Source organism: Mesoplodon densirostris, chromosome 20 (genome assembly GCF_025265405.1).
Source record: "Mesoplodon densirostris isolate mMesDen1 chromosome 20, mMesDen1 primary haplotype, whole genome shotgun sequence".
Classification (NCBI taxonomy): domain Eukaryota; kingdom Metazoa; phylum Chordata; class Mammalia; order Artiodactyla; family Ziphiidae; genus Mesoplodon; species Mesoplodon densirostris.
The window spans coordinates 31,818,547-31,889,231 of NC_082680.1; the positions used below are offsets into that span (position 1 = coordinate 31,818,547).

The following is a 70,685-nucleotide window of genomic DNA, read 5'->3' on the forward strand; positions in this document are numbered from 1 at the left end:
AGATTAGCTGATAGATCCATAAGCAATTTGTAACGACACAAAGAGAGTGGCAGAAGCTAACGTTTGCGCCGCCTCTCCCTTGCCGCCAACCCCCTTTCTTAACCGGCAGCGCTTTCTTTTGTAGTGACTGTGTCTCTGATTGAGATGGTGCTGCACCTGCCTTCCCCTGGAGACGTGCTGCTCCACACTGCAGGTCTTCAGAAGCTTCCTGATCTAAATGGGTTTCCTCATCTGGGCATGCAGCTTTAAATATTGGCTATACTGGGGTCTGGAGCATGGGGATGGAGGGAGGGGTGGGAAATGCTGCAAGGGCAAAGTAGCTGGATTACGATGCCCTCCACCTCGAAGGAGCAGGGGGTGTGAACCGCCGAGGGTCCAGGGGTGTCCACTCCCCCCAACCCACCCCACGAGAATCACTTAAAGACTGATTGGAAAGTGGGACATTCGTGGTTCTTCATCTTCTTCATGAAGTTTTTGAATTCTTTGTTTTTCTTGTCCCACTTATGGATGGCCGTCAGCAGGTACTGGCTCTTGACCTTGCGGCCCATGATGAGGAAGTGGTGGCTGAGGTTGTCCAGCTGGTGACAGGGGCAGTCGGCCCCATTCTTCAGGTACAGGACCAGCTTCTTCAACTCCTTCTTCTTGATGGGCCCCAGCTTCAGGGGCTTCTTCTTCTTGGGAACAATCTTCTTGTCGCCATTTTCCTTTTTCACTTCTTTGATTTTCATCCTCAGGGCTAGAGAGGGGGAGGACACAGAGGGGAAGAGGAGAGAAGGGAGAGAGAGAGTTTTAGGACACGGCTTTTCATCAGAAACCACAACCCACCTGCGGGCAGAAGAGCAGGAGACATAAAAGGCAAAGAGCACCTAAAAGAGGGAGGCTCTATCTGTCTATTCTATAGATAAGGACCAAGGTCTCAGCTCACCTTCACGTACCAATTCTGCTCCCTGGTTTTGCGGTATCTGATGGTATCTCAGTGGTTGCCACAGGGTGCCATGAGAGTCTCAGATAAATGTTCAAAACCAAATCATGTGTCTTTTTTTTTAAAACTCCAGGACTCAGACTATCATACAATGCTTTAAGAGAAGGAGGGGATCATCTAATCCAATCAAGTCCACGTAATCGAATGCTACCAACATCAGCACTCAGAGAAAAAACTTACCCTGAGTTTGGTTTGTTTTAAGGAGAAAGTTATTGGTTTAGGTTTTTTTTTTAACATCCAAAGGACCTAAAATTCTTTGTCAGTTGGGTCCTGGAAAGAAGACAGACAGAACCTGTGTGTGTGCAGTCAGCAAGGGAAAGCTGACTGCATCAAACGTCAGCGTCCAGCTTTGTCATCAGAGAAACCAGGGTTCCCACCACTGGGCCTCCAGGGCGTTCAGACAGCAGGTACCGTTGACGTGCTGTCCACCACTCATCAACCACTAGATGGCGCCACTAATGGGCCATCCTACCCACCGTGCAGACCCACAGAACCAAACTCGACTTTGACCTCTCGACCCATTCGAGCAAGTCCTGGTGAGGGCCTGATGGATAAATCCAGGTGGTGATTCCTTAAATCTCACATGGTACCTGGGCTTCTTCCATTCTCAGCACGGCTCCCTGAAGAGAGGGAAAGCCAGCCCTCTGCCAACTCTGCCTTCTGGCCTCTTTGTCTCTACAGAGCCTGAGTCAACAGTGTTTCAGGGTTCGTGTGTGGACCACACACTCTAGTGCTGGTTTCACGGGGTTAACTGGTGAGGATAAGTTAGCGTGGAGGCGTTCTATTCATTGGAAATGCACCAGAAACACAAACACAGCGTCCCTGTAACAGTCAACTCCCCTCGAAGCCTCGCCAGCCCTGGAGAGTTCCAAAGGAGTTGGAAATCATTTCTAGATTCTGGTCACCAGATGATGTGTGCATACCTTGAATTCTTGTGAATTCCAAATCACCAAGCCCTCTCTTTTGAATAACTCAATGCTTCCACCCACATTCCATGAGGAAAGACTTGAATCGAGCTACAGAACAGTAGCTAATGACTAGGAAAGCATCTGGATGCCCTCAAGAGCGCTGAGTATTTTCCATGTACTTCCTCGGTGAAACCTGATACCTCCACGAGGAAGGTGCAATTATTTCCCCCATTTAACAGATGAGAAAACTGAGGCATAACGGTTACGTTTACTTGCCCAGAGTCACTGACCCTAAACTAAACCCACGGACTGAATGTGCACTTATAATCACCATGCTGTCTAGGCCGAATTGCAAAATTCTTTATAATGAAGCTGACATTTCAAGTGCTGATTAAATGGACCAAGACAATACGGGAAAAGAGCTCGGGCTCTCTTCCCAGGTTTACCCACATTTCAAAATGACTTTACTTACGAAATGGTTAAGAGTTCCTCCCGGTTGAAAGGGAACACCGCAAGAATGAAGGCTTTATTATTTATTCTTTAGCTGATTAGAAAGCACACCCTTGGCCACCCCAAGAATTAGGAGAAATCCTAGGAACAAAGCTTCAGTGAATGTGTCAAAATCAGGAAATCAAATGCACTCCCATCCCTTTTGCTTACGGAAGGAGTTCCAGATCTGCAGCCACCGAGCCCCGGGTAACAAATACCCCAGGCCCACAGCCCTTAAGAAAGACCTCACTCCCAAGGGTGGCGGAGGTCTTGGGGACTGGCCCAAGCAGCAGATGGTTAGCACACGGGAGTGCGCTGAGCACAGTTTCCTAGTGAGCTCCTCTCTTTACTGCCCCCCGTCCCACGGAACCAGCCACTGCCCAGCATCTCTGATTTTGCTTGATTCCTGCACGCACTCCCACCCTGAGGGCAGAGGCAGGGGGACCAGCAGGTGGGAAAGCCGCGACTAGGGATCAGCAGAGACCACCCCTCTGGGACCTCCGCCCAGACCTGCCCAAGCAGCTCTCCCTCTCCCGCCCCGGCTCAGCTCCCCTTGTCGGCTTACCATCCTTGTACCTGGTGGGTCACCTGAGAAAAGACTTCACCTGGGCCAGTCTATAGTTCGCTCATCTAGAAATGTGTCCGGGGGGTTGAGCCAGAGGAGACTCCCTGCCCAGGCCCGGGCAGATCAGGGCTCCATCTCTGCCCGCCCTCCGCACTGCGAGAACCGACTGACCCGAGGAAGGCGGCCAGGGACTGCAGGAAGGCGAGGCGGTGAAGACACCCTCCGAGAAGTGCCCCGACGTGTCACGTGACCCAAGGTCTAAAGCTGGGATCAATTACGTCCCTGGCGGGGACGAATGCATTTCCAGTGACAACTGGGCAGCCTCTTTTCTGCAGAGAAGTGGGCCATCATTTTTTTTTGGAGAACCCGCTGTGTGCCAAGCCCAGGACAGGTGCTCTCTGTGCGGCTCTCCTGACTTAATGCACAGCAATTGCTGTTATTACTGACGACGATCAAGGAGAAGGACTCAGGTTAAGGGACAACGCAAGGCCACACTTTGTAAAAAGAGACTCAGGACTAGAACCCACCCCTGACCCCAAAGACCACGCTGGTTCCTACTATACCATGACGGGGTTTCAAATGCGATTGCTTCAGTGGAAACTATTTCCCTCTTTTGATTGTGTTGCTTTTAATCACAACTCAAATCAAAAATTAATGTTCCTTTGCCATGACCGTGTCAAGGAATTTAGTTTACATAGGTGGGAGCATGGCGGGGAGAGGGAAAAGCAAACGATGGAAATGTGTTCTGCATTAGACTCTTCGTTTCTTGCCATTTGGCTCACTTTCTTTTTTTTTTTTTTTTTTTTTTTTTTTTTTGCGGTATGCGGGCCTCTCACTGTTGTGGCCTCCCCCGTTGCGGAGCACAGGCTCCGGACGCGCAGGCTCCGGACGCGCAGGCTCAGCGGCCATGGCTCACGGGCCCAGCCGCTCCGCGGCATATGGGATCCTCCCAGACCGGGGCACGAACCCGTATCCCCTGCATCGGCAGGCGGACTCTCAACCACTTGCGCCACCAGGGAGGCCCCTCACTTTCTTTTTTTGAGGTAGGGAGAGTAGAGAAGAAGGAGGCACAGGTGGCCAGAAATTACTAACATCTTTCCATCTTTCAGGGCTTTATTTTAGGGATGCAGATTACCAACAATGTTTGGATAGGCGAGTAGCCATTCCAGGTTGATTTCCCCCTGCCTTGTGGGTATGCGTGCAGCCTCCCACCACATACATTCAGGGGCTGCTGGGACAGGGTGGAGGGAGACTGATCACCACTTCCTTTTCCCCCACCCGGCCTCCACCACGCAGACAGCCTGGACCCCAGGGATTTCACCCATGGACTGTGTTTGCGCTGCAACCGGTGCTGGTGGGCAGTGGGGGAGCAGCCCCAGCAGGCAGCAGCTGGGCTCACAACAGGGGCGCTGCTGGAGTCCCAGGTCCTGAGTTCTAACTGGGTGGCCACAGAACCTAGATCTGAGCTCCTGGAGTCTGTAAAGCATGGAGTGCAGTCTGCCTGCTGGCCTGGCCGGTCGAGCATCCAGAGGGCCCGTGCTGGGCAATCCCAGGCAGACTACTGAGCCCACCCTGTCTCCGTCCTTCTCTGCCCCCTTCCCGAGCCTGTCTCCCACAGGGTGATGATTCTACACCTGCCTCAGGCCCTTGATCTCAGCTACCCGTGACAGCCAGACCCTGAACTAAAACAAAACAAAACAAGAAACAAAAACTTCTCTGCATTTTTTCTTAGCAGCAACTGAACACCCTCCAACAGTAGGATATGACTCCTGCCTTTCACCTTGCTGGTCACGGCCAGCAAGGATGCAGAGACCAGGAACTTTGAAAACTCAAAACTTAAGGTCACAGTTAGGGGCTGTCTGGGTCTTTCTCTGCAACCTTAAAATAAATAACCCCTTCTATTCAGGTTAGACCCTGGAAGTTTCACCCCACTTGCAGTCACCGAAACCGTATTTTTTGCCCACAAATGATACCCCCCTTGGTAGCCTCCCCACAAAGCCTGGCCATTTTCTGAGGCTGAAATGAGCAGAGGAAGCTTGTTACACTCATCCCAAACCCACACTCTCTTCAAAACCATCTTTTTCTCCTGACCTGTTTATGCTAATGTGGCCGCCATCCTTCCAATTACCCAGACAGGGAGCCTGGATGAGAGGCCACTGTTGGCCAAGGGCCAGGCATTTACACGATCGACAGTGTGGAATCGCTGCAGGAGTGCAAGAAAGGGCCTGAGATGGGGAAGGTGCCGAACGGGCTGAGTCAGTCCCCAGCTTTGTGACTCATTTGATTACAGAAAACGGTTGCAGTGAAGAATAAAGTACAGAGACGAGAAGAGAAGGAGGGACCACCACTGGGGAGTTCCTGCGAAGTCATCAGAGGCACGGATGGAAAACTAGGCAGCTCAGCGTCTCAGAAAGCACAGGGGGAAGGCGCTTCAAGTAGAAGAAATGCTCCTTCATCCCCAATGCTGCAGAGTTTAAGAATGAGTGTGGGACTAGCTTGCTAGCCTTGGCAGTGGGGGGGGGGGGTTTGCTGACGACCTGTGGGAACCACGATCCCAGGGGGTGAGGGAGACTCCCAGAGAGCTCCACACCAATGGGAAGTGAAAAGGTTTTCCATCCTGACAACCACCAAGCGTCTGGAATGTTTGTGAACAGTTATCACCGGCCACTTCTAGCCAAACATAGTAGACTGAGCACACAATCATTTCCACCCCTCTAAAATTATAGTTTAAAAAAGTTATAAACACACGCAAGAAAATGGTAAAGAAACAAGGACATCACATTTAGTATAATAGAAAGCAAATGGATGGTGGGTCCTGGCTTGATGAGAAAAGAAAAGCTGAAACCCAGCTGCTGACAGAGGGAGCTGACAGTAAGAGAGCAGCAGATCCACATGGCAGGACCCAGACATGCTCGTGAACTGGGGCCATTGGGTGCCTCTGCACTCGATGACAGAGACTGTATTAAATATAGGAACTGAGGAGTCTGCATCAGGGCACCCAGATCCACCAGCCTGGCCATAAATCCGGATGAGTGCCCCTCACCAACTCCAGCTGCAGCCAAGACGTTTATTCCGTACAGAAGGTTTGAACCCAGACAGACTGGGCTTGCGGACACCAGACTCACAGGAGGACAGGGTAGGGAGGAGCTGCCCCGACACCCAAGGATTAAATGAAGGTCTTCACAGTGAAGAGTGAGACCCTCAGGTCTTAGAACACTACAGCGATACCCCCAGTCAGAGGACTGTAGGGTTTCTATCTAAAGAAACTAGTAGCCCCAAAGAAAAGACCTACAGCTCCCCCTAACAAAATTCCAAAATGAGGCCCAACAAATCACAGGCCATGCATACACACAAAGAGCTCCAATTTAGTGCTTTACTCTCAAACTCCAATGGCCAGCCAAGGATCAGCAGGCCTTTAAAGGAAAGCCTCTAAATGTGAACAGGAGACCAAAACGTACAAAACACACAGAAAAAAAGAAATCAGAGATAACAGAAACAAGGTATGGCACAGAAGAAAACTGTTTACAAAGATCATGGAAGATACTGTATTCATGAAACCAGAAGAGAATGCTATCAAAAGGAATGTTCAGAGAACCAAGAGTATTTGAAGTTTGAAAAGGTAAGAGCAGAAATAAAGAATGCAACACACGTGCTTTGAGATGAGGTTGGAACAAAATGACAAAGAGATGGAAATAGGAGAAAGAAAGATAAAAGAGAGAATCCAACCAGGAGGTTCAATATCTGAATAAGAGAAAACCAAGAAAACAAATGAGAGAAAATACCAAAGAAATAATACAAGAAAAATTTTCCAGAAATGAAGAATGTAAGTTCTCAGATTAAACAGTGCCCAGGTCAATGAATCACAGCATTTAGAAACACCAGAGGTAAAGAGAACTTATAAAATCCTCCAGAGGCAAAGAGAGGCTACATCTGCTGCAAAGGACCAGGCATCAGAATGGTACTGGATTGGTCAACAGCAACACTAGAAGCCAAAACAATTTCCAAATTCAATACTGAGCCAGTCAATGTGGGAGAGGAGAATAAAGACAACTTCAGGCATGTAATGGTTAAAAAAAAAAACTTCCATGTATCTATTCTTAGGAAACTGCTCCAAAAATGCAGCACAAGACCCCGGGTCAGGAAACTAAAGCTCTAACATAAGATAAAAGCAATGGAAGTCTTAGAATGGTTTCTCCAGAACAACTGTGTGGCCGGCGTAAAGCTCAACCAGTCCAGACTGAAACAGGAGGAAAGAGGGATAGACGTACATCTACAGGAAGGTCTGGGGCTGAATTCAAAACACAAACATGGGGGCTTCCCTGGTGGCGCAGTGGTTGAGAGTCCGCCTGCCGATGCAGGGAACACGGGTTCGTGCCCCGGTCCGGGAGGATCCCACGTGCCGCGGAGCGGCTGGGCCCGTGAGCCATGGCCACTGAGCCTGTGCGTCCAGAGCCTGTGCTCCGCAACGGGAGAGGCCGCAACAGTGAGAGGCCCGCGTACCGCAAAAAAAAAAAAAACCCACAAACACGAGGAGCCAGGAAAATAAAATGAGGCAACTGCTATCCCAAGGGAAAACCAAATGGTGTAATAATACAGGAAATCTACATGTAGTACACTACAGGGCTCAGCTGCAAATAATATTGACATAATTACAATAAATCAAACGCTGAATGTCCATTTAACCGGAAGTGTGATATAACTCTATTGAAAAGAATGGGGAGAAGAGGGAATAGAGTATAAGACAGATGTCTTTATCGTCAGTCATAGAAAAGCAATAAATAGTGTCTAAAAATTAAAACGAAGAATTTAACTAAAACTTAAAATTGGGTAAAAATTAAAATTAAGAAACAAAAGTGAGACAGATCTTTGTCTTCAATAATAGAAAATCAATAAGTAATGTCTAAAAATCAAAATTAAAAATTAAAATTAAGTATGGTATTTATTTACTCCATTTTGCTATCTATCGTAAGAAACAGCTAAAATCGCTGAAAATTATTACCTCTGGGTTGTGGAAATTAGTGGTTGGACGGCATGGGGCAGAGGCCAGCAGTTTTTTGTTAAAAGCCTCTTAATACTGTTTGACGTTTTAAATTGCATTTATTCTGAAGCAAAAAACTTAGATTTTAAAAAAGCTTGCTGTCTAGTAAAGAACTGAAATGTATATAAAATGTCAATGAGTCACAAAATGGGAGCTCTTAAAAGAAACACAAAGATTACATTTCCTGGTCCTTCACTCCCCATTCAGCTGGAGCAGCTTGGCGTTACTTAGGGCTTCTCAGGAAGGGTTTTGTTTAAGAATTCTGCTTTTTCCACTGTTTATTTGGGAGGATGGGGTAGCCTATAGAGCTTGTCAAGCCGATCATTTTTCAGATAAAAAACCAATTAGGTTAGAATTCGGATTATTTACTTTGAATGCAAAGGGACGTCAAACCTGGTTCAGCTGAAAAGGCTGCCCGAGGCTGGAGGTGCCCGCAGCTCCCTGCCTCTCAGCCCTGCCACAGCTCCTCCGAGCAAGGAGCAGGAAAGCATGGGGTCCCTGCAGATTCTGGGGACAACTGACCAGCAGTCAGATATACTGTCTCCAATAGGTACTAATAAAAAATCACCCTGGGGGGCCTCCCTGGTGGCGCAAGTGGTTGAGAGTCCGCCTGCCGATGCAGGGGATACGGGTTCGTGCCCCGGTCTGGGAGGATCCCATATGCCGCGGAGCGGCTGGGCCCGTGGGCCATGGCCGCTGAGCCTGCGCGTCCGGAGCCTGCGCGTCCGGAGCCTGTGCTCCGCAGCGGGGGAGGCCACAACAGTGAGAGGCCCGCATACCGCAAAAAAAAAAAAAAAAAAAAAAAAAAAAAAAAATCACCCTGGGGGCTTCCCTGGTGGCGCAGTGGCTGGGAGTCCGCCTGCCGATGCAGGGGACGCGGGTTCGTGCCCCGGTCCAGGAAGATCCCACGTGCCACGGAGCGGCTGGGCCCGCGAGCCATGGCCGCTGAGCCTGTGTGTCCGGAGCCTGTGCTCCGCAACGGGAGAGGCCAGAGCAGTGAGAGGCCCGCGTACCGCAAAAAAAAAAAAAAAAAAAGAAAAAGAAAAAATCATCCTGGGGCAGGTAACCCACCACACAGTCTGACTCCTGACTTGCTTGCTTTCCTAAATTACTTTCTCTGGCAGACAGGGCTGACGTTCCTAAACAGATGATCTGTGCAGCAGCGGGGCAAGATGGACAAACTCCTTACCGAGTGGCCTGTTCCCAGACCCCAGGACAAGGAAGAGCCCACAGGTGAGTGCCTGGAGCATCAGCCCTGGGGGTTCAGCTTACACCCCTCCTCCCACCCTGCCTCCTGGGGAAAGAGCCTGTTCAGATAGCAAGACCTCTCACTTAGCAGTCAGACAGAGAGGACCTGCTTTTCTACGTCCCAGCCCCGTTTTCACAGATCTCTTGGGTGGGCGACCCTGAGGCAGAAAGCGCCATCCCCAAAGCCAACTGTGCAAATGAGATTTGGTAACAGCGCTGCGCAAGGGCGGGGCTGGGAGAAACTGCTGCTGCTTCCAACACTCAGCAGAGGGTCTGGGCACCGTGCAGGCTGGCTTGCAGGCATCGGGATCCAAATGAGTCCTGCTGACAAAGGCCCTGCAGAGGCAGCTCAACAGACCTCCGTTCCCAGCAGGGGCCAGTGTTTGCATCATTAATTCCTTTAGCAAAGAAAGGGGCTTGCGCTTGGTACAATAACTCAGACTCTCTCCCTGACCACAAACCACGTGCTGCATACTTACATGCATCTACTGGCTACAGGACAGACGCTACAGAGAGAAAAGGAAAAAAAAAAGAAAAATCAAAACACACAAAAAGATTGAAAGCGGCTTTTCTTTTTTTCTCATTTACAAAAAAACAGCAGATGTAAAAAATGCTCCTGAGTGGCTTATTTGAGACAAATTATGTAATTGAAATTGGCCTGTTTTCTGGATCCCAGACATCTTGGGGAGGTGGGGGGATGGTCAGGCAGGAGGGTGGAATTTGCAGCTCTATGCCCTCCCAACCCACTTACAAGTACTCACGCACACAGCATGGCGGCGTCGGTGTCAGCCATCGGAATCCTGTTGCCTAAGTGCTCGATTTCATGGCTTGTGTTAAATCCCCACTGATCGAAGCTAATGGTGCAAAATGGAAACCCCACTTTGAGAGCAAAGGGCTGCCTGGTGTGGGTTTATTCTGGACGACGTGTGCACCGCGGCCCAGGCAGCAGGGGCTTGGGCCCCTCTCCTCCCAGTAAGGACCGCATCCCTCCTCCATGCCTCCCCAAGCAGTCGGCAGAGGAGAATAGGAGACTTGCTTAAATAAAGTCAGTCAAAAGGATTAATGGAACCTTGGCTCCAAGTCCGGGCCAACCGGCCAAGGCAAACAGTCCTCCTGCCGGAGGGCTCACTAGTTTTCCATTCCAACCCGCAGTGTTCATCCCACACAGCACGTTGGAGTGCGCAGTGGTCTCTTGGAAGGAAGACGATGGGGAGTGGGTTTCAGAACCAAGAATCGGAAAAGCCATGAGCTAGCCCTGGCTCTGAGAGATGCTCCAGAGAGGGGTCCTCAGGATCTCCTGCAGGGCTTGTTAAAATGCAGATTGGGGGGCTTCCTGGTGGCGCAGTGCTTGGGAGTCCGCCTGCCGATGCAGGGGACACGGGTTCGTGCCCCGGTCTGGGAAGATCCCACATGCCGCGGAGCGGCTGGGCCCGTGAGCCATGGCCGCTGAGCCTGCGCATCCGGAGCCTGTGCTCCACAACGGGAGAGGCCCGCGTACCGCAAAAAAAAAAAAAAGGCAGATTGCCGGCCTGCCCCCAGAGCTTCCGCTTCAGCAGTAATGGGACAGGGCCTGAGAATGTGCATTTCTGACCTGTTCCCAAGTGATGCTAATGCTGCTGGTCTGGGGACCGCACTTGAGAACCACTGGTCCAAAGGGTCTGAGGGTGGGCTTTTTGGTCTGTCACCTTGGTTATTCACAGTGACGCATTCTGAGGACGCTTTCTTGGATGGTGTTTAAACTTACTGGAAGCCCAGGGCAGCCCTCCAAACTCATTAAAGCTCAGGTTGAAGTCAGCACGGGCAGGTCCAAGACCCAGCTGAGCTTGGGCAAGCTGGTCTAGTGCCATTTTCAGAATCGCGGAGGTCTCTGGGGCCCCTACCCCGCAGGGGTGGAACCTTGCAAAGTCAGGAAAACCGAGGCTTTGTTAGCAAGAGGCCGCACCTTTCAGAGTAAAGGACTCTGAGTCCAGAATCGCCAACTGCAGCTCCTGGTTGGGATTCCATCACTAACTCCTGTACAGATCACGTTACTTCTCTGCGTCGTCATGTAGCCATCTGGACCAGTTAATCTCAACTTCCATTCCAGCATGGGCATTCTGTCTAAGTCTTCATATTTCCTTTCTCTGTCTTGAAATCCAGTATAGATCATCCAAGGGAAAGTATCCTCTATCTCAGACGGTACCGGCTGCCCTCGCCTGCTCACGGCGCCCGGGGACCCAGCTGACAGTGGTCACAGCCCAAGCCCACAGAGAACACAATGGCACAAGAGCCTGGCCCTGACTGTGGAGTTGTCTAAACTCAAAGACAGCCCCCCAAAAGCATCTCCCAGCATGGCGGCAGGCAGGTCTTCACGCTATCCCATCTGACCGACGGAAGAAGAGGCCTGGGAGTGCCCTGACCCCTTGGCTGGGAGATCCCCGAAGCAGCTATGAGGCACGCCTCTGAGAAGGCCTCAGATCTCAGCCCTTCACCGTTCTCATAGTTGATCCCTCTGAAGGCAGAGCGCGTGCTCCAGACAAAATTTATGCTTTTCCAACCCATCCCTCCGGCCAAGCTACAGATGATCTTCTCCAGCCTTGACCCCCGCCATCTGCATATGGACTCAGCACAGGTGGTAATTACCCGTGAGTGTGCTTTCTCAGCCCCCTCCCACCGTGAGCCTGCAGGCCTGGCCCACCTACCCACCCCTGTCCCTGGACTAGTGGGTGTCCCACACACCCCAGAGCTCAGCTAACACTGATACACAAGCGAACGAAGAGATGTAAACAGCACAGTCTGCCCTGAAGTTCACGGCCTCACTGGTGAGACGGGCATCATTCGCCCAAACCTCTGCTTCAGCAGCAACAACCACGGCCAACAGCTACTTGGCAGATCAGGCCCTGGTGTAGGTGCCTTTACATGTTAACTCACCGAATTCTCTAGCAACCAACCCTGTGAGGTGGACACCCTCCTGATAACTGGCTTGCTGATCAGGAGGCTAAGGCAGGATGGCTCAAGAAACTGGCCGAGGTTCCACGGATCTCGAGGGGACACTAACTGTGCCAGGAGGCGTGGAGGCGAGGCCATCACCATCCACCACCTGAAGCACGGACAGTGCTAAGGTCCAGGTGACCCAGGCCTCGTGTAAGGCCTGGGCCAGTGGCCACTGCAGGCTGGGTCTCACTAATTCTTTCCTAACACACAGAGAATGTTTTCCGACAAACCGACCCCAATCACTGTCCCTAACAGAGGTATGCCTGTGAAACCCTTGCATGGTACCTATAATTAAGAGAACATTTCAGAAACTAACACAACATTGTAAATCAACTTCACTTCAATTAAAAAAAAAAAAAAGAGGACATTGGGCTTCCCTGGTGGCGCAGTGGTTGAGAGTCCGCCTGCCGATGCAGGGGACGCGGGTTCGTGCCCCGGTCTGGGAAGATCCCACGTGCCGCGGAGCGGCTGGGCCCGCTGAGCCTGCATGGCCGGAGCCTGTGCTCCGCAGTGGGAGAGGCCACAACAGTGAGAGGCCCACGTATCGCAAAAAAAAAAAAGGGGGGGACAATGATACGTTGAAACAGTAAGTAAGAGAAAAATCTCTGCCTTTGAAAGGCCTAGGGTGAGGAAAACTGCAGAGCAAGTTTAGGAGTGTAAAAGTCTACCACGTAAATTTATTTGGGAAGCAGTCACTATGCAAAATTGTGCACATCAAAGACGCAGAGGAGAGAAATACTCCAAAATATCAGCAGTCGCTGTCTCTGGGCACCCTGAGTATGGCTGATGTCTAAGCTCTTTATTGTGTTTCCCACTATGCTCCAGGTTTTATAATTTTTACAGTGAGAAAAAAAATTATCCCAAAGAGAAGTAAGTCTTATCTTACTCTGGGCAAATAAGATGTTTACAGCTTACAGTTCATGACTCTTCCAGCAGGTGCTCAGCAGGTCTTCACAGAAAGCCCACGAGACACCAACTTAAACATCGATTAACCCTGTGTGCATTCGACCCGATTTCCCAAACAAACAAAAAATTAAATTCCTTGCTACCCCCTGAAGTTTCCTGGGGCAGCCAGCAGGGAAAAGCCCTGGTCATGGGCAGGGAAGCGAAAGGAATACAACTGGGCCTGCAAACCAGGACACTTCGGAGATAGAGGGCCATTCATTTTTATGCTGGGACCACAGGAATAAACCGGGGCTTTCCTGAGCAAACAGGATATGTAGCCACCCTAACAAGGAGGTGGCCCGTGTGTAAAGGGGGGGTGCATGTTTCACAGGTGTGGCTGGCATGGAGGTGGTGACGAGTGGCCTGGCAGAGGAGAGGGCACCGGAGGCCCTTCTTCTCCCTCTCCTGGCTCCCAAAGCTACCAGGCAGGTGCAGAGGTCAGAGGGTCAGCACCCGGTCTGACCACAGGGTTGCCCACACTTCCGCGGCCCTGGCTGGGGAAGCAGAGTCCAGTGGACACAGAACCATCGGGCTGGAAGGAGCCTTTGACACAGCCCTACGTTCTACGACCCGTTCCCTCCGTGGGGTGAGGACAGCGAGGCCCGGTAATGTCAGTGACGCTGGGCATAATAAGAAGAACAGGAGACCCGTGTCCTAGGGCATCCTCCACCGCTGGGGCCTGGGGGCAGGGAACGTCCTCACTCAGGAGCCACTGTCCCCCTTTCCCTCCCAAGGAGGTTCGAGGTATAAAAGGATTCGGAAAGGGAAGTACCTCTCTGATTCGTCACAGGTATCTCTCAAGTACCAAGTTCAAAAGAGGGCCAAAAAACAGCCTATGTCCAAAATCGTTCATTCTAACCATCACAGGATGGCGCAGGCAGAAACAGAGGCTGGTCCTAGACCTGAGCCCACCCCTCGCCCGACATGAAGGTTCTTCCTGCTCATCCGAGATCCTGACCCACGTAGCTACCCAGCTGACTGCACTTGAATGTTGCTGTTTCTTTTTTTCAGTCTTTCTAGGCTTTGTATAAAGAGCAGGGAGGGCAGAGGGCGCAGTCACCCTAGCAGCCTGTCTGACCCCGGCCTGGGAGGCACCAAGGACCAGCCCGAGTCCAGCCCACCGTGCACACCTTCCCCATCCATCAGATGGGCGGCACCGGCTTCACCCCAAAGCCCCAGAGAGGGGCAAGAGCACACACGTCCTCCAGTCACCCGCCCAGCACTGCCCCACCAGAGACAGACGTGTAACCCCTTGGATGACAACATAATCCCATCAGGATTACAGTGTATCTCCAATCCAGATGGAGAGGAATGCTGGTCTCCCAAAGGTGAAGTTTGTCTTGGCCTCAGGTAGATCTGGATGAAGCCAAGAATCTGAAAAGTTAATGGCAGTCGGCACCCGGTCCTAGCTCTGAGCTGGCCTCCTCTCGAAAAGGGAACCCTCCTACACTGTTGGTGGGAATGTAAATTGGTGCAGCCGCTATGGAAAACAGGATGGAGGTTTCTCAAAAAACTAAAAATAGAACTAACATAGGACCCAGTCATCCCACTCCTGGACATATATCCACAAAAACAAAAACACTATGTATGCTGAAAAGATATATACACCCCAATGTTCATAGCAGCATTATTTACAATAGCCAAAACGTGGAAGCAATCTAAATCATTCAGATGAATGGATAAAGGAGATGTGGTGTATACACACACACGCACGCACACGCACACACACACACACACACATGGAATACTACTCAGTCACGAAAAAGAATGAAATGTTGCCATTTGCAGCATGGATGGACTTGGAGGGCATTATGCTAAGTGAAATTAGTCAGAGAAAGACAAATACTGTACGATGTCACTTAAAAATCTAAAAAAATACAACTAACTACTGAATATAACAAAAAAGAAGCAGACTCATAGATATAGGAACAAACTAGTGGTTACCAGTGGGGGGGCGTGATGGGGGATGGGGAAGGGGGTGGTACAAACTGTTGGGGGGAAGATAGATAGGCTCAAGGATGTCTTATACAACACAGGGAACGTAGCCAATATTTTGTAAATGGAAAGGAACCTTTCAAAACTATATAAAACAACAGCTAAAATGAATTGAAAGCTGGCCTCCTCTCTACTGTCTAGGGTCCTTGCTCCCGCCAAGCTCAGCAAGCAGGCACGCAACGTGGCCAGTGGTATCGGCCCTGAGCTAGGTGTCCCGAGTCCTGCTTCCAGATCCTCTGACTTCACTGAGTCTCTTTTCTTTCTCTCCACCCACCTGGAGCCCCACACACAGGTAAGGGGGCAGATGTGGGTCCTCAGAGCCCGGGGGACCACGGGAGAGGGGAACAGAGTGATGGGATGGGGTGCCCCACTTGGGGCTCTTTTCTGCTTCTCCAGGAAAACTACTTATTTAAAAGAGACGGAAACAAAAATCAACACATCAACAAACAAACTTCCCCATGGCTGCGGAAGCCGCTGCGCCCCGGGGCCGAGTTGGCCTAAAGGAGACCCCTGGGGAAGCTGGTGGATGGGCAAGGACTCGGATAATGACGGGGACAGAGCTTCTTGGGCAGCAGGTGTCTGACCACATCCTGGGGCGGTGCGCCAACTGCAAAGGCACGCCTACCACTCAGGCAGCCAGCGCTTCCTACGTGTTTACCAAGCTCCTGGCTGCAGAACCGACAGATTTTGGTTAATGGGCCCCAGGACGCCCCGTGTGAGGTGCATCCCTTCCTGCTGAAGACAGTCAGGACCCCGGGGTTCCGGGCGATGGCTCTGGCTCAGTCTGCTCCCCAGCATCCGGCTTCCTGGCCAGGCGTGCCCTTCACTGGCAGAGGTCAAGAGGGCTGACCCTCTGAGCCCACATACTCGCTTGCCCCCAGTTGTCCCCCCAGAGCTGGGAAGAAGCAGGAGGAGTCGGGAAGCTGGGCGGGTCCCCCCCCGGATCTGCCCAAGAACGGAGGTCACCGCCCTGCTCATGCTCCAGGCATCGGGGACTGATGTCACCGCCACTGACCAGGGAAGGTGGAAGACGAATGTCACCCGGCCTATGATCAGAGCTCCGGCACCAGCACAGACACTTCAGGACATAGAATGCTCGAGCTCACGGCCACCACCCGGCCATTGCAGATAAGCTGGTACTACGCAGGAGGCACCTTGTCACCTGTCAGCACCCGTTTTGATCTTTGATGGACAGATGTATAGACACCGTACACCCAACAGCTACAGTGCCAGTTTGTCGTAAATTGAGGGTTTGCAGCGAAACCATCCTTAACACGGCCTGCACGCGTGACTAACTACTACTGGTAGCCTGAGGGGCTGACACACCCTCTGTATGAAGAATTTCATTTGCTGGCCAGTGAGGAAAGATGCGGTTTCAAGATCCAGGTCCCCTGAGCCGTTTTCTGGCGTTCTGATCTACGCCAGTCGTGATTTCTCCAAAGTTCCTCCCTCCTGTGAATGCAGCTTCTCATGCCCCACGTTCAACAAATAAACGGTTTTTAAAGGGTCCTTATTTTCTAAAGCGCTTCAGATGAGCTGCTGGGGCAAACCCATCCATGTGCTGGAGACCTTCGGGGCACTGCAGGCCAGGGGCACAGAGGGGGGCTCCACGATCGCTCCCGCCACCCTTTAGAACCTGTTCCAAAGATGCCTTGGGAGCCGACCTTGCCCCACATCAGCAACTGACTTTCCCTGGCTTGGCTGAGGGGAGACATCCTCTCACCTCTGAGGCTCTAGACACTGCACCTTGAGGCTCTTGGTTTTCTGCGGTTCTATTCCCAAGCTCACTTATAATGTTAGAAATCAGCCTTGTAACACCCCTGCCCCCAGCAGCTAAACAACAGAGCCACTGGCTGTATTTGGAGCTGCTCCCTGCTTCCCAGGGGCCACCAGGAGCCAGGCCCTGCTGTGTGTGACACGGCGCTCAGCGGGCCACCATCTCACATCTAGAATTTTCTCTGCCAGGCCAGGTGCTCCAGACCAACAAGGCTTTTTCTGCCTTACAGATGCCTTCCAAGATTCGCGCATTGGTACTCACCGCGTGAAGCCGGCTTTCTTTGTCTGCGAGTCCATCACGCCTTTGACGACCACCGCCCTCTGCTGCCACCTCCCAAGTCCACCTTAGGGACCCCGGTACTGACCGCAAGTGTCAGGCATCATCCTTAAGGGCCTTCCAGAGACCTGGTAAAGTCGGTGCAGCTATCATTCACCTTGTAAGACAAGAGGACTTAGGCTACAGGTTTCCAAAAGACACCAGCTAGTAAGTAACGGAGAACCAGGACTCGATCTCAGGTAGGTTGGCTCTAGAGCCCTAAAGTGAGTTCAGTAGCGTGCCCCCCAATTCACATGCACCTGGACCCTCAGAATATGGCCTTATTTGGAAATGCAGTCTTTGCAGCTGCAATTAGTTAGGATGAGGCCACACTGGATTTGGTGGATCCCAAACCCAACGACTGGCGTCCTTACAAGAAGAGAAGAAAGGACACAGACACCAGGGAAGAGCCTCGTGGAGACAGAGTGGAGACTGGAGTCATGAGTCAAGGGATGCCGGGGACTGCCGGCAGCCAACAGAAGCCAGGAGAGGGCCCTGGAGCCGAGTCTCCCCAGAGCGTCCCGTGGAGAGCACCCCGCCTTTGGTGAGCGGCAGGGCCACACGCTGTGGGCGGCAATGTCATCGTCCATACCCACAGGGGTATGGACAGGCCAGGGGACACTGGGTAAAGGCCCCGATGACCATCCAGGAAGAAAGGACACAGCGAGTGTCTCATCGCATAATCACAGCCCTTCCTCCTTGAGGTCAGACACCCTCCCAGACGCCCAGGAACCTCTTAAACGAGTAAGGGTCAGTCATGCGCCGCGAGTAAGAAGTGGCCAAGCCAACCCAGGTCCAGGCCCCCCTCCTCCAGCATAGAGGCCCCCGTGGACCAGTTTCTGTGATGAAGGTCAGGGTAAGATTTCCTTTGAAGAAAGGTTCTGCGTCGTGGTGTGTGTGTTTAAAGAACACTGCGTTAGGACACGGAGCACGTTCTGAGAGCGACATGGGATTTAAGAGGCCATCCAGGCAAAGTCTTGTTCCAGAGATCAGAGAACAGGGGCTGAGAGGAAGCAAGTATCCGGCTCATCAGGAGCTGGAACCAGGACCCCCGCTGCCCCCCCCACCTCGATCCCCAAGCGCTGTCCTTCAACACACACTCCGTCTCAGAAAGAGGACCCCCGGCCCCTCGGGCTCCAACCGCAGGTAATCACACAGTCCCCTTCCCTCCTCTCCAAAGGCAAACAACCCTCCCCCTGTTCCAAGGCCAGAACAAAATGCCCCAAACCGGAAAACCAAGCTGCAGCCGGGCTGCAGTACAACCCCGGCTTGCTCTCAGGTCTGTTCCTTCCTCCAAGAAACGTGGCTGCAGTGAAGGAGGAAAGCCGGGGCCAGAGGTCCCTCTGCCAGTCCCCCCACCCTTTCAAGGAGAACCTGGCCCCTCACTCTGACCCAGGGCCACCCATCAGGCAGAACAGTAGGCTGCGGCCCAGCACTCCATCCCCTCCGGTCCAGGAAACCCTTCCTGAGCCATCCTGGGGCCTGTCCTTGTGAGTCCCAGACCTGCCTTCCTCTGGGGGCCTTTGGGGGTGAGTCAGGGGCTTGGACAGCAGGCTGCACTCCCCAGGAAATGGGCTCCCAGGCCTCACACCCCCGTGACAACCAGACCCGGGGGGAACGCCAGTGACCCTTCAGGCCACTACACACGTAGCTGCGTGTCGGTTTCCTGAGCCAGGGTTTTTTGGGGTGTGGGCCCCCCTGGAATTTCCACGCTGAGGGCTCCCAGGGAGGAAGCAGGCAGCTTCTCAACTCTGGCTGGGGTTCCTCATTCTAAGGCCCCGGGGCCAGGCAGGAGCACAGAGCGTTCTCGGCTGGTCCAGACTGGATTCCACCCCCCAACCCGCTCGGAAAGGGGGGACCAAGATGGGGATGGTGAGCAAAAGAAAAGGAAAGCACCGGTGCTCTGCGGGGCCTGAGTAATCAGAACAAGGAAACCTGCCAGAAGACACATTAGGTCTGTAAGGAAAGAAGGCTGCAGGCGAAGAGCTGTCAGTCACGAGCAAACCCACACCAGCCAGGGAGCCCCGTCATTCCAGAGAAGCCGGTCCCGGGCTCCGCTGCCCCCAGCGCCTCACACACACACACCCTCACACACACAGTTACACAACTGGGGAAGCCAAGTCCCCAGGAAAGCTGAAACCCGGAGCGGGGGGTGGACCAGATGTCCCGCCTGCATGAAGGCAAGGGCAGGAGGGAGGCCCGCCCCGGCCTGCACTTCATTCCAGGTCTGTCGGCCTCCTCCCTGGCAACCGGAGGACCGGTCCCCAGGAGTCAGGAGCTCCAAGCCATCTTTGTGGTCTTCGCCACAAAGACACGCAACTCGGACCAGCTTCGAGGTTCTGCTGTGCACACCAGAGCCGGCCTTTCCCTCCTGAAGCGTCTACGCGTGAGGGCGGGGGGGACTCGAGGCTGGCATCCCAAGTTGCTGGGTGACTTGACCAGGCCGCAGGCTGTCCCTCCACCTTCCTCCGGAAAATCAGCCAACGTCCTCCTGAGAAGGAAGGTTCGCCCTCCGACACAGCCACCTTCCTGGGGAAGCCACCAGCAGGAGTGCCACCAGCAGGTGGCCTGCGGACCACGGACTCTGTGGGGCTGGAAGGACCGGAGAAGTCATCCTCCTGCTTCCTGCCAGATGCAGGCCTCTTGGGTTCGCAGGCAAGAGGCCACCCCGCCTGTGAATAGCTCCCTGGGGAGGGGGGGACCCCACCACCTTGTCGGTCAAGGTTTTGTTTCCTCAGCAAGCCGGGCTCTACCTGAGCTACACAGCACACGATTTCCCTTGGCTGGACAAGCCAGTCCCAGTTCTCTCAACCACCGTCCTCCTGGCCCTTGTGGTCCTGAGAGGCAAACACAGCCTTGTCGTTTGAAGGAGGAAGTGGGAAGAGAATCACCAGGCCCCAGAGAAAGCGGGAAACACCCAACTTTGACCCTGTAGCACCCAGGAGTGATGCTCACAGCCTACCTGCTGACACTTCACAGCTGCTGCCCACACCAAGTATCTGCCATTGGCTACCACGGGCCAAAGGGGTGTTGAGTGCTCATTCCACAGGCCGGCACCAGTGCAGAGGGTGTCAGTCAAAGCCCCGGGTCACTTGCCACTGAGGGACAGAGGTTCCCAGATGTGCCCTGTCTGCACCCGGCTTGCCAAGGCCACTGGCCCCTCTCGGGGACAAGACTGACGCAAAGTCTCAGTCCCGGACGTTCTGAGCGTCCTCTCCACCTGATGCTTTGAACTTTAGTCTTCAGGTAAGATTTGCTCCCCTTGTGAACCCAGAGGTGTCTGGGGGGTGAAATCAGCGTGTATTTTAATAACCTCTAAAATTCCTTTGAAGCTCCTCTGAGAAAAGCATCACCATTAAGTATCCTGGTTCAGATCTGGTCTATCTGTAAAATGCATTCATTTTATTTTTTCTTTTTTAAGGAAAGCCAAGTGTGTGGCTTAGGTTAGAAATGCTTTAGGGAAGAGAGGCCATGAAGGGTTGCCCAGCAGAGCTGTAAGATGGCACGTGGGACCGCGGCCAAGGTCACAGGCTCGGGGTGGATTTGCAGTGTGTCCTTTCCAGGACACATCGGTACAATCTCATGGGGTCTATCCACCAGTTCTGAGAAGTATACACAATTATCCCGATTTGGCAGGTGAGAAAACTGAGGCCCAGAGAACTGGAGTTGGCCAGAGTCTCGTGGCTGATAAATCATGGGGCTGGAATTGAAAATCGGTTCTGAGGTTTGGAAAGTCCTCCTTGGAAATCACCGTGCCTGCAAACTGGTCTCCCACCAGGCTGTCTTCCCCGCACAGGTGGAGAGGGTCCCCACTGTCCCTGGGTTTCTGAGGAAGCACGGGGGGACACGTCCAGGAGAGGGGCTGAGGTCGGGGCGCCCAGCAGCCTGCCAGGCCCCGTCACGGGATGCAGACCTGCCGTGGACCAGTGCTGCTCCCAGGCTGGGGGTCCCACAGCTGCACCCCAACCCAGCTCCTCCACGACGGCCTCCCACTCACTGCTCAGCTCTTCCACACGCGCCTGAGATGGAGACCCAGGTCCTTGGCAAGCAGGGAGGTGCCAGCAAAGATATTTAGCAAGAAACCAAGTCACAACACTTTGCGGAACAAAACCATAAGATTTCAGAGCTGGAAGGAGCCTTAGAGGTCATCAGGGTGACCCCTTCAACTTGCTTAATAAGGAAACAGGCTCAGAGACGTCACTGACTGGCTGAGTGGCAGCGCTGGGTCACATCGCAGGACTCCAGGACTGGGGCGATTGTCTGTGACATCCCACTTTATCTCCTCGCACAGAAGTTTGTAAGCTTGTTTTATGGTTGCGTTTTGTGTACAGGTGGGTAAACTGAGTCACGGAGCAGTGAAGCGGCTTGCCCAAGCTGACACAGTAGGTGGTGGGACCGGGCCTTGAACTCAGGCCTGTATGGCACCTCAGGCCGTGCCTGTTCCTCCGGATGGACTTTTTATATCCCAGGGATTACACCATGCCCTTCACGACAATCCCTGTGAACCGCTGGCATCTGCCGAGGAGGTGGTCTCGCCCAGAGAAGCAGCAGTTCTAAACAGACTTGCTGCAAACACCGAAACCAAACAAAATCAGCCTGGTTGGCATCTGGAGGAATAAACAAAACACGGGGACTGGAGGAGGGCTCGCCGACCCGCAGAGATGGCCCTGGGCGCGCCTGCTGCCCAGAAATCCCTGCCAGGCTCCAGAGCCTTCCCGAGTCCGGGGAATCGGCGGCGGGTTCTGGAAGGCCTCTCTCTGGAGCAACGGGGAAAGGAGGAGGCCCCTGACCTCGGCCGTGGAGACTCAGCCCCCGGAGGGGTGACTGGCACCCACGCTCACCAGGCAGACACGCTGTGCACAGATGAGCGTGCTCAGACCTACCCACACACTCAGACGTGCGCACACACAAAAACCACACTCGCACCCCAGCCGAGGCCTCCCCCGCCCCCGCCCCCCTGTGGCCGCAGCCCCTCTTGCCTCCCCCTCCAGGAGGCCCCGGACCCCTGAGTTGACTCGGCCCCACCATCGCAGGCCTGGCTCCACAGGCGCCGAGCGTGCTGCCCGCCCGGCCGCTAACGAGGTCTGCAGAGCAAGTCAGGAGTTTACGACGGCTCCTAATGACCGCCGCTCTCGGGAATGACCCGCTCTGCGGTGACCCGCGTGTGGGCTGATGACGCTCTCGGGCTCCTGCCCCGCGCTCCCCAACGGAAGTCTCCCGGGGCCCTGACCACAGCAGATGGCCTGCCCGGCTGCCCAAGCCGCGTGCCGACCTCATCAGAACGGCCGACAGCGGCGCCTTGCAGTGGGTGGCCCGGCACCGGCCAGCGCTGCCCTGAGCCCACAGGCCCGCCTGTCCTAAACCTCTCACCCCTGACACCTGAGGCTCTGCACATCAACGCTTTGGATGAATGAGCACCTCCTCCTTCAGTTTTCCTCCTCCCCCTCTTCCTCCCCCCTCCTCCCCCTCCCCCTCTCCCTCCTCTCCCTCTCCTCCCCCTCCTCCCTCTCCCTCCCCAGCCCCTCCCTCTCCTCTTCCTCCCCCTCCCCCAGCCCCTCCTCTCCCTCTTCCTCCTCCTCCTCCCTCTCCCCTCCTCCTCCTCCCCCTCCCCCAGCCCCTCCCTCCTCCTCCTCCTCCTCCCCTTCTTCTTCCCTCTTCCCCTCCTCCCCCAGCCTCTCCCTCTCCTCCCCTCCCTCCCCTCCCCCAGCCCCTCCCTCTCCCCTCCTCCTCCTCCCCCTCCCCCTCCCTCTCCTCTTCCTCCTCCCTCTCCTCTCCTCCCTCTCCTCTCCCTCCTCCTCCTCCTCCCCCTTCTTCTCCCCTCTTCCCCTCCTCCCCCAGCCCCTCCCTCTCCTCCCCCTCCCTCCCCCTCCCTCAGCCCCTCCCTCTCCTCTTCCTCCTCCCTCTCCTCTCCTCCCTCTCCTCTCCCTCCTCCTCCTCCTCCCCCTTCTTCTCCCCTCTTCCCCTCCTCCCCAGCCCCTCCCTCTCTTCCCCTCCCTCCCCCTCCCCCAGCTCCTCCCTCTCCTCTCCCTCCTCCTCCTCCTCCCCCTTCCTCTTCTCCCCTCCTCCTCTCCCTCCTCCTCCTCCTCCCCTTCTTCTTCCCTCTTCCCCTCCTCCCCCAGCCCCTCCCTCTCCTCCCCCTCCCCCCTCCCCCAGCCCCTCCCTCTCCTCCTCCTCCTCCCTCTCCTCTCCTCCCTCTCCTCTCCCTCCTCTCCCTCCTCCTCCTCCTCCCCCTTCTTCTCCCCTCTTCCCCTCCTCCCCCAGCCCCTCCCTCTCCTCCCCCTCCCCCCTCCCCCAGCCCCTCCCTCTCCTCTTCCTCCTCCCTCTCCTCTCCTCCCTCTCCTCTCCCTCCTCCTCCTCCTCCCCCTTCTTCTCCCCTCTTCCCCTCCTCCCCCAGCCCCTCCCTCTCCTCCCCCTCCCTCCCCCAGCCCCTCCCTCTCCTCCCCCTCCCTCCCCCTCCCTCAGCCCCTCCCTCTCCTCTTCCTCCTCCCTCTCCTCTCCTCCCTCTCCTCTCCCTCCTCCTCCTCCTCCCCCTTCTTCTCCCCTCTTCCCCAGCCCCTCCCTCTCTTCCCCTCCCTCCCCCTCCCCCAGCTCCTCCCTCTCCTCTCCCTCCTTCCCCTCCCTCTCCCCTCCCCTCCTCCCTCTCCTCTCCCTCCTCCTCCTCCCACTTCCTCCTCTCCCCTCCTCCCCTTCCTCCTCCCCTCCCCTCCTCCCTCTCCTCTCCCTCCTCCTCCTCCTCCCCCTTCCTCTTCTCCCCTCCTCCCCTTCCTCCTCCCCCTCCGCCTCCTCTCTCTGCTCTCCACCCAAGCCCTTCACTTTAAAATAGGCTCCTGACGCCCCTCATTGCCAACAAGACAAATGTTCCTTTCTTCAGCATGGCATTCAAGGCCCTGAGCTGACTTTTGCCTACGCTGTCAATCTCATTTCTAGATACCCGCCCCCATACGCCTTATAAGCCCTCCACAAAGAGAATCGCCACTCCCCCATATACAGATGACGTCATGCCTATGTGTCCTGGTCTCGGAGGGGTCCACCACTTAGAATATTCTTCCTATGTCCATCTTTTTGGTGAGAAACTCCAACCAATCCTTCAGTGGACAGCACAAGGCGCCTCCTCTCTGGAGCTGTCCCGACCCCTCCCCAGGAAGACCTGCTCCCTCGCCTGTGCTCCCACGGCCCCAGCGCTTACCTGTTACAGGGATTTCAGCGTTGATGACGTGATCTTATGCTTGCCTGTTTTCTCCCCTCTGTCCCCTCTAAACGGTAAGCCTTCTGCAGGTAGGAAGCACACCGCGGTCATCCTGCACGACCACTGTCGTGCGCACTCACTGCTCCCGAGTCTGCACGTGATACAGCCTTCAATTCCGCCGGCATTTAGGACATCTCTAACGCAAATGCGGGACTGGGTGAACCGCTCACTTCCCTCTCAAGGGCAGGGAACACCGTATGGACTGGCACAGAACTGGTGGGTGCCAGGTGCCGAGAGGCAGAACAGAAGCCCCATGGGGAAGCCCCCAGATGAAGCTTTGGCCTCAAGCTGGCTCCAGGAGGAGGGAGGGGGAGGTGCCCCGGTCCTCCTATGAGGTCACCTAGAGACACCCCACCCGCCGAACACACCACCCCCGCCTAAACCTCCACCACGTTTGGATGGAGACCTGATAACGTGGGCCGCTCACCCCCTCAAGGCAGCTCAGTGCAGGCCTTCTCACTAAGAATGCAGTTTGAAAGGCTGCACACAAAAGGATGGACGGAACTGCCCCTACTACAAAGCTCCCCTGATGTGCGCAGGTCAAAGCTATCTTCTGCCTGAGGTCTGACCTTCCTCGCCAAGGGCAGGGCACCTGCAGAGAGGAGGCAGTGCTCTCTTTGGCCTTGACCGTGGGGACGCCCCTCCTCCCAGGCTCTGGGAAGAGACAATATAAACACTCCTGCCTCTGGATGTCCATCGATCCCGAAGTCAGCACACACGTAGCTTAAAGTATAAGCAGGGCCGCGTCCTCCGCAGAAGCCCAACAATCGTCTGTAGGATCAAGTCTGTGCAAGACTGCCCACCTTCTGAGATCGTTAGACTTTTCAAAAGAAAACACACGCACACGTCATATGCCTGTTTTTAAATGAATGCATGTCAAGAGTAAAGGAGCTGTCACCCTAGAGGCTGGGTGCTCGCTGTCACCTGGCACGCTGTGGGCACCTGAGCCTCCGCATCTCAGAACAAAGGCCAGGCCGTGACTCTCTCTAGTCAGCCCCCTCACTTTCGTGGAAGCCGCTGTAGTTGACATGAAGTGAGAGGCTGTCTTCGTAGGCTCGGTCGCCCAGAGCAGATTGCCACACTCGCCCTGCAGCCATGCCCCGCCAGCAGGATCCCTGACTCGGACCCACAGCCATGCTGGTTGGGTCACCCCTGTAACACACCTGCTCACTCCAGCTGCTGCTCCCCCTGGGGCCCCAGCATCCTACCAGCGGGGAACCCGGAACCAGAAAGACCACCTCCTTCCTCACACCTCAACTCAGCCCTTGCGTCCCCGGGTTTCGGCCAAAGCGAGTCCGAACAGGACGCCGAGTCAGCTGCCAGAACCAACAGATGACCTTCTCTACCTGTGCTGATTTACCCAAATCAGGTTTTGTCAACTTAAGAAGTACTATTTGATACCATATGATCTCGCTTATAGGTGGAATCTAAAATATGACACAAATGAACGTATCCATGAAACAGAAACAGACTCACAGACACAGAGAACAGACTTGTCACTGCCAAGGGGGAGGGGGCTGGGGGAGGGATGGAGTGGGAGTTTGGGGTGAGCAGATGCAAACTATTATATAGAGAATGGATACACAACAAGGTCCTACTGTATAGCACAGGGAAATATACTCAATATCCTGTGATAAACCATAGTGGAAAAGAATATGAAAAAGAACGTGTACATATATGTACAACTGAGTCACTTTGCTGTACAGCAGAAATTAACACAACATTGTAAATCAACTATACTTCAATAAATTAGAAAAAAAAAATTTTTAAGTACTATTTATTGAGTCTTAACTCCTTTCCCAGCCCTCACCTCCTGACACCAGGATGCCTTCCTTGACTTTCTCCATTAAACTTCATCTCCTCTAGGGAGCCGCCCTGGATGTATCCAGCCCCCGCAGGAGACCCTGCCCTCCTAACAGGCCTGAGAGTTGGAACCCTGCACTAAAGCAAGAGAACAGGGACTGACCAGCCTGGCTCCAGCCTGCCTCATCCTCCAGGTCCTCAGATCTGTTCGGGACCTGATGGGGAGCTGAGACCACAGGAAGGAACACAGGCCGTCCCTGCCACAGACACAGGCCATCCCTGCCACAGACACAGGCCTGGGTCCAAGAGGCCCGAGTGGAGCCTGAACGGTTGCACGTGCTTATTCCAGGCCCCGATTCCAGCTCTGCGGCCATAGCCATGGAGGTGGGGACTTCCTTCAGCCCTAAAGCCGTGTCCAGAGCCAGTTGGCTTTGCAGTGCAAGACACACCAGCGTGAGCTCATTTTCAAAGGGCTCACAGAGAGCAGAGAACACGTCTGAGGAAACTCCCAGGAGGCAACGTCCCGGGGAAAATGCTGACGGAAGTTCTCCCAGGATAGAGAACATCCCTCTTGGTTATCCTGCCTGAAGGAGAGAGAGCATCGCTTAGGGAAGCTGGTTCCTAATTTTTCCCCTCTGCCAGAGTACTATTCTGGCATCTCTTTCCAACTCACAGACATCCTTTCAGAATCTGCTGTAAAGGATTTCCCTTAATTCCTGCCCTAAAGAAATACTCCTTTATTCCCCTAAATACCCGCAGGCCAGTAAGCATCCATTACCTGCACATAAATCCCTAAGGAGCTGTCAGGACGGCCGGGCCTTACACACCCACGGCTCCTCCAGCCGTGAAAGACCAACACCGTTTCCTCTCAATCCTCAAACGTGAGCCCTGACCCCAGCCCCCAAAGACCTCGCAGGTGACTTCATCGCTTCTAGGGTCCTGGCTTCCCCTCCCTGACCCACCAAGGAAATCAGGATGAGCAGGACCCAGGATGGTGCCTAAATAAGAGGTGGTACCCACAAACACCTTCAGACTCAGCCTTCCATGAGGACCCCAAGACCAGGGTGATCCAGAAGCTCCAGACTCCAGGGCTGTCTGAGAACAAGCAGTATATAACTCAGCAGCCCCTCCCTGAAAAGTCACTATAAATAGCCGCTGCACTATCTCCCTCAGAAAGACCTAGAAGGCTCCGTTTCCTGTCATTCCATCATCACCATTCGTCCGTTCATTCCCTCCCTCACTCAGACAGGTCCTGGGCACACGTGCCTGTGCCGCCCTCACAGGGCTGGATCTGCCCCCTTTACTCCTAAATGGAGCTCTCACAACCCCCAACGCGCGGAGCCAATTTGGTTCAACAAATGTCTACTTGCAAAGAAAACTAAGGTGGCCACTTCTGGATGGGCTGTTGGTGTGATGCAGGGGGAAGCCGGACTGAGGCTTGCCCCCCTCTGAACCAGGAAGTTCCCGGTGCCACACTAAGTGGCACTCGAGCCCAGGGGGGGCACGGCGGGAGTGACAGTGTTGGTGACAGGCCGGGCCTCTGACACAGCAAATCTGTAGCTCAAATATTTATCGTATGCGTCTGGCTTTCACACAGAATTTGCAATCTGCCAGTTACCAGTGTTTACCTTGGTAGAAATTCACGGGAAATCTTCGTCTGAACAGGCCCGGAGTTTATTTTACTGCCAGATAAACAACTTTCTTTGATAAATCATCCATGTGACAGTGTTCCTGAAAGACTAAACAAAGATTTCAAGTGCAATCTATAGGGCTTTGAGAAGCCTTCCAAAGCTAATGCATGTTTAATTGGCTGCTCCAAGCAGGCTGGGGCACGGCGAGGGCCTGACATCTCTTTGGCCATTTGCTCTCCTTTGAAAAATAAATACAGATCGGAGCTTCTGGCTCCTTTCTGAAAAACTGGAAGAAATGTGCCAACACTTAAATGCTCACTTGCTTCTGAATATGGCCTATTTCTCTGGCTCATGGAAGTGCATATCACAGCTGCTGGAAAAAATGTGAAAACTGCCCCAGAGACAGTGCTTGGGAGAAGGGCACAACACGGAGGACTCTAAGGTCTCTCTTAGACCCAATGTATTATGAGCAGAAAAACTCATATCAGGAATAAGATTTCTAAAAATCACTCAAAAACAAAATAACAGAGTTCAGTGGGCGTGTCCTAGAATTAGCAAATGCTCAATCCAAGCCCTACATATTCTGCCGTCATCGTTGTCCGATGACTTCCAGTTTTTAGAGTGACTTTAGGGTGTCATTTCACTAAAGCCCGGACTGTCTAACTTCTAGTATTTATAGGGTTGCTTTTTGTTTGGTTTTGGTTTGGTTTTGGTTTTGTGAACTTCAGCACCTTGAAGCCACATCAACCTTTTAAAGTTTTCCCCGGTGGGGTTTGTAAAAGATTTCTCCAGTTTAATCCTCTACTAAGAAGAAATTCATCAGGACATTCCATTCCATTTCCTAATATTTTGTGCCAAGCTAGCTGGTTTTATTAGTGCTTGAATCCTCCTACCAAGGCCAATCTCCATGCTGAAACAACTCTTCCCAATAAGAAGAGAGAATAACGGTTATGTCTGGAGCAGGTGCCATGTCCCAGGAAATGAACATGCTTGACTGACCCAATTCTCCTCCCAACACAGTCACACAGGAATCACCATCCACAGGTGATAGAAACAGGCTCAGAGAGGTTAAGAGACTTTCTCATGGTCGCTCAGCTCATAAAGGTGGGATTTCATCCAAGTCTGTCTGGCCTGAAGCCCATGTTCTTTCTATTCAACAGCACCGCCTGCCCCTCCACAAAGAAACCAATTATCGCCGAGCTCTTTCCCTGTGTCAGGCACAGACATCCGTCCATTTATACCCGGCAAACTCTTAGAGCACCCAGTGCCCCTTCCCAGAGAGCTTCCTCTCCCATTCCTGGCAGGATGGGAACGTGATGGGCATGAGGGGACATGAAGGAGGAAGAGTGTGGAATCCAGACTGGCTACCCAGCTAAGAGCTGCTGGGAACAAAAAACGGTAAGGGATGCCAGGCAGAGAGTGGCCTTGGGCAATCTGATGACTAACTCCTTTACCTGAGTCTTATTTACCTCCATCTGTAAGCTGAGTGCCCTGGACTGCCTGAACTTTGAGGTCCCATCCAGCTCAGCAGATCTTCAGAATGACAAAGGGGTATGGAGGAGCAAGGCAGCACCCAAAGAAATGGGCGAGCAGCCCCCCTTGTCTCAGCTCATCCTCTACCCTCCCCCTCCTCCACCCACCCCCAGAAAGGCTCCAGAGAACAGAGGTGAACTTGAGGGTAAACCCTTCCCTTGGCTCCCCTTCTCCATGACCGTTTACATACACATCAGATGATAAGGAGGACACGATGCTAAGTGAAATAAGCCAGACACCAAAGGACAAACAGTGCAGGCTTCCACTTACACGCGGTACCTGGACTAGTCAAAGCCTTAGAGACAGAGAGTACAGTGGCGGTTCCTGGGAACTGGGGGGAAGGAGAAGGGGGGTTAGCGTTCGGGTACAGGGTTTCCGTTTGGGATGAAGAAAAATATCCAAAGATGAATGGTGCCGATGGCGGCACAACAGTGTGAATGCGCTTAATGTCACTGAGCTGTACACCTAAAAAGGATTAAAAGGGTACATCTGGGCTTCCCTGGTGGTGCAGTGGTTGAGAGTCCGCCTGCCGATGCAGGGGATGCGGGTTCGTGCCCCGGTCCGGGAAGATCCCACATGCCGCGGAGCGGCTGGGCACGTGAGCCATGGACGCTGAGCCTGCGCGTCCAGAGCCTGTGCTCCACAACGGGAGAGGCCACAGCAGTGAGAGGCCCGCGTACCACAAAAAAAAAAAAAAAAAGGGTACATCTTATGTCATGTATATTTCATCACAATAAGTTTTTTTAAAAAAGGAGGGGAAGGCAGTGAGGGGGGGCCACTCAACAGGAGAATCACGGAATGGCAGGTTGGAGGGCGCGTCAAAGGGCACCCAAACCCCGCGGTCTGGTAACCGACCGTCCCAAGGAATAACCTCTTCGGAGCTGGACTCATCGACAAAGAGGGAGCAGTCACATGCCCCCCCCGCAACCACGTGTCTTGGGTCAAAGAAAGCAACGACTCCAGCAGGATGTGAGACAGGGAAGGGCTGGAAACAACTGAGCGCCTTGGAGCCGCACACCCTGCTCCTCTAGTGAGGGGAGGCCTCATCTGCTGGGGACAAAGGGCTGGGCCACCCGTCCTTGCCAAGCCCCCCGGGATGAACAGTTAGCGAGTCCAGCGGGTGTGCGGGGCCCGGGGCTGGGTTCCTTACACCAGCTCACCTGTTCCTCACCAAAGCCGATGCTGGGTATTAGTGTCACCTTGTAGGGAAACCGAGGCCTGGAGAGGTTCTGAGATGTCCCAGTGTTGCCCGGCGTACGTATAGCGGCAGAGGGGGAAATGAACTCAGCTCCAAGGGTGCCGCCTCCACCCGTGGAGCCTGGGTTTCTGGGTCCTTTCTCAGTTCAATATACTTTCTCAGGGCCAAGTATGCTAACGAAAAGTGTTGCTATTGGCATTTGCCTTATCTAAGAATCTTCCTGCCAGGTACAGCCAAGAGAGAATTAAATGTGCAGAGAGTGCTCACCAGAGGGGGAAATTTGGCTCTTTTCCCAGCTTTTCCTTGCGGTGCCTCAACATGGCTTCAGAGTGCAGAGTGGTCCCCACGGGATCTCGGCCCAAACTGCCCGGGGCTTGATTCCCCCAGCCAGGCCGCCAGCTCTCCACTGGGAGGCCGTGGAATCACCACCAGGACCCACCCAGCCCACTGGAGGGCTGCGAAGGCCCTCAGGGTTCAGCAGTGGTCTCTGCACGGAACAAACCACCCCCATCACGGGCGAAGGATTTAGGACGGGCCACAGGCCACGAGCTGGGAGTGGCATTTCCAGGGCACCTAAAGCTCTGACCCCGTGTTTCCCTGAATGTGAAATGCCATACGGCTCCTTCCAGCTATTTCCAGGTCTGTGGATGGGCTGTGTATTTTAGAGACCTTCACTGACAATAAAAACCAGTTGTTTTCAGCCTGTCAACTCCACCCCGGGGTTACAGTTCCTTCCTCCATGTCTATTTAATTTTACTTTGACTGAACTAGATTTCTAGATATTAGGGCTTTTTTTTTTTTTTTTTTAACATATACACTCAGTCACCCAAAACAGGGAGGCAGTTTCCCTCGAATTTAATAAACAAGTTACACATACTCGCTCGGAAAGACGTTTTCTCCTTTTATAAAAAAGGAAGGCCATAAACAACAAGGTCCTACTGTATAGCACAGGGAGCTATATTTAATATCCTATAATAAACCATAATGGAAAAGAATATTAAAAAAATGTATATATATAACTGAATCATTTTGCTGTACAGCCAAAATTAACACAACATTGTAAATCAACTATACTTCATTAAAAAAAAAAAAGAAAACTGGAAAACAAAATAAAACCAATGCTCTGTTACTTTTTGCCTACAAGGTGCATCTACTGCCAGAATAATATCCTTTGTCTATTCACCGGTTTTCCATAAGTACTAGTGGAATGGGATAATAGTGAAAAAAGAGGCTATACAATGGTTAGGTCAAAAAAAGGCTACGCATACAATAAGTTAAAAAGTAAGTCTAAATTATCCCAATTTCTAGTCATCTGGGAACATTTTAATATTAAATAATTTTTACATTGTTCTTCTCACTTAAAATACAACCTAATCTTGTGATATAAATGTACTTGTTCCCATTTAACAATTGTGAACATTAAGGAAAGGCATTTCCATGCACTCTGTAGAAAATCTAGGATTTGTACTCAGATGCGTGCTTTCTATTATATTTTTGGATTTAAAAAGTTCCTATATTATTCATCTTTGTGAATTTTAAGATGATGCAACATAAAACCAGGTTGTAGTTACTTTAACAGAAAATAAACTGGAAATTAAACCACTCAAAAAAAAAAAAAAAAGGCGAATTTCCATCTCCCTACCTCCCGCACACTGTCATTCACACACACATCCAACGAACTTTTATTTTATGCCTACCGCGGATAAGACACCATACCAAGGACGATTTAACTACACACAGGCCCTGTTTTATTCATTTTAAGACACAGATTCTCTTCACATTTTAATGTGAAGCATGTTTTCTCTGTGGGCGGGGCATCTCACGTGATGGATGGTGTGTCTCACAATCAATGGGTGTCTTAACGTTAGGTAAAATATGGTATCAGAGACAGATCCTGCTCTCAAGCAGCTTACAGACGTTGCAATTACCGTGCTGGCAGCTACCATCTCCTCCTCTGTGGGAGGAAACCCAAGGTTTAGTTTGGAAAGGCTGAGCCTCCTTTTTGCAAGAAATCAAACAATGCACCTCCAAACAGCAGCCCAGCCAAAACACCTTGAAAGCAGAGTGAGCCAGAGTGAGAACAAATTAGTGAAGGTCCAGAAACCGCAGAGAATGTTTCTTCTAGGAAATACTCCCAAACACTAATGGTGAGAGCCAATTTTTTTCTCTTTCCTCTTTGACTCAGTTTAGTGTTGCAGTGTACAGTTTTACTCTTTATGAGGAAACATATAAATGGGGAAAAAAATGCTTCCAGAAGGCAAGGAAAATTTCTAGGGGCCAAGAAATCTTTTTTCCACAACCAGAAAATACTGGGCTAAAGAAGTGGCCACTTGAACTCTCAAAAAAAAAAAAAAAAAAAAGGAGAGGCCAGTACAAGAGGAAGCTCTGAACTGTCTTAGCAGAAGTATATTATTCCACACATTTCTACCAGGAAAGCTTAAGGGTGTTTACAGATCCAGAAGCTAGAAAGAGTGGCCAGAGGCAGGATCCTAACCTCACAGCCATTATAAATCAGATCCCCCATCCCTGGGATAAGCTGAGCTGAAGGAAAGACAGTTATGGGTGCTGAGTTGTTAACAGCAGGATTACTAGTGTGGCAGCTTGCAAATAATATATTGACCTGTCGAAGGGAGAACAGCAGCACCCTGTTGTCATGGAGCAGGAAAAGCAGAGAGAAAACAAGCGGCAGGGCCGGGTGTTCTCACTGAAGCACAGCAGGCAGCCTGGCTGCCATGTTGAATCCAGAGACTTTGCACCATCTAACTTTTGGCCGTCACACATCTGGTGCTTGATCCAGGCTGATCCAGCTGCATTCCTGAGCATCAGCCCACAGGTGTTTCTACTGAGGCTTTTCCCTGCTGGGGGCAGAATATGTGCTCTGAACTGAGGAGGTACAGTGCAGGGGTGGAGAGAACCAAGCAGACCCGCCAGAGAGTTAAAAATGCACCGCCCGGCGCAGTGGTTAAGAATCCGCCTGCCAATGCAGGGGACACGGGTTCGAGCCCTGGCCCGGGAAGATCCCACATGTTGCGGAGCAACTAAGCCCGTGCGCCACAACTACTGAGCCCTCGTGCCACAACTACTGAAGCCCAAGCGCCTAGAGCCTGTGCTCCACAACAAGAGAAGCCACCACAATGAAAAGCCCGCGCACCGCATAGAAGAGTAGCCCCCGCTCACTGCCACTAGGAGAAAGCCCACGCGCAGCAACGAAGACCCAACACGGCAAAAAAAAAAAAAAAAGTGCCACCGGGGAGCCGGTGATGGGCCGGGCAGGCCCAGCTCCACGGGGGCGGCAGGGGTCTGAGGAGGCACTGGCAGGAGAGGGCGAGGGCGTGCTGACCCAGAAGGAAAGCACCCCTTGTTCCTGGAGCTCCCGGGGAGCCTTCCAACAACCTGATGTCTTCCCACAGGGGATGTCAGGGCCGCTTAAAGCAAAGTTTGATCCCTAGAGTAGGGAGTAAAGCATTCTCTTTCTTCTCTGTTGTGTGTCAGCTTGCCCTGCTGCATTTCTTTGTCTCTTAACTGAATCCCATCAGCGTGGCTGACTACCTCCCTTACTTGAAATGAGCTGAGCTAGGAAACAAGTTTCTCAACAAGGCTGCATTCTCCAGGGTGCCGAGAAGGGCAGAGCTGAGCTCAGCCCCTGCAGAGAGAGAGAGAGAGAGAGGGAAAAAAATCCTATTTACTGCCTTATGAGACCATGACACACAGAAAACCCATAAAAGTCTCTCCTGCATCCAGATAAAGAAGCCTGGCATCCAGGACCCCCAAGCACGGAGGAGATAAATGCCTCCAGGATGGAGCCCAGCGGCTGTTCATCTTCTCTTAAGGGGGGAAGGCAGCGTGACAGCGAGTAAAAGAACTCCAGTGGGGCAAGTCAGACGCCTTATTTGTGAAATAAGTGGACTTGATAGGATGACCTGGAGGATCCAGGAGAATTCAAAAGTTCGAGGAACTCAAGAAGGAGACAAACTCCGGGCGAAAGGAACACAGTCCCAAACAGCTAATCAGATTGCCCAGGCCCTGACTGGTTATTAAAATAAGATACAACCCTGGCGCCTGCACGCAGGGAGCAGGGAGCAGGGAGTCACTGCCGCGGGGAGAGGATGTCCCTCCCCAGGGGGCTTACCCCAGCCCCCTCCAGACCTTTCCCCTTCACCCAAAGGTCAACCTTCACACTCAAATTCTTTCCCAAGGTTTGTTTCTTCAGCCCATGTCTAGCGAACGGCTCTAGTTTAACGAGTTGCCACTAAAGCCCCCAACAAATGCAGGTTGGTGGGTTACTGAGAATCTGAACGGGAAGATGCAGATTCTCTTCTCACGGCTGCCGAACAGCCTTCGCCTGGAGTCTCCACAGCGCCCCCTTCAGGCAGTGAGTTCTATGACGCCACGATTCTCTAGGAAATCACGGATTCGTGTTTGGTCGGGGTGAAGAAATTTCTTTAATGAAATTTTCGTCTATTCTAGGTCCGTATCTGAGGACACGGTATCTAGCACAGAGCTCTGCACTCAAGAAATGTTGAGTGACCGACTGGACGCGTGGCTCAGTCAATGACTGGACACACTGAATCTGAGTCGCGTCCTCCGCAAACGCAGTCCCGGGAGAAGTCATCTGAACGTAAAACATCAGCTAATATATTACCTTTCAGAGTGGGCTCTAATACGGTTCCCTGGAGTTGCTGAAACGTCAGGGAGTCGACTTCTAAAAGAGAGTGTGGTGATTTACACTATCGGAATAGGGTCAGTGAAATCTAAAGGCGGCCCCTGAGTATTATCCACACTGCCCCCGGCCCCCCGCAAGGAAGGATGCTTCGGGATAACAGCCACAACCGAGCAGATTCTTCCTGCCACCCCCGCCCCCCTTCAATCACGCAGCAAAAGGCTTCTCATCAGGACTTCTGAGAGATTTTATTTCTGGCTTTTTTCTCGATGCCCAAATGCCTCTTTGGGAAGGAATCTCGCGCCGTTTGCGGAAGGAAAGCTTGTGACAGGCTGGGGCCGCGCAGACTCTGCCGCAGAGACCCGCCAGCCTCGCCGGGCATTGGGCCCCCCTTGATGGAGCAAGGGTGTGAGCCTCAACAAGCAAGTGTCACCGCCGTCGGACGGAAGGGTCATCAGAGTTTGGGAACATTGCTGCAGGTCCCTCTACAATTTATTTGAGTTCATTTAAAATGGCAACCAGAACAAAGGATGTGACTCAGACACAAGCAGTGGAACGCTTGGGAGACGAAATCGTCCCAGAGGTCATTCACCAAGAACCAAGAAGGCACGGAGAGATACTTAATGCAGAAATAGGGCACTAAAAACGTGTGCGTTCTCAAGAAGCTCTCCGTGGCAAAGGGTCAGAATTCGCCAATTCCCGCCTTCAGTCACAACGACAAATACCCTGAGACTACACCTGTCACATGTACCATTTCCTTCAGCTTACATGTGCGCACATACACGTGTGCAGCTCTCCAACACGGCACTTTGCCAGCACGAGGCCCTGTCATGTACTTTATTATGCTTGGTTAGTGAAAACCCAGAGTAGGTAGCCCTGGATGGACGTAAACACGTTACCATCATGCTTTCCCTGGGAGGAATTCTGTAAGAAATCCAGCCTCAGGGACACAACGGCCAGAATCATGAGAACCTGTCCTTGGCAAAGCAGGCCTGGCGGCAGTCACTTCTCAGCATCCATATAAAATCGAGGCAGGCTGGAGGGAGTCGGCCCTTCAAAAGGATGCAGTTCACGTCTACTTTTCCAGAGGACAGCCTCCCAAGGTGTGTGAAGCTCGGACTTCTGCCGGGGACTGTCCCTGAGAGGCTCCCTGAGATCAGCCCCCGGGGCCACATCCAGCCCTTCTCCTAGGGCTGCAAGTGCAGATCCAGAAGTCTCTTTTAGCCCAGAGTGATTTGCGAAGAAGGGAAGGAAAACTCCTCGCTGTGGGATTGTCAGTTTCCTGGCCTGGAAGGACCCGAGAGCCGCCGCACCCACTACCCGCCCGCCCCGGCAGTGCCCCGAGCACATGGATGCTCCCCTCCCAGATCCTGGCCACAGTGGTGCTGACACCTAGGGGTGGGTGGAAGAAGAGCTGTGCCGAGAGGCCAGCCCAAGCCGCCCGGTTTCCCCCAGCTCCTCTACAGCTCTCCCCAAGCCTGCCTCCCTCCACTCCTCGAGAAGGTCCCCCCAAACCTGCCCAGCGATCCCACACACGGAAGAACAGAAGCCAAGTTGGACTTTCATAAAAACCGGCCGGTTCCCCCACCCTATCTGGTCTTCCATCTGCCTGAGAACAGCAGCCGTCCGGGGAGAATGGAGGGAGAGAATACACATCCCCCAAAAGATGCTCCAACAGGCTCTGCACCAGGGATGCGGAACGGGAGCAGCCAGGGACGCCCGACCTCCCGGAGGCGGCCAGGGACGCTTTCTTACCAAACTCGCTGGCACAGAGATGCTCGATTATGGCTTCGGATTTCAGCTCGTTGTCACAGGGAGGACACACCGTCGTGCCTAGGAAGGGCAAGGGGAGAGCAGGAGCTGAGTGACTGCGATGGAACGCAGGGAGGATCTGCCCCTGGGGCCCAGATCAGCCCAGGAACCGGGCTGAAAGGAGTTAAGGGTCTTCTGGAATTTCTGATAGGGCAACTTGAGAAAAGACGAGTCCTGGAGACCAAAACAGACGCATAGTTTCTTGAAAATTTGGGGACTCGAGCTGTTGAATACGGTACAACTATTAAAACCAACATGATGTGAGGCTGGATGGGGCGGGTCCTATGAGTCGTGGCTTGATGGATGTGGTGGGTCCCTAGGAAAAGCTGACTTGTAACCAAACACTTCTACCCCAGTTGTTTGTCCCGTTCTCCCCTCTCCTTGAAATATCCCCTCTGATTCCTGCCCCCTTCCTGTTCCCAAACTCCCCACAAGACGGCCGATCCAGCCGACCAGCTCTCTAGGAGCCAAGAAAGAAAATCAGCCAGACTCACAGACTCCAACCACAGGCCCTGAACACCCCTCCCCAGGAGAGCTATTGCACTGAGCTCCTGCCGGGGGCGGGAAGCAGGAGAAGCTGGTGGGGGCTGGGAACGGCACCAGCCCTGCTGCCCAAGGGAAGGACTTGGCGGGACATGGGAGAGACCCTCTGGAGGCGTTTTCACACTGTGAAGGGCTTTGAAGAGGAGGTGTGTGCGCTGCAGGCATGGGGGCCACTGGGGGCAGCTGAGGCCCCGGGGGACGGGGAGGCCTCGGAGGCCAGGGTCAGCGGGTCCTGCCAGCCAAATGCTGCTGACACTGGAGAGACCCCTGGGAGGTAAGGGGGCTCCGTGGAAGGCAGGGAGAGAGCGGCCCAGTGGAATCGCCAGAAGGGAAGGCGGCTTGCCATCCCGCCGTCACCTCCATCATCTATCAGACAACTTGGAGTTTTATCTATGAGGCAGGAAAGCAGGAGCACGTTCTAAGGGCCCTCCACCTTGGCACAGCACTGGTGGAGGCCATGCCCGGCCACGCTGGGGGTGCAGTCACCCCCAGGGAGGACGGGGCACTAAGTGACCTTCGCTCCGACTCAGGCTCTTCATCCTCCTCCTCCCCCTCCCTCTTCGTGGCTCCTCTGACGGCATCTCCTTCACCTTCGAGCACTTCTATGCCTCAGAGAAACAGGTAGAGCCTCCCACGGTGGATGAGGAGGGAGCTGCACAGTCTTCCGGGGCCAGTGCCGTCCCCCAGGATGCAGCTGGTCCCCAGCGCCAGGGAGGTGATGCGTGACCACCCCACACATCCAAGCGAGGTGCAGCAGAGGCCGTACACCTTAGTCTTTACTGACAGATCCCTGTCCCACCTTTACTCTGTGCCCAGGTCCGCACTCCATCCAGAGTCCTGCAGCAAGAACCACAGCCACGCCCCGAGCAGGAGACCATGGGGCTATCTTTTGGCCCGGATGCTGGAAATGTGCTTTTCAGCCAGAACTTGAGATTGGATTCCAGAGGTCGTGTTTCTGACCAAAGGGAAAAATTCACCCAGAATTTTGCATCATGGTTCTTGCTTCCATGGGGAGAAAAACGGAAAGCAAATCCTGCAATATGGGAAGGACCGTGGTACCTACTTCAGGAGTGTGGACTGTGCTTTGGGGCTTTCCTTGTTTGGGTTATTTTTTTTTCAGTGGAAGTTATCACGTTGCAAAGTTCTATGCATGTGACCTTGACCAAACAACTAGCAGGGCAGGACTATCCGAATACAAACACCGGGTTCCCTCTCGCTCACTCACATCACCTTGTCTGGACGCTCTGAGTTCCCCTATCCGACTGGTGGCCCCAGGCTCAGCTACGTTTGGCCCTCAGCATCTCCCAGGCGGGCAGGAGCTGGCTGGAGTGAGTTCTGCGGGCAGGAGCTGGCTGGAGTGAGTTCTGCGTGTTCGCAAGGCTTGCCCCCACCCACCTTGACTTTTCTCACAGCCGACTGTGGAGCAGCTCTAGATTGTGTAGGGCGCTATTAATCTGTGGCCTCTCTGGATTGTGCTGGGGGGCCCTGCAGGCGGCCCGAACAGGAGAAATCCACCCAGTCATCCATCGGAGAGGCAGAACGAAATGGCTGTTTTAAGGTGTATTTGAAATAATGTTTAAAGCAAAAGAACCAAAAGCCAAAAGGTTTTGTGTTTCATCAATATTTGAGGGAGAGGAGGGAAAGTCCAACACTGGAATCAAGAGTAAGTGGGTTTTTAAAAATCAACGCACACGCATGCACACAGCACACGCCCCCACACAGTGCGCGCGCACACACACACACACACACACACAGAGCAGGTCTTCCCTGGCCAGCTCTTCAATACGGGGAAGGGACCCTAAGGAAAGCTCCCGGGAAGGATGAGTGCATCATGGCCTCTTCGATCTGTGACTAAAACAGCCAGGCTGTTTTACCGCACAACATGCCTAATCAACAACAAAATAAAACTAAAAGTATGTGCTTGTTCGCAGAGCTTGAATCAGTAAAACCTGGCTAAGAGGAGGAACGACAATTTATCGGCCTGGGAATGTACAGGTCTAATGCAAGTGCAAAATTTAGAAATAACTTTCCTGAAAACAAGCAAACAAACAAACAGTTTTCCTTTCCCATAGCAGATGCCGAAGCAGCTTGGGCATCAGCCTTTTGGGGGTGTGGGGGAGTGTCTCTTGACTCATTCTTATTATCAAGTTTATCTTTAATAACATGCGGCCCCAAAGCCCTGCTCAATACCCCCAAACGGCGCTTGTCCAAGTATGTGAACAGAAACCAGCCTGCAGCATGCAGAGATATGCCGCTGCTTTGAAAATTCCATTTTAATTTTACAGAATAAAAAGAAATAAAGAATAAAAGTAGGGCATGTATACTCGGTCTCCTCCAAAAGTACCAGTTCTGATTCTGCAGCCGTAAGGTTACAAGGACCAGGAGTTTGGTCAGTCTCCACCTGCCCTACACACACACACACACACACACACACACACACACACACACACACACACACACACACACACACACACACACACACACACAGCCCTCCCACCTCCGGGCTCAGCTGACAGTCAGTGGCCACTCGGCCCCAGAGGACTGACTCCTATAGGGGGTCCCTCCCACTGAGGGGCCGCAGTCCTGGGTTAGGAGCGGAGCCTCCCGCAGAGCCTGTCACCAAAGACTCGGCGGGGAGAACCAGGTCCCAAGTCCCACACAGGGCTGGTTCCTTCATAACTGTTCTCTGTGTGCAGCTGGTCTCAGGAGGGTGACTACCTGAGCACTCCTGGGACGGAGGGGGGAGAGGAGATAGTACAAGGGGCAGACTTCGGGAGCAGCCAAGTGGGCCAGCAGCTAAGGAGTCAAAAGCTCCAAGAAGAGAGCACGTATTTGGTCTCCCTACCACCACTCCGCCACCCCTGCCTTTGGAGCATCGAGCTGGAGGATGCTCGTCCCTTCCTAAGTAGGCAACCCAGCCAGCACCCCTACCTTCCCGTCGGAAGGGCTTCCCCCTCAGAAGGGTTCCGTCGCTGATTGTACCAGAAAAGGGACACTTGCGGGGTGGACTCAGCCCCAGCAGAGCTGGCCGCGGCCTCCGGGGGCAGGGCTGGGCTAGTCTGCCCGCCGGCAGTGAGAACGGGGAGAAGGAAAATCCCGTGGGTTCCACGCGCACAGAACACAAAGCGCTTTGTGCGCTCCAGGTAACGGCTCGGCTCCCGTTCTCAAAGGGCTGCGCCTCCCCGAAGGTGAACTCTGTGCGGACCCCCAGGAAGGCGGAGCAGCGGGACCCAGACCTTGCCCCCGCAGGCGGGCCGCTGCCCTGCCCACCCGCCAGACCTGCCACTCCACACCCGCCCCTCTGGACCACCTCCTCCTTCCCTGGAATAAGCCAGGGCATTCAAAGTTCGGGGTGCCCTTTCCCGGGACTACCCCGCCCTCACTCTGGGGCGTACGCCCCTCGGGGGACCTTTGTGCTTTGGCATCCCTTGGAGATGAGCTGAGTCAGCAATGAGCAGGTTTCCCCCCACCCTAAACCCGTTCCTCAAAACCCCTGGGATGCGGGCCGCTCATCCCTGACGCCTTCCACCTCTTTGAGCCTCAACTCCGCTTCCGAAGAATTTGGGGTTGCATTCACTCCTCTAAAAGTCAGGTCACAGTGCTGGGTTGTTTTCCTTGGCTTGTTTGTCCTGTGGGGTTTTGTTTTGGTTCCTTTGCTTGTTAACTTGTTTTGTTCTGTTTCGTTGCCTCCCCGGGATCGTTTTTCCTCCCCCCACCCCACCCCATCCCCCAAGAACTGCCCTTTAAGTGGAAGGGGTTTCAGAGAAGAACCTCCGGCTCATCCCTGGGGCCGTTAGGAAAGCCTCCAATCTGCGGAGCCTCGCTCCCCAAGGGGAGCTGAGCCATGAGCTAATGACAATTTTATCTTTCTAATTACCTGAGGATTTGTGTAAATGAGAGAAGCAGGGGGTATGCAAGAATGAGAGAGAAGAGCCTTTCCATCCCGCCCCCGCCCAAACCTTCCCCAAGCTGTTAACTCAAAGGGGTAGAGAAACAGAAAGCCTCGCAATTTCTGAACTTTTTTGCTCGGCCAGCTCTTCACCAGTGCTGGAGCTCCTTGGCTGAATGACTAGCTAAGGAAAGCGTTTGAAAAAAAAAAAAATCCTCCTCAAACCTAAGAAAATAAACAAAGCTGCACCTTAGCATATGCTCGGCCTTTCTGAGCTTCCCAGATTTGGGGTTTGGGTTGTTTTTTTTTTTTTTCCCCCGGCCCATCCCGTCTGGGGGGTTCAAAACTCCGATAGGGACTCGGTTCCCTCGCGGGGGTCAGAAGAGCTCTTCTGGGAGCCAGAGCTAAGGCTTTGTTTCAGCGTTGACTGGATCCCAGGACAGCGGCTCCAGGACCCGGACCGGGTGCGCGGGGGGCTCGCCCCGCCGGGCACCACCTCGGACGGACCGGTAGCTCTCAAGGCGGTCGGGCACGGCCGAGAGCACGTCCCCAGTCCCGGGGCGCAGCGCGGACAGCCCCGGGAACCCCCCCCCGCCTCACCTTGGGGCTTGGAGGCCTCGGTGGCGTTGGGCGGGGTCATGGCGATGCAAACGTCGCCCTCGGGGAACTTGTCGCACTTGAGCATCTCGGGCCAGTAGAAGCCGAAGAACTGCATGACGGGCTCGCACGAGTCTCGCACGGCCTCGCAGAGCCAGCGGCACGGGTAGATGGGCCGGTCCAGGCAGACGGGCGCGAAGAGCGAGCAGAGGAAGACCTGGGTGCCGATGTGGCAGTTCTTGTTGAGCAGGGGCACCCAGCTGCTGGCCTGCTGCTTCACCTCGGCCATGGTCTCGTGCTCCAGCAGGTTGGGCAGCACCATCCTCTTGTAGCCCACGGTGTGGCACAGCCGCAGGTCCACCGGGATGTCCACGCACTGCGGCGGCTTGGTGTAGAAGCGCCCGCTCTGGTACGCGCCGACGTCCGACTGGAAGCTCACGTAGTCGTACTCGCTGGCCGAGCCCGCGGCCAGGAGCCCGGCGGCCAGCGCCAGCAGCGCGCCCGCCGCGGCCCAGCGCCCGCCGCCCATGCTCGGCGCCCCGGCCCCTGCGACGCGGGGCGTCCTCGGCCGCCTCCCCGCGCGCGTCCCGCCGCGAACTTCCAGGAGCCTCCGGGCACAAAAGGCACCGTCCGCACCCGCGCCAGGCGCTGGCGGGGCGACCCTGGGGAGCTCGCGCGGGGAGGCGAGCGCGCGGCCCGAGTGCGGCCCGGCTCCCGAGGCGGCGGGACCCGAGTGTCCGGCGCTCCCGCGGCCGAGCCCTCCGAGCCGCGCCGGCCAATCAGCGCCGGCCGCCGCGAGCGCTCCGGGCCCGCCCGTCAGTCACCCGCGTGGCCGGCCAATCGGCTCGCGGGCGGGAGGGGTCGGCTCCCTAGAACTCAGCGCAGGTCAACACCCCTTAAAAAACAAAACCAAAAAATAAATAAAGGAAGGAAGAAGCGGGGAAAACGAGAAAAAGAAGGGAAAAAAAAAAAGGAAGAGAGACTGGGGACGAAGAGAAGCGTGTGGTGGGTAAAGACGATGTTTAATGCTGCTGTTAACTTGAGTCAGATGGCAGGAAAGTAAGGAACCTTAACAGTACTTGCAAGTCCATGAGATAATCAAGACTTTTTTTTTTTTAAACACTTTCCCCTAACTTTACGCAGCAGCCGCCCATCTCCTCGGTGTTGTTCTCTGTGGCTGCAGACGAAGATGGGCCGTTTCCGACAGACCGGGGCTCAGGAAGGCTGCGGCGAGGGAGGTCTGCTTTTCAACCCCCAGCCCGTGGGGCTCGGCTCCCGCAAGGGCCAGGCGAAGGTGTCGTCGGGCTGTTTGCTGGCTTAAAAAGGCAGCGCCTTTCCAGGTGGGATAACCGGATGACGGCCCTCCGACAACCGGAGGCAGTGTGGCAGGAAAGGGTGCTAACAAAGGTGTTAACTTTGGGAGAACAGTTTAAAAAAAGAAAAAGAGGGAAAAAAAGAGCCCTACTCAGGGCCCAGCCCAAGAGCACGTCTGTGTGTGCACGCATATGCACATTGACATGTTTGTGGTCTAGAAAGCCAAAACATTAAAAACACATGTGCACTTATCAGCGTGGCTTGTGTAAATATCAAGTCCATCACTCAGGCACACATGCTACATTCAGAGCTGGCCCAGGGACCTCAAGTCAAAAGACCAGGGGTTCCGTTAAAGCAGGAAGCAAGAGGGAAGTCTTAGCAGAAACAGCCCATCCTTCCCATCCAGCCCCCCCGGGAAGTGAAGTCCCTCTGCCACTGCCACCTCAGAGTTCCTGGGGCTTCTTTGTATCTTTCAAACGGGACCCTCAGAGGGAGGCTCAAGCTTCAGGGACCTGAAGTGTGACCACGCCTGACCCCAGGGGCAGAAGACAGCAACAGCGGTTCCTGAGGTTAACTGGGTCTCCACACTGCTTGTGTCCTGAAATGTGGGGTGGAGGGCGGCCAAGAATGCTGCAGACCACATCTGAGCAGTGTGTCACCACCCCAGGTGGCAAATGGCCACAGAGCTCCGAGCTCAAGGCAGACACCGGAGGAGGCGCTGCCTTGCTGGGCCGGCTTGTTTGTAAAGCTCTGGGGAAGCTTGCTTTGGATTCTGCAGACCAAATTTCTTGATGGACAGATTCCAGGTCAAACGACTAGAGTTTCTGAAGAAGCGAGGCTATTTTCTTAAAGCCCTGGTGCCCCTCACGAGATGGTGATTCCACTGTGCACACAGGAAGCAACTGCCGCTGGTCAACTTCTCTGTCATTTCTAAGCTAATGAAAGGTGCATTAAAACAAGAGGGGCAGCGTGGAGGCGAAGAGATGGCGGGAGAGCAAGTCTTTGGGTGGCAAAGGGTTAATCCCTAAACAATTGGTAATGCTCAGCCCCAGAAGCTGGGGAAGACATTCTTCACAGACACAGAATAGACCTCAGGAAACCAGGCAACTGTGACTCAATTCAAGGGGCAGTTAGAGAAAAATGCAGTTTGGTAGGGGTCCTTTTCTCTCCTCCAGGCAGGCCCTCAGTCCCAAGACAAATGCGTCTGTTTACGCACTCATTGCAAAGAGTTGTGTTAGCAGATAACATCCTGTCACCTCTGGATCGAGGCTTTGCCCAGCTCTCACTCATGTTTGCACTGTTTCCCCAAATGGTGGGAGGACTTGGGTCTGCCCACCATGAAAATTCTGGAAACTAGTCCAAGTGACTACACCTCCACCAGTCCTGGGGCGGGGGTTCTCGAGTCAGGAGTAAATCTCACAAATCCGTTCATGGCAGGGCCTAGCCTAGGTCTTGTTGTTTCCCACTGATCACCCTCAAATGGCCTTAGCGTGAGGCCTCTTGGGGCAAGCCAGGGACATGACTGTCCTGAGAAATACAGGGAGTGTGGGTGTAAGACCCCAGAATCCTAAACTCAGTACATTTCTGGCTCCTCTCAAGGCCCAGCTGGAAAGGAAAGGCTCAAGTCTCAGACCCACTGACAGACTTTAACTCACACCTAGGATTTTGGAGAATGACTGCCCACCACCGATCAGTGTCTGTGGAGTTTGGAACTGCACTGAGCATGACTGCCCAGATAATCTTTTAAAATGTTTTTAAAGAAAATGTCTTGATTTTCTTGAAATTGAGGAGGAAGCTAGCACTAATTTTTATAAGGTCATCTCATATATAACAAGAGACATAATGATTTCTAAATCCAGATATTCAGAGGGTAAGTGGAAAATTGAATAAAGGATTAGCTCTGAGCAGACAACTCTGGTGAAAATTTACTGAAACAGTACAAATATTATAAATTCTAAAAAATATGTGGAACAGCTATCAGTTAATAAATTTTAAATTAAATCGAATAATATAATTTAGCAAGTTTGTTAAACTAATAAATTTTAAACACTTTAGCTATTGTTTTTGATACCTGAATATTTACCCTAAGTTGACCTACTGCTTTTTAAGAATAAACACAATCTCTTCTTTCTCCTCCTCCCCCCTCCCCCTCCCACAGAACAGCACCAGGCAGAACAACCTGAAGACTTCATATTTTAGAGGTGCATGCAGCTGTTGGGTTTGTGTGTGTGCTTTGTCATATTGTCAGAACTTTGCACTTCAAAGCCCAGTCTCCCTTGCCCTAATGGCAAGGATGTGTGTGTGGGGGGGAGAAAGTTCTAGAACAAAAGTTCTTTAAACATGTTATTGACATGACAGAGCTCTCAGAAACCAGGGGTCTCCATATGGGAGTTGTGAGCCAGGCACATCTTTCCTTCTTGAATGAACAGGGGCAAAATATACCTTTAAACTTGTGGTTTTCATTCTAAAAAAGTGGAGGTGGGACTTCCCTGGTGGCACAGTGGTTAAGAATCCGCCTGCCAATTCAGGGGACACGGGTTTGAGCTCTGGTCCGGGAGGATCCCATATGCTGCAGAGCAACTAGGCCCATGCGCCACAACTACTGAGCCCACGTGCCCAGAGCCCGTGCTCCGCAACAAGAGAAGCCACTGCAATGAGAAACCCGCGCACCACAACAAAGAGTAGCTCCCGCTCGCCGCAACTAGAGAAAGCCCGTGCGCAGCAACGAAGACCCAACGCAGCCAAAAATAAATATATAAATTTATTTTAAAAAAAGTGGAAGCGTGTTCCCTGTTGCTTCATAGCCCCAGCTTAAGGAGGCATTCTTCAGTCTCCCGGGTCGCCCAAAGCTGAATGTCAGGCCACACAGGGTCACTGCGGGGCCTCCCCGGCGCCTACACACAGAGCTCCTTCCTGCCCTCTTCCAAAAAAACAAGGGTTGCGGCGTGGACCTTTCCAGCCGGTTTCTCCCATTCTGTTTCATTATCATATCATCAGTGATTTTGATGACACTCTCTAGAGGTACACTCAGCATCCTCTCCATCATCCTGGAGCGGGAGTGCAGGGCGGAGGGTCTCCTGCCTGTGGCTGGGTGGTGATGGGTCTGCGTTCAGACCCAGGATATATGGAGTATGGCCCCAGTTCTGCTCCTTACAGGCTGGTTGACTCACACTTGACTCTGTGCTGAGTCCTCATCTGTAAATCAGGGCTATTAATGCCTGCCCCGCTACCGCAGGAAATAAAATATGTGGATTCTCAACATCCAGTGTCAGGGAGGCACACAGTCCTAACTGTGTTCTACAGTCTGCAACGTTTAAAATGACGTTCCAGACAAGACACCATGAAGCACAGAAATGTTTTCACTTGGACAAGCTTCTTTTCCGCTCCGCCTCTGTGGAGGTGCAAGTGCCCGGAGGTTCCCAATCCCCTCTGACTCAAGAATTGGCCTGACCTGCTGTCTGGGGTTGGGAATGTCTGGGAAGAATCATAAACATTTGGAGTTAAAGGCATAGTCCAGCTCCACCTCCTCCCAGGCAAGCACCCCCCTACATCTTTCTTTTTATTCATTTTTTACTGTGCTAAAAACACTTAACAAACAGCTACCCTCCAAATGCATTCTTAAGTGTCCAACACAGTATTGGTGAACCTCTGCACCATTTTTTTAAAAAAATAGATGTATTTATTTATTTATCTATGGCTGTGCTGGGTCTTCGCTGCTGCGCGCGGGCTTTCTCTAGTTGCGGCGAGCGGGGGCTACTCCTTGTTGCGGTGAGCAGGCTTCTTGTTGCGGAGCATGGGCTCTAGGCACGCGGGCTTCAGTAGCTGTGGCTCGCGGCTCTAGAGCGCAGGCTCCGTAGTTGTGGCTCACAGGCTCAGTATTTGTGGTGCACGGGTTTAGTTGCTCCGCCGCATGTGGGATCTTCCCGGATCAGGGCTTGAACCCATGTCCCCTGCATTGGCAGGCGGATTCTTAACCACTGCCACCACCAGGGAAGTCCCCAAACCTCTGCACCATTCTTGATGGGGGCTGGCTGAGCACCAAGCCACCACTACTGGACCCTTTCACTTCTTGGGGACACAGCCACCAGGTTTAGGCAACTTCATGAGAATGTTCTTCCTTTCCTGAAGGGAAATTCTGCTCCCTGTAATTTCTCCTCCCTAGGCCACCCAAGCATTAGTGCCCACCCTAATCTACCTCAAGGCCATGGACACACAGCCCCTGCCTGCCCCACTGCTCAGAGAGACCTACCCTCTCACTCCCCAGAAGAGGCATTGTCAAACTGGGCTTGCCAATTTGTATTCATTTATGAATATACTACCTTATTTATAGATATATACATTGTAGAATTTATATACCACCTTCCAGAAAAGAAGGAATAAAACACACATTTTTAACATAACTTTTTAAAGTCTCTAATGGGCTGGTTCTCTGATTAAAACCCTCACAGACTTTTTGATTGTCCACAGGAAAAAGCCCAGACTCCAGCAGAATATCAAGACCTTGCCCTCCGGGCTTCCCTGGTGGCGCAGTGATTGAGAGTCTGCCTGCCAATGCAGGGGACACGGGTTCGTGCCCCGGTCCGGGAAGATCCCACATGCTGCGGAGCAGCTGAGCCCGTGAGCCATGGCCGCTGAGCCTGCGCATCCGGAGCCTGTGCTCCGCAGCGGGAGAGGCCACAACTGTGAGAGGCCCGGATACCGCAAAAACAAACAAAAAAAACGACCTTGCCCTCCAATGTCCCTCCAGTCCCTCCTTCTTACACATGTTGTTTTGTCAGTAACACCCTCCTTCACCTTCGTACAAACTCCAGCTCATAAACTTCCCGGATTTAGCAAATGAAAATATAGGATGCCCCTGTAAAATCTGAATTTCAGATGAACAAGAAAAAAAATTTTTTTAGTATAAGTATATCCTAAATATTGCATGGGATATACTTATACTATACATTATTTCTTGTATATTTGAAATTTAAATTGAAATCGGCATCCTGTATTTTATGTGGCAAACCCACCTGTTCATCTTTCTAGCATTGCTTCCCCCCAGCAACCTTGTCTGACCCCCTCTCGGCCCATCACCTCCCTCCTCCACCCCAGTCAGATTAACCACTCTCTCCTCCTGTTGACCTTTCATAACTGCTTGCTTTGGGGTGTCTTTTACACAACTGGGAGCTTTTGGAGGGTCAGGATCTTATTTTGTCTCCTTTATCCTTGCATCCCCAGCATCTAGCATGGTGCCAGGCATACGGTAAGTGCTCAATAAGGCTCTGCACCCCAATAAATGCATAAATATGTAGTAGAGAGAGGCAGATGTGTGAAAGACCCAGGCTAAGAGAGGTATGCCCTTGAGCATCGACTTTACACTGTGTTTCCTGAGAACCAAGGCAGTAAGTAAGAATGAATAACTCACATGGTTCTCTCTGTCTGCAGAGGAACTGATCCTCAGCGCCTTATACAAAGACTGTCAACAGAGTGTGGGACTTTTGTAAGATGTATTATCATCTTACAGCTTGGGAGGTCAGAAGCCTCTCTGGGTTACAATCAAGGTCGTGGCAGGGCTGCGTCCCTTCGGGAGGCTCTGGAATTTTCTGCCTTTTCCAGCTTCTGGAGGCTGCCCACATACCTTGGCTCCTGGTCCCCTCCTCCATCCTCAAAGCCAGCAATGGCGGTTGAGCCTTTCTCCTGCATCTTTCTGATCCTCACATCCGGCCTTGGGGACAGACACGTATCCAACTCACCTCTCCCCAGGGCCTGCACCAAGTAGGCTGCTCAGTTGCAGATGGGCATGGGAGATGGGCAAGTTAGTGAATGTACTGGCCGATTTCCAGAGGAGAACAGAACTTCCTGCAAATCGTGCATGGACACTGATCCTAACACAATCCTGTTAAAAACAGGGTCTGGTACCCAGAAGGCCGGGGTTCCTGGGAGCCTCTGACAGCACCTGGGAGTGGAGGAGGAGCAAAGAGAAGCTGGAGAGGGCTCCGCAGGGTGGGACCTAGTGCCAGGTCCTGGCTCGGAGCTCCGGGCTTTGCTTGGACATCACAGAGCAGGGAAAATGGGTCTTGAGGAACGCGCCCCCTCTGGTGATCCAGGCAGTGAAAGTGAAGTGACACAGGCTTCGGAGGCCCGTAAATCGCTGGGATTGCTTCCGGGGATGGGGTGGGGATGGCCAACGGGGACACATGCCCCAAGGAGCTGCGAGCCGCCTTTCTCATGGGTTTAGTATAAGCAAGGCGCGGGGAGAGGATAAGCGAGCACCCGTCAGGTGTGGTGACCACACGTGCGCTTTGAAGGCGCGCATCCCCTGATCTCCATCCACGCCTGGGGGATCTCCTCTCCCAGTCTCCCTCCACCTGAATAACGCACCGTGTCCTAGAGGCCCTGCTCCCCTGAGCTCAGGCACACTGCCCCCCCGTCCCTAGCCCCTAGCCCCAGTAGTGAGCTGCCATTCTTCAGTCTTTCCCAGTTTGCAGTCTACCCTCATCATCGCCTTTGGACCTCACAAGAAGCCTCTGAGCTGGCACAGCAGTTCGTTATTCCCATTTTTCAGAAGAAGACCCGGAGGGTCAGAGTGGTGGGACCGCCACCAGCGGTTTTGAAAGAGGGAGCGACAGAGAGATAGGTCTGAAGCATGGGCAGGTACATGAGGTGCCTTCCTGTGAGTCCTAGAACCAGAGAAGAGTGGGATGGAGTAGCGGGTGCCTGCAGGGGTCAGAAGTGGGGGCTTTGGAACTGCTGCAAGGAAGGGTGACCCGACCTGTCCTGGGTTGCCAAGGAGACTACGGTGCTCTGTGCAGGCAGCTGCCAACAAAGCACGTGTGGCCGACCTGCCAGCATGTGGATGCCTAGAAGAAATGCTCTAGGGGAGAAACGACTGGGAGCCATGCAAAGAAGGGGGGCTCACTACACCCGGGAGAGAGAGAAAGAGGGCTGTGTGAGAGCTGGTCCAGGATGTAAGGCAGGAGTTCTGTCTATGGTCCTCTTCAGGGCCTGAACATCTTGAGTTACGTGGTCTTTCCAGGGGGGATATTAAAAATATTTAAAACCCATTATGGCACAACTGATCAGATTGTATGCCAGACAGAAACCACCTGTGCAGCCCTACAGGCATGCCACCTTCATCCCAGCACTGGGACGGTTCCCATAGAGGCATGAGAAGATGTACCATTCCCAGAATGCATCAGGCCAGCTGTCTTCCCAGTCGGTACCCAAGACTCAGCTCCCCATCTTCTCTTGGCTGGCCACTCCCCAGCATCCCCAGCTAGAAGTGGCCAGGGCAGTCCTCTGCCCTTGTGCACCATGGCTATCCAAGCAGCCCTCCTCAAATACCCTTTGCTTGTTCACAGGTCTGGAGCTCCTCCAGAAGCTTCTTGAGGACAGAAGCTATATCCTTTTGGTCCTTGTATCTTCCATACTTAGCCCACTGCCTGCCATGTTGTAGACACGGGATTCCTGAATGAGATGGGTCCTATGACCCAGCTCTGAGCAGTAAGAAGTAAGTGCAGGTTGGTAACTGGGGCACCCTGGAAAGCATTTTGAAACAGACAGCCTTAGGAAATACCCCGGTGGTCCAGTGGTTAGGACTCCATGCTTCCACTGCAGGGGGCCTGGGTTCGATGCCTGGTTGGGGAACTAAGATCCCATAAGCTGGGCAGTGGGGGAAAAAAAAAAAACCCAGATAACTTTAGAAGGCATGCACCTTGACCCTCCCTCCACTCTTCTGCCTGCCTGGAATTCAGATGTGATACCAAGAAGTACAGCAGCCATCTTGCAACCATGAGACCACAAGCATGAGGTTAAAGGCCCACACACTAGAGTGGAGGGACAGAAAGATGGAAAGAACGTGGATCCTACGTACTGACCTGAGTGGCTCACCCTGGAATTCCTGTTGGGCGGGACCTACAATCTCTGCCTCACTGGTTGAAATCCAAAGTCATTTGGGTCTTCTCGTTCATACAGCTAGAAACAAACCTAAGTGATACAGGTCTCTCACTTAGAGGCTCTCCCAGCAGACAGGAAGCTCGAAGGCTGAACATTCCAATTGTTACTGTCTCCTGGGACATTACTATTCACAGTGTGGTCCCCAGACCAGCAGCATCAGTAGCTTCTGGGATCTTGTGAGACATGTAGAATCTCAGGCCCCACCCGGATGTATTCAATCAGAATGTGCATTTTAACAAGGTTCCAATATGCATATTATGCATATTTAAGACTGAGAAGTACCATCCTAAGAAACTCATCCAAGGCTAGGAAGTTGCTTTGTCTTTCTCCTGTTTCAATTCCTATGGCTGCAAAAACAACCTATTTCTAGGTGTCAATGGATTTGTCACACACGGGCACCCGCATTGCTCTGCATTCCGCAATTTAGCAATCAGCTGGAAGGGGCTTATGGATCCCCACTTTTCAGAAGAGGAGACTCAGTCACAGAGAGGCTCATCAGCCACCCCAAGTACGGAGCATTCAGATAATCCTTCAACAATGAAATCAAGCTCACAGGCCAAAAGGGTGGACAGGCAACTCTCTTTCCTAAAGGAAGCAGTGCTGCAGGGGTGCTACAAAGCAAAGGGCAGGCAGCACAGAAGCACTGCCCCTTGGCACCTCTGAGGCTGACTGCAGCAGCCAGGGGCAAACAGACCCCACTTTCTTCCCCACGCGCTGCAATATAAGCAGCTGCGCATCTGGAGGCTTCTGTAATCTTCCAGCAGCTCCAGGCTGTATCATATTTAATATCTGTTGCTAGACAAGCATGGCCTTTTATGGGTCCTTCTAACACTTACAGTGTTGCAAAAAAGCCATAATCCCCAACCCCCAGGAAAGCATAATTTGTCCATCAAACCCCTTTGTTCTTGATTTTTAACTGTAGTCTATTAACCAAACTGCTTAAAACACAGTATAAGCTCCATCAGTAACAACTTCCCAAGTACAGCCTCTCAGCCTTGGAGTGCTTTCCAAGTTCTGCATGAACTCCTTGGGTGTGAAAAGTTTTCCAGCCACTTCGGTCCATAAATATATAGCCGACCACTTCCTGAATTGCCACATAATCCTCACCACTATCGCTTATGTTTTCTTTTATTGTCATCATCACTGGCGCTTTGACAGGAGAATAAAATACTCTTTCTGGAGGATGAAATGCTCGGCATCCTGCATAATTTTAACTCACCCACAGTCCCAGATTGGGGGTTTTATTTCCATCTTCACTGCAAGGAAATTGCCTCTTCATAATCAGTGGGGATTTCAGATTGGGGGTTAATTCCATCCTCTCTTTTCTCCTGACATAAGCTTTGCCTGAGCCGGGTCCTGTGGGGAAGAGAGGTCTTCTAAGATATATCCCCAGACCCCTAAAACCGTAGAGATGGGAAAGAAAGACACACATCAGAGATGGCTGAGGGGGCCAGTGTATGCAGAGCAAAGCTGGGAGGGGTGGTGGTAGGAAGAGCGTGGGTGATGAGCTGTCACACTCTGTCAGGACAACATGCCTTATCCTGGAGCTGCATCTGCCCACCTATTGTCCGCAACTCAGGGAAACCAACGGACATGCTAGGAACTCAGCCCCAGAACAAGCCCCCCAGAACCCCGCCTCACCCCCACCATGGTTTGCAGCACACAGAGACCCCATCTTCCTCAGGTCCATCATTCAGTCCGGCTGGGAGACAACTCTCTCTCTCTCCCCACTCCATCATTTTGTCCACCCCCGACTATCCTAAACAAGGAGGCTCTCAGCCTCCTGATACCACTCCCAGAGGTTGAGTGGTTGCTGTCACAAGAATAAGTACACCTGTAGAAGATTAAAGGGGGTGGCAGGGAGGAAGAACCAGGTGGTGCTGGAGTCCAGAGGAATCACACTTCCAAACCTCTGTCTTGTTAGGGAAGACCTAAACCAGCGGACCACACCCTGCCTTGCCTCCTTCCTCCCCTGGCTGAGGTCCTTTCTAGCCCTCCAAAGTGAGGGGAAGCCTGGGATGGAGGCCCAGCTTTGCAAAAACACAGGGAACCAGAGGTAGTCTCCCCAGACTCACACAGACCCCTTCTCTGTGCTTAAAAGGGCATATATGATAAATGTGTCAGCCCAGGCTCTCCGTCTCCAAGGCCTTCCCTCCTTATCTTTCACACATCATATTTCTCTTGCTTCGGGCATAACTGACCTTGGAACCAGAGATCTGTAGGCAGCTCAAAACAAATCCGGTGACCCTTCTTGTCCTCGGAGGTGGAATGTTCTTGATGGGAAATGGATTGCAGAGGAGAAGGGGCTGCTTGATTGGTGACTGTGCCCTGCAGAGCGGGGGTGAGGGAGACAGGGCTGGACCACCAGGGCGATGTGCCTGGTTCCGTGGAACTTCCCACCTTTCCACTCCCATCCCTGGCTCGCTTCCTGGGCTCCTGACTTCTCTCAAGACCCTTTCTTTCCACCCGAGGGGTTCCAGGTGGGGTGCCTTCCCCCCACCCCGCCGATTTTCCCTGGGAGGTGAGGCACCCACAGCCCCAAAGGCTGCCTGAGCAGCTCCAGCGCTGGGGGAGGGGCGTCTGTGGAATGCAGCCCTCTCCCCCCGCTCAGAGGCCAGCCCAAGGGGCACAATAGAATACATTAGTCCCACAGCCCTTTCGGCTCCGCCTCTTTAAGGACAATGGCGGCCACTGAGCTGATTTTTGCCAAATGACTGGCTTTAGTCCATTCGGAGCAGAATGGAGGCCGCCAGACAAAGTCCATATTCAGGGCTTCAGAAGGGGTTGGCTAATGGGCACCAGCCCAGGCTACTTCCTGGGACCCCCTCTCAAAGCATCCCAGTGGCCAAGAAAGAGCCCAGCAGCTGACACCAGCCAGCCAGGCCCATCCCCATCCTGGTGAGAGCCACGCTGCTCCTGAGACAGGGGACCACGCTGCCACCCTGAACACAGGCAAGGCAGAGTCCCTGTTTAATTTGAGGGTCCTGGTACCAGTGGTAAACTCCAGAACAATCTTCAGTATTGCGAGTTTTACTTAGGAGAAACCAGCTTGGCTTCTGGAAGGGAATGGTGCCGTAATAACATGCACTCTGTGATGTTAGGCGTCTAGTTTTCCAGCCTGACCAAGCAGAGGGACCGACCTCTCGGTCTCTCTGAGCCTCAGGGCCTTAATTTGTGAGGCAGTTAGGCGATTTAGGCTCTAGACCCCTTCAAACCTTGAAATTTTTATGTAGAAAGAAAACTCTGGCCATGCCTCCTTTACTTTACATCTCATACTGCGTTAGGAACTCCGAAAACACCAGAAAACCCAAAAGCCCAGGGCAAATATTAGTGATGATTATAACTAACAAAGATCAGTGTGAAAAAGATCAGTGTGAAAAGATCAGTGTGAAAAAAGCAAAGCCACCACCAGAGATACAGCTGTTTTGAGGTGACTTTGTTTTGTTTTGTTTTTTGTAGTTTTTTGGCCGTGCCGTGCAGCATGCGGCATCTTAGTACCCTGACCAGGGATCGAACCCGTGCCCCTTGCATTGGAAGCTTAGAGTCTTAGCCACTGGACCCCCAGGGAAGCCCCTGCTGATGTGATTTTTTCTTATTCCTATAACATCTGTGTCCAAATGGGGAGACGAGAGAGCCACCTGGTTGGCAGTGAGGACTGGGTGCTACGGTGTCGCCCTCACCAGCCCTGCCTTCCCCCAGCTCCTTCTCTTCTCTGCCGTGGACATGCTTCGATCCCCCCCGGGAAAGACGCACGACTCGGCCATAAGCTATGAGCACTTCTCTTTGCATTTTTCTTCTTCGCTACTGCATTTATCAATATAGAAGATACAAGAATTTTGCCTAGATTTTTTGGTGCACCTGAGAAAGTCATTCCAAGCACCCAAAGCTTAGGTATTGAAAATAGGACATCTCGGGAGGGGTTATGTCCTGCCAGTTCAGCCCAGACATCACCTGCTGGGGTGGGGGGCTTCTCTATTTAAATTGCACCCAGCCTCTCCACAGCGACCACCCCCTTTTCCTGCTTCATCTTCCTACCCACCTCTTATGCTCTTCTAACACCCACATATTTTTCTCATTGATTTTATTGTCTGTCTCCCTCTATACCATCACCAACACTTCCCAAGGGCTGAGATTCGTATCAGTTTTGTTCACATCTGCATCTCACAGAACAGTGCCTTGGTCCCTAGAAAGCACTCAAGAAAGAGACACTTGCTGAATGAACAAATGAACTAATGATGAATGAACAAATGAATGAATGAGGAGAATATAGGATACAAACCTATCTATAGTATGATTCAAATTTTGCCGAAAGACTGGAAGAAGAAAAAGAAGGGAGTGGTACAAAGTACTGTACATAAAATAGGTAAGCAACAAAGATTTACTGTAGAGCCCAGTATCTTGTATAACCCATAATGGAATATAATCTGAAGAAAAAACGAATCACTTTGCTGTTCACCTGAAACTAACACAATATTGTCAATCAACTATACTTCAGTTTAAAAAAAAGTGGGCTTCCCTGGTGGCGCAGTGGTTGAGAGTCCGCCTGCCGATGTAGGGGACACGGGTTCGTGCACCGGTCCGGGAAGATCCCACATGCTGCGGAGCGGCTGGGCCTGTGAGCCATGGCCGCTGAGCCTGCACGTCCGGAGCCTGTGCTCCGCAACGGGAGAGGCCACAACAGTGAGAGGCCCGCATACCGCAAAAAAAAAAAAAAAAAAAAAAAAGAAAAAAAGAAAGAAAGGAGGGAGAGAAGGAAAGAAGGAAAAAGACAGCTAAAAAACTGAAAATAAACTACACTGAAATTTTCATTGTCTCTGGTTGTTGGAATCAAAAGTGATTTAAACTATCTTCTTTTGGCTTTTCGTCATTTTCTAAAATGTCTACAATGATCATATATCACTTTGGGGGAACAAAAAGTGAAAGTATAGATATTCACTTTAAAGTAAAAAGGATAGGCAAAGAGACCAGCATAACTATTTTTCTCAGCAAAAGGAGCAACGTGAGTCTCTAATATTAGTCCCAATGACGTAGGTTTTTTAAAATCCCGCTTCATTTGAAACGTCAGGTAATTATTGCAAAAGATTTCATGTGGGGCAGGGTGAGCGCTGGCTCACATTTTCTGGATAATTGCCCCCACTGTCCAGTTCACGATGCATATAGAGTCATATCTGCATCTTCCGGACCACACAGAAGTGAAGTCTGGTGTGAGAACTCTGGGGCCAGCGATCAATCAACAGGTATTTAATGAGCTCCTACTACGTGCAAGGTTCTTGCTGTGCATCTTTGCTCACTCTTGTGCACGTGGCCTCCTCACTGCCCACCAAGACCTCTTGCCACCCCCGTCTGCTTTGTGTGGACTGCCTGCCCTCCCGGGGCATCCCAGGCCCAGTCTGGATGTCTTTCCGTTGCGTTCTGCATCCCGTAAGGAAGAGATTCTGAGCTTCGTCCACCTGCTCTAACTCTGGGCAGCAGCAGAGGAGGGTTTGAAGCAGGCTCGGGGGTCATGCAATGGTCCCTGGGGGATGCGGGGCCTCTGATTTCCCTCCCAGCAAACTTGCCTCAGTCCCCTCCACCCTCCCAGCCACTGCCAGGCATGGCACAAACTCTGCCCGAGGTGACCCACCCTTGGGAAGGGGCCAAGAGGGGAGCCTTGGAAGGTCATATGCCTGTCATATCAGGAGAGCATTGACAGCTGCCCTTTCCAGGCTGCAGGAATTCATCCTGTAATAGCTTGCCACGCGAAAGACACCTTTCCTTTCCCATTTGGACTGGACTGTGTCCCGGGAGGGAAGGGCTGGTGAGAACTCTGCCCTGAGCACAACAAGGACGACCTGCGTTTCCTGCGGAGTCTTGGGGGTGTTTGTTCTGAGGAAATGCTGGACCAGTGGGGTGTCACCCAGCAAGAGAGGGGAGGCGGAGAGCCGGAGGTTCAGACATCGGGAGTGTGTCTGGGCATGTGGCAGCATCCTGCGAGGCTGGAGGGATTTCCTGCCAAGCTAATGAGGGTGCTGGCAGCGCACAGCCATCACTGCAGGAATCCTGGCTCTAATTGGGATCTAGCCTTGGCTCCTGTGGAGGACGGCCGCGAGTGAGTGCTGGGGCCCATCCTCCCCGGGAACTTCCTGCCCTGCCTGTATTCCCCCTGCAGGGCACAGCCCCGGGACACTCTGCAGCCTGTCCCCAGACCCCCCAACTGCCCCTCTTCCCTCCCCTGCCCCCCACATCGAAATGCTTTCTGTATCCCACCCAGGACACCTTGACCTAAGTAGACGTGGCTAGAGAGACCAGCTTCTCTGCAGCCCCACCTGAGTGCTTTGGGCTCCAGGCCAGCCTCTGCGCCGCCCGCTTAACTGGACTCTGACGCCCATGTGTGCTACTTTCCTTCTTCCTTCCTACAGTCTCCTGCGGATGGAGAATTTCAACCAGAAGGAGAGAGCACGGCCGGTGCTCAAGCTGGACCTCACAGCCTGGGGGACCTGCTGTAGAGGGGGGGACCCCCAGGGCTGGTGGGGCCTCCAGACTCCAGGGAACATTCTCCAGAAGGAAGGACGATTCCCCACCCTTCAGGGCATGACCAACCCTTGATCAGCGTGTTGTCTTGATGAAGTTATTATAGTTCTGGCCTTTTGGTCATTCATTCAGCTGCTCCGTGCTGGGTGGGAAGCGATCAGGGCGAACACAAGGCAGATCCACTCTGGTGGATCTACCACTCAAGGTAGCCCAGCCTCCTGGAGAGCTCCTTTGCCTGTCCGCCAGCTGAGATGAGATTCAGATTCTGACTCGGTGAAGATCTACTCAATGCTTTTTTTTTTTTTGCGGTACACAGGCCTCTCACTGCTGTGGCCTCTCCCGTCGTGGAGCACAGGCTCTGGACGTGCAGGCTCAGCGGCCATGGCTCACGGGCCCAGCCGCTCCGTGGCATGTGGGATCTTCCCGGACCGGGGCACGAACCCGTGTCCCCTGCATCGGCAGGCGGACTTCCAACCACTGCGCCACCAGGGAAGCCCTCAATGCCTTCTTTGTGTCAGACACTTTGACAATCATTTATACACAGATGAGCGCAGTAGAACCTCAGCAAGTCTGGGAGGTAAGTTAGTTCTGAAGAAACTGAGGGTGAGACATTAAGCAATTTGCCCAAAGTCACTCAGCTGACAAGTAGAAGGACCCAGGTGCGGAGCTCAGAAAATCTTTAACACGACACAGTGGCCAGGGGGGTAGGGATAGGAGGAGGGGGGCTACTCACTGAAAAGGTTAACGCATCAAAAAGAGCCCCGTGTTAGGTGACAGGTCCTGTGCCACTGGTCCGCACTGGGCCACGTGCACCCAGGGATCGAAGGCCCTCGCTAGGCTGGGTGCCGCTCCACGCCCACTTGCCAGAGAGGCTGCCTCATCCCGCCCCAGCAGAGGACCCTCGGCACTTTTCCGACAGCTGTGGCTGCAGCACAGGGGACTCCTTCCACGAGGGGCGCGGAGGTGCACGTTTGGATCGGCGTTCCAATCTGGGCTGCTTGTTCCCTTCTGTGTCTGTCCTCCTTTTGAAAAAGAAAGCAAGGTCTCTATTGTATCCCATTGTGTACTGACTGCCCAGCCGCTGGTTTTTCCGCCCTGTCTTATTAAGATGGATGGGGTTGCTGCCTTATCCATAATTGGGAAGGTTGCCCTTTGTTTCCCTTTCCTCTCCTCACTAACGAAGCCTGCTCCAGTGGCTCCATAAAGAGCCGTGCAGCCCTGGGCGCACCTGTGCCCTGCGTGCACGGCACCGGCTGCCAAGGCACGTCTGTTGGCCAAGCCTGAGAGCCCCAAAAGTACCCACCACACCCAGGGCTCTGGAATCACAGGAAGGAGGGCTGCCGCCGTCCAGCCCCAGGGAGACTGCTGAACCTGCCTGGGGTCACCCACAGCGTGGAGGTGAGAACCCCAAGCCAAGTCCTGGATCTGCACCGCTCCAGCCTCTGTTCCACTCGCTTTGCTGCTCTGAGCATCTCTAATCCTTTGGCAAACCGGCATCTTTCTAGACACTGGGACCACTGTAGTGAACAACGCATCAAGTTGCCTTCTTGCCTGGCTTTCCAGTAGAGCGAGACAAGAAAAGAACAAACCCACAGGGAAGCAAGATGTTAAGAAATTGGGAAGTGCTGTGGGGAAAAAGTCAAACAGAATGACTAGCTCTGAAGGGCTGAGATCAGGCCGCTCTGAAGAAGTGACATTTCCCTGGGGAGCCGAATGGAGTTAAGATGGTTCCAAGCCCCCAGCAAGAGGGCAGAGCCCTCAGGACCGGGACTATCACATGTGAAGCAGTGAGAGCCCAGCAGGCATTATGTTGTATGGGGCTGATATTTAGCTGGACTTGGCTGGAGACTTCAGGAAAGAGATGGAACCTACCTTGGGTTACATCGGGGCTAGGTTAAGAGGGAGAAGAGGCGGCTGGACAGTCCAGGAGAGGGAAGCCTGGAGCTGGGGCAAAGCTGGGGGTGGGGAGAGGGCCACCAGCCATGAGTCAGGAGGATGCAGGCACGGGGTCCTAAGTCTCTGTAACTAATGGGTCTGGGTGCTTGACCCCCTCCCCCTCCCCTCACTTGCAATCCTGCCTGTCTCATTCCAAATGGATGGGACCCGATCCCCCAGGCTGTGGCTGCAGAGCCCAGGTGAACAGAGAGGAACAGGGGAGATAGGGACATCCAGGTGAAGGAGAACTCCATGGGAGAAAGGTGAGGCCTCACCAGCTTGCCAGTTTGTACCAGCCGTTGGCCGTAGGAATTATGTTCCGGGCACAAGTTCAGACTTCACCAGGCCTGCCCTTTCTGCCTCTCCTGCTGAGAACATAGGTGTCTGTCCTCGGAAAACACTGCAAAATTCCTCCAACGGCACAGAGTCCCCTCCGTGTCTACCCTACCCACCCACCCCTCCAAAACACAGCAGGAAGGAAAAAAGGGAGAGATGATATTGCTTCTTGTAATGCTACTTGATTTTCTTCAAGCTCCTCTGACATTTTTTATGTCCTGGGCTCAATAATGAAAGCTTATTCACCCAGCCAAAGAAGACAAGGATCTCTCTGCTTTCAGTGATGTCCCAGTTTGAGGGATTCTGGCCCCCAAGTCCCCGCTCCCACCCCCGCCATGTCAGGAAGATTAACGCCCTTTCTCCAACCTGTGAATGGGAGGCTGGGCTGTCACTGACCTCCAAGAAAAGGGGGCCCCCGCATGTTTGCATGGGACCGAGGGAGCTTGGTTGAGTGCACACACATACACACACATGCACCAACCTAGGATCCACCAGGGGAGGCTTTTATTCTCCACGCCGTTTTAGGCTGCATCAAAATTTATCATGGCCTCCAAGTGGAGGAATTAGGTTGATTCTCTAGTATATCTGGGGGCCGGCAGGTCCCATGGGGGAGGGGACCCAGGCTCGGTCTGCTTGAGTTAACCCCACAGATTTGGTAAGCCTCCACCTTTGCTTCTTTTGGTCCTGCTCCCAGAATTTACTGATGAGAAGAAAGGAGCAAATCCCAAGAGCCCTGACCAAGTGCCTCCCAGGCACCAAGTGCCATGTGCGTCTGAGGTTGCCACCCGCCCTGGGCCCACCCTCAGGGTCTGCCCTGACTCCTACCTGCTCTGTTCTCCTGCCCCAGGGTCTGACTGGCTTCTCTCCTTCTGACCTCACTCCTGGGGTCAGGTTTTAGAATGGTCTTCACACCTCATAGCCCTGCAGTTGTAACACAGATGCTGGAGTCTGGCTAAGTCTGCCCCCCGCGGCTCGCCGCCTCCTGCCCATCCCCCAGATCTCCTTCATTTGATTTGTAACACTATGTATGTACGTTTCTGAGCATGTTTCCTCAGGCTAAAATAGTGAGGATCCTAGCAGCTATCTCATCAGGGTGTATGAATGCATTTAAAGGAGGTAATGCATTGAGAAGCATAACGATGCCTGTCAAACAGTCCTCATCATCCACAGAACATTAGTGATGCTTCTTCTTTGCTGGATTGCAGGACCCTCTGAGCAGCTACAGCAAGAGACTGAGGTGTGTTCATCTTTGTTCCCCAGCTCCAGCTCTCCAGCTTAGACCTTTGCACACTTGACAAGCTCATTAAATGTTTGTTAAAAATACTCCATATCCATCCAGTCCTGGGTGCTGATCACTCAGAAGCCGGCAGCATACAGATGTGCTGACCTAAGGAATCCATTCATCCTGAAGGTCAGGGACCCAACAGTTCTCCATGTTTTCCCCTTCCCAGGTAGGCATGTACATGCCAGGGACCTTGTCGTCCTTAAACCAGAAGAAGGCCTAATGGCGCCCACTTATGGCATTGGCGGGGCAGGGATAATTACTGTGGACAAAATACTTTTTAACACTCTTTAAGGTATTGTGAGAAGTAAGCTCACTGCTCATTTAAAAGGACAATGATGACTTGTGGTTGCCAAGGGGGAGGGGGTGGGGGAGGGATGGAATGGGAGGCTGGGATTAGCAGATGCAAACTGTTATATAGAGAATGGATACACAACAAGGTCCTACTGTACAGCACAGGGAACTACATTCAATATCCTGTGATAAACCATAAAGGAAAAGAATACAAAAACAAATATATATGTGTATAACTGAATCCCTTTGCTGTACAGTAGAAATGAACACAACACTGTAAATCAACTGTACTTCAATAAAATAAATTTTTTAAAAAAGAACTGTCATGGGACTTCCCTGGTGGTCCAGTGGTTATGACTCCCTGCTCCCAATGCAGGGGGCCCAGGTTCGATCCCTGGTCAGGGAACTGGATCCCACATGCGGCAAAGAAGATCCCACGTGCCGCAGTTAAGACCCGGCACAGCCAAAAAAAATTTTTAAAAAGCAGTCATGACTGAGACATTTACACCCACCGAGCGATGCTTCTCTTTGTCACTGACAAAGTTTAATTGCGTCAGACTCTGCTTTTCTTTGACAAGTTCTTCTGGTTGATGTTTTTCTTCCATAAGGGCGACCCATCACTTAGTCATCCGGCCGTGCCTCGTGGGGCTTTCACGATGGATCCTCACATGAATGGGAGTGGCCAGCAGTGCTGGGACAGGAGGGAAGTGGCTGGGCCCTCCAGGTCAGGGAGTGACAGTGGGTGTGGACTCACCCACTGGGCGTCCGAGAAGAGCCATGAAGAATCCCTCCCAGTGGCACTGTCCCTGGCGGCTGTGTGTCGGCACCGCTCAGGACAGGCACCGCCAGCCAGAAGCCTTGCGTGGATCCTGACTACCTCGTGCAACGAAGCCTAAAGCCAGGGCCCTCTGCAACTTGGCTCAAAAGTATCCCCCCATCTTCACCTCCACGCACCCTTACTCCACGGCCAAACCAAACGGGTCCCCTTTCCCTAAACAACCACAGCCTTCCCACCTGCCAAACTTGACCTTTGCTGCTTCTGTTCCCTGAGAGGCTAATCCTATCCCCTCCATCATTTAAAACCCCCTCACCTCCCCCTCCAGGTTCACCCCGCTTCCTGACCACATCAGCAAGACCTCTTCCCTGAATGCTCCTGGCAGTTTATTCTCTGCCCTACGGCCCTGCTCTTTTTCTACTTGCTTTATGTGTGTCTCTGTCTCATCCGTCTTCCTAGATTGGAGGCTCTTAAAGGGCAGGGACCTCATCTTGTATATTTCCCACCACATCTCTTGTACAGTGTCATAGGTGGATGGGCAGATGGATGGGAAAAGGGAGGTGGGGGGAAAGGAGGGAGGAATGAAGGAAGACACAGGAAGGAACAATAAACAAAGGGCCCTTTGCCCTGGGGACCACCAGTGTCCTAGGTAGTAACCAGAGAGGCCTGGCCCACTGAAGATGCTAGACGTGCAGGCCCTTCTTTCAATGGCTCCCCCCTTCCCCTCCCCGCTGCCTGGTGCCCCCTTCAGCAGCATCCGTCACACAGGCCTGGGCTCGTTGAGGAGAAAAATATGCAAAGGCAGAGCAGGGGTGGCCTTGCCCCATGAAATCCTCTTCTTCAAGGGCCACTGCATGCACAGGAAATCAATGAGATACAGACCCACCTGCTGGGCCCCTTTATCCCATGGTCCTGACACTCCAGAAGCTAGTGTGACCACATACAGCAGAAGACACACAGTCACCTCAACCAGGGAGTCACCGGTTGTCACTGGCAGTGACAGATTCTCCCTGCTGCACAGACACACTAAAGCTGATGCTGAGTGACAGGGACAAAAGCCACCTTCCAGAAGATGCTTCAGTTAACCAGAACTCCATTGGTCACAGTTCTCATCTCGTGGAGGTTTTTGTTTATTTGTTTTATTTCTTAGATCCCAGTACCCCTTCTGGAGGAAAAAGAAAAGCAATCCAAGAAAACACACTGACAGTAGAATTGTGGTGAAGAATAGTTCCTGGAAAAAAAAAGAGGGGTGATGCTTTAGCATCCAGAGTTTCAGAGGCAATTTCAGCAAAGGCGGAGGAAGTGACTCTGCCCTGAATCAGCAAACACGGCAGCTCTCCTTCCCCCGCTGCCCCAAGCCCTCGCTGGAAGCTGGAGGCTGCCTGCACCTGTCGACTGGCCGATTCACAGAGCCGCACGCCAAGGATCCAGGTGACCCCACGGTACACAGCTCACTTTCCCCACCCTGGTAACTGAAGGATCCGAGGACCGTGCTGTGACTAAAGCCACCAGAGCCACTGCGTGGCCTCACTGCCCAGGAGGAGCTCTGGTGTCCCGCAGATGCTTGTCCCAGTCTCTCTCCCATCGGCCACTCTCCGTGTGACCTCGGCAGGTAGAAACCACCCTGCCTCGGGCTCCTCATGATGATGACATACGCTCATCAGGTGGGGAGATAATGCGTGTCATGGAGTCTAATTCTCTAACACACGTAGGAGCTAAACAAAAGTTGAGTTTCCTTTCCTTCTTCCTGCCTTCCAAACCTCTCACACCCCAGGCCCCTGGCCTTCCCTCCTAGAGAGTTCTGTGTGCACCCCACCAGGCCTCCTAAGGTGAGATGCTTGGACCCATCAGACCCTGAGACCCCCCCGGGACACTGCCTCCTGGATCTGAAGAGTCTGGGGCAGGCACCTGCCCTGGTGAGCCATGCCCCGCAACTGGGGAAGGACAGAGCTCAGAGAGAAGACAGACAGTCAGCCCGTGAAGTTCTCCCACAAGCCTCCTCGAGCCATTCTTCTACCCTGGCACAGTGCCAGCTCCATCACATGCCGAGATACCTCACTTAGTCCCTATGACGTAAGGACTGATACTGTCCCTTGCAGATAAGGAAACTGGGGCCCAGAAAAGTAACTTTCTCAAAGTCACACATCTCATAAACGGTGGAACCAGCCTTTGAGCCCACAGGGTCTGGCTCCAGAGCCAGGCCTGCAGTCCCTGCACCTGGGGGCGCTCTAAATCCTCAAGGCTTCAGGCAGGAGAAGTTCCCCAGCCCAGCACTGCCTTGGGGGAGTCCCGTCGTGGGTAAACATTTTTCATATATGCTTCCCAATTCTCACAGCAAGCCTGCACGGTAGCTATAATTTTCCCATTTTTCCAGATGAGAAATACTGAGGTCCAGAGGCGGGAAGTGAAACTGTTGAGTCACAGAGCTTATAAGAGGCCGAATCAGTTTCATCTGATTCCAAAGCCTGTGACTCTTCCAATGCCCCAGATGAGAGGTCAGCTTCAGACACACAGAGGGAGTCTGAACATCCACCCTCAGGATGGTTTAAGAGGTAATGAGACCCCATCTCTTCAAGCTCCCCCAGGACCCCCAGGCACAAACCAAACTCCAGCCCGAGTCTTGCTGCTCCATGACCTTTTCCAAGAGCCCAGCCAAGTGTCTGCCATAATGAGTATGTTATCTGGGACAGGAACACACACACTAACGGACAGATTAGTGGGGCTGACTTTATCTGGGCTTAACTGTCTGCTGGTAGAGACCAGAGCCCAGAAGGATTATGACAGAGGAGGGGACACTGATTTGGGGGGAAGGGGGCGTTGGATGTTTAAGGGGCTGTCAGGGTGACTGGGGGGAGGAAAGCCTGAGCTTGGAGGTGGGAAAGCCAGAGAAAGGGCGCCCAGTGCAAGTGGGCTGGACAGAGGTCAGACGCATGCAAACCTAGCCTTGCAGCGTTGCAAGCGCCATGACTTCTGCTAGCAGAGCCGGTGAGGCCCTGATTCCCACTGCTATTACTGCTGTTACCACTATAATCAGCAGCAGCATCACTTACTTATGTATCGGCATCATTTATTCATCCTCTTGACATTCTCTGCAATCCTGCACACAGTGTGGATCCCTCCCCACTCCTAGAAGTCTCTCCACAAATGCAGGGACCACTGAGCCACAGAGCACCCCCAAAGCAGGCTCCAGCCCGACACTCCGGAACCATCCCCTCTTATAACAAAGCACAGACTCCTCAGCTGGGTCTTCATGTTCCGGAACCTGAGACCCTGCCCCCACCCAGGGAAGACAGACTCCTGAGTGGGCAAACAGAGATGCTGCCCCTTGGGGAAGCCGCCTCTGGCCCTTTAAGGATCCTGCTGGGTTGGGGGTGATGGCATGCCCCGAGCTGGCAGAATGGAGTCCAGTCTACAAAGCTCCTTGGTTGAAGGAACAGCTCTCCCGTGCTCCCTGGGGGCGCCCTGGAGGGTGCTCCTTCAAATATTCACTACTGCCTATGGTGCACCCACTCCCATCAGAGCTGGGAATATGGTGACGACTGCTCTCACTTTGTGTCTTGTGATGGGAAGCCAATATTCATTGTTGATTTCAGGCCCAGAGGTTGTAAGAGAGCCAGTGGCTTTCCAGAAAGTCTGAACAAGATAAAAGGAGATCAATAGCTGGAGAGTGATTTGGGGGCTGAAAGTATGGCACATCCTGGTGCAAGGGTGAATTTTTGGCTGGGAAGATATTAGATGCCTCTCAAGGATAATGAGGAGGAGTGTTGTATCGGTTAGCTATTGCCAGAAGACAAACAGCCCCGAAACGTAATGGGGTGACTCCCACATCTGGCTGAGGGCAGGCTATTGGCCGGCATGACAGAGGCCACTGGGCCACGTGTGTCTTATCATCAGAAGCTTCTTCACACGGCGGCAGCCACAGGGTTCCAAAAACCAGAAGAGAAGACCAGTCCCACTGCACAAGTGCTTCTCAGCCTCCACTGGTTTCCAGGCATCGAGAGCAAGTCAAGTGACAAAGCCCAGGAGGGTAGTCCGCATGCATGCAAGAGGGTGTGATTCCAAGGAGGGGGCAAACTGTGGCCATTTTGTGACCTACCTCTAGGAGACCTGAGGCACCAGGCTGTCGTTTACAATATACACTCTTACAGGAACGTCAGGTGACTTAGGACAGATGGCCAATTAACATCTTAATGGTGTAAGTGAATAAACACACAAAGAAAGAAGGAAAGAGTGAATAAGGACGGAGCAGGGAGTGAATGTAGGTCTAGCACTCCAAGGGCCTAAAGAAAACTGAGATCCTCAGGCCTGGGGGAAGATTCTGGAAATTTGAGGAGAAGCCTAAGAAAGACACGCAGCTCTTGAAGGTACAAAATCATGAGAGAAAATGATGTTGGGGAGAGAAAGCTTATGGGTGCAGTGAGCCGAAACTGAACTAAGGATCAAAACCCCTATAACTCCTCAAACTTTATTCCTTCTCTAATCATGACAGAATTAATGAACTTCCTTATTTTTTACTTTCAACTAATGTTTATTGAGCTTCTATTCTATGCTGGGCAGTGGGCCCTAAGCTCATGATGTTGCCAGCTGGAGGTCATTCTCATAAGGGGTTCCTGCACCTTTTTAGCAGCATACTTTCCCACTCTATCTCTGAAGCCCAGCATCACCCCTGCCCTGGAGGGGAGAGGCCACTCAAGCTACACCACCAGGCTCCCTCCCTACCCCTGGAGTGCTTCTCAGGCTGGCAGCTGCTGTGACACGAGGTCCAGACCTGGTTTTCTGGGTGGACCAGTTGGAGGCCTCTGGCCAATATGACCTCGAAGCCCCCTTTAGCTCTGACACTCTAGGATAAGAACGGGAACCATGCCAAGCCCCTGAGTGAGGCATCTGTCACAACCAGTCATGCTGTGCCGTGAAGAAAGCATGTGTCCGCTGGGAGTCACCAGGAAGGCCACCAAGGAACACGGAAAAGCAGGCAGGCTCTTCAGAGCATCTCCAAGCACAGCTCCTTGGCAAGGCAAACCTGCCCTCCCCCAATCTAGTCAGCCACCATCCCGTCATGGGGCCCCCGCTTTCCCAGCACCCGGTCGCCTCATTCAGAGCTCCGTATTCCCAGGACAAAGAGTGGAGGCACAGTCCCCGATCGAGCCCGTTGGTCCTGGGCACAGAATAAAAACAGAGGCAAAACACTAGGCAGGAGGTCTTGACCGCTGCTTCCTGCCAACCTGGTCTAGACCTCACCACCTCCCCAGATCTCCAGGTAGCTCTCTCTGCCCTCTGACCTCATCAGGGTGAAGACAGGCTCTCTCTCGACTCCCCCTTTCCCCGCTCAACCTTCCTGGGCGTCCACTCTTCAGAGCTCATTGTTTCTTCCAGTAGGCCATGCAGCCTTCCTCTCCTTACCCCTCGACAATGTGTGTCCTCCCCCTCCCTTATCTCACCTCTCCCCATGGGCTCCCTTCACCTGCAAACACCCCACACCTTTCCCGGCCCCCATCTGTCGGCAGCAGAAGATACAGTTGACTGTCCTTTGTGATCCTCTCCCCCAAGCAGGCATCACTTCTTTTTTTTTTTTTTTTTTTTTTTTGCAGTACGCGGGCCTCTCACTGTTGTGGCCTCTCCCGTTGCGGACCACAGGCTCCGGACGCGCAGGCTCAGCGGCCATGGCTCACGGGCCCAGCCGCTCCGCGGCATGTGGGATCTTCCCGGACCGGGGCACGAACCTGCGTCCCCCGCACCGGCAGGCGGACCCTCGACCACTGCGCCACCAGGGAAGCCCCAGGCATCACTTCCTATCGTCCCTACTCTGCCTTGGTTCCCTGCAGGCAGGCTCAGACCGTGAGGTGTAATAGCATCGTCTTTAATAGCATCACACGCTCAAGAGAGGAAATGATCTTAACATTATTGCTTGAGAATCCCTTCCCCTTCCTTCCCGCCCCCCCCCCACCAATACCCTCATGATTAGTTGCCAACTTCTGTCTGTCACCCCCTATAATGGCCGTGGAGCATCCCTTTCTCTTCATTCCTACAACACCGTCTTCCTCAGATCTTATAAAGACCATTGTCAGTCTTCCAGCCCTAGTTTGCCACCTCCCCTCCCACCACCATCCCCCTATTTAAATTCACAGCCTATTTGGGGCCAAGCCTTGTATATGCCTATATTTGATCTTCTCACGCTTCCTTCATCCTGGAAGGATTCACCCCTGCCCTGCCAAATCCTACCGAGCCTTCAAGAAGCTCAGTGGGGCTTCCTCTAAAAATCCTCTCATCTCCTCCCTTTCCCCCTCTTACCACCGCCTGCCCCCCATGAGCAGGAAGTCATCCTCTGAATTCCTATTGCCCTGTCTCTGTTCCTGTACTAAGATGCTTGTCACTTTCTACATTGTGTCCTACGTGTTTGCATATTTTTCTGTCTTCCTGATGACAAAAATTCCTTAAAAGATGTAACTAAGTCCTTTTTATCTTTATACCTCCCAAAGAACTAGGACGCTGTCTTTGGATAGATTTGTTGAATGAATGAAGCCTCCAGCTTTCACAGAAGGCAGTTACAGAGCATCTAGCTCTTGGAGAAGGGACTTTGGGATCTTGCCCAGAAACAATTTAGTGATTGTAAAAGTTATCACTTGAATTATTTGCCAGAGCTATGTCTCTTGACAGCCATCTGCAGCCACCTCTGTCTTGAAGCAATGAAATTAAAATCTGCTACACTGAACCAAATTCCTTGAGCAACCCTTCTTTTACACCCCCATGTATGGAAGGAAGGTACTTTCCTTCTCAGATCTGTGAACGGTCACCCCACAACCCAGGCCATCCCACCCTCACCCCAGCTCAGCCACTGAGCTCATGTCTTCGGGCCTAATTCATTTTCTAGACAGACGGAGCAAATACCTAGCAAATATTATTTATGACTTTGTGATAAATAAGCCTTTTACAGAAGTTATTCAAGGAGTTCTGGGGAATTTCAAGGATAACTTTCAGCAACTTTTAAAGGTCAGGTCAGCCTGGAATACTGAGTCCATAGTATTTGCCGCTCGTTCATCTGTTTTGAATTATTGGTCTCACCCAGCTTCAGTCGGCTCTCAGTGGACGGGCTGTGCTTTAGCTCTCTGGCTGTATTTTATTTTGATAGTGGGAAAAGGGTTTTAATAATTATTATTTGTGCTAGACTGACAGAGGAGAGAGAAAAAAGGGGGTCACAATGAAATTCAAGCTCTAGCAAATGTGCTAGAAAAGATGAGTTCTACCTGACCAGGCATCATGTCCATGTACACCCACACGGCCATGCACACGGAGCAGTGGTACCCGCTCTGTGCAGAGGTGAGAAGGCACTGGGCTGAACCTGGCAGCACAGAAGTGGGGTCATAAGGGCAGGGCTTTCCCAGAGGGCCAGGAAGCAATGGGCTAGCCTGGGACCTTCTCTAATGTATGAATGTCTGATCCTCTGCAGATGTTGCAAACAGAGCTTCTTGGGAGCAGAGACTGTGTCTCAATTCCGAATCCACGGAATCTAATGCTCTGCCAGCAGGTAGTAGGCACTCAATAAATATTTATTGGATTGGGTTGGATCAGACTGGATTGGATTGGAATGAGTTGGATTGGGTTGGCTTGGCTTGGCTTGGCTTGGCTTGCACTGAGTTGGATCGGGGAGGATTGGGTTGGGTTGGGTTGGGTTGAGTTGAAGTGAATGGAATCAAATCGAATTGAGCTCCCATTTCTCCTCCACGCTAACTGTAATTTCTTTCCACAAAGCCTTTTATTTTTTTTTAATTTTCTTTTTTTGTTGTTGTTGGCTTTTTTTTTTTCTGGTTAGTTTGTTTAGCTTTGTTGTTTGAATTTGATTTTAATTTACCCAGAGAATGAATTTGCCTGACACAGAAGTCTAACTTAGAATGTAAAGGTCTTTACAGGTAGATCTAGACATTTCTCCCTAGATAATATGGCAAAAGTCATTTTCCATTCCTGAGACCTAAGAGTATCAGTCTATTTTTCTAGAAATGGTGTGGAATAAAGAAATAAAGAATGTTGTCTCACATTACACCCTTTTAAAATAGTAAAATTTGTATCACCTTGTTATAGTTTTGAAGACGGCTTTTCCCCTAAGTCTGCTCTACTAATTTGAAACTCTTTATTTGGCATATTCCAAATGGGTGCACATAG

General features: G+C 52.7%; 1 protein-coding gene and 1 non-coding gene across 2 annotated transcripts; one reads left to right on the plus strand and one right to left on the minus strand.

Moving 5' to 3' along the window:
* Window positions 1–413: 413 nt before the first annotated feature.
* On the minus strand, window positions 414–42,688 carry SFRP1 (secreted frizzled related protein 1). The gene is made up of 3 exons (XM_060086058.1): window positions 42,151–42,688; window positions 37,062–37,139; window positions 414–736 (listed from the first exon to the last, which is right to left on the minus strand). The coding sequence occupies exons 1-3, from the start codon at window positions 42,674–42,676 to the stop codon at window positions 414–416; spliced, it is 927 nt and encodes a 308-aa protein (XP_059942041.1). The 5' UTR covers window positions 42,677–42,688.
* Window positions 42,689–62,089: 19,401 nt separating this feature from the next.
* Window positions 62,090–62,162, plus strand: TRNAW-CCA (transfer RNA tryptophan (anticodon CCA)). Its single transcript has one exon. It is a non-coding gene; the product is annotated as a tRNA-Trp (tRNA).
* Window positions 62,163–70,685: the final 8,523 nt, after the last annotated feature.

Coding starts and splice junctions, on each gene's coding strand:
- SFRP1 (XM_060086058.1), bottom strand. CDS start 42,676: ATGGGCGGCGGGCGCTGGGCCGCGGCGGGCGCGCTGCTGGCGCTGGCC. Junction 37,140..42,150: donor CGAGGCCTCCAAGCCCCAAG/GTGAGGCGGGGG, acceptor TGCCCTTCCTAG/GCACGACGGTGTGTCCTCCC. Junction 737..37,061: donor TCTCTGTGCCAGCGAGTTTG/GTAAGAAAGCGT, acceptor CCCCCTCTCTAG/CCCTGAGGATGAAAATCAAA.